This window comes from Bombus bifarius, unplaced genomic scaffold, assembly GCF_011952205.1.
Source record: "Bombus bifarius isolate JDL3187 unplaced genomic scaffold, Bbif_JDL3187 scf7180000008008, whole genome shotgun sequence".
Lineage (NCBI taxonomy): Eukaryota > Metazoa > Arthropoda > Insecta > Hymenoptera > Apidae > Bombus > Bombus bifarius.
In genome coordinates this window covers 6,146,090-6,218,178 of record NW_022884386.1, presented here as the reverse complement: position 1 = coordinate 6,218,178, position 72,089 = coordinate 6,146,090, and the positions used below count along the sequence as shown (strand labels likewise).

The following is a 72,089-nucleotide window of genomic DNA, read 5'->3' as shown; positions in this document are numbered from 1 at the left end:
GTATCCTCGGTATTCTCCTTTTTCTCGTTTCACCGTTCGTTTTGCTCCTGTCTTCCTTCCGAATGCTATTACGCGCACCGGCTACCGCGGGGAATACAACCGCCATCGACTCCACCCAGATGAACGGGACGACGAACTGGAGGAACTTACAATTAGGCAATTTAAATCAACCAGTTTTGATAGGCGAATGATGCTGGCGATCGACGTGCTTCGTATTAATATCGCGAATAGCGTAAGAAATTGATTTTGCTTCGCGAAAGTTCGTTTCTTATTTCTTTCTGATTTTGTCTCTTTCGTCTTCGTTTTTCGTGTTAATCCGTCGATATATTCGATCGTATTCGTTTCCAATGGAAATTTGTCAGTCGTTTAGTGGTAGCCGGACGCTGATAATATAATTAGCGAAGCAATTAAGCCGCAGATCGTGCCGGTTAGAAAGAGTAACGCCGCGTACAGAGTAAAAGAGTAACCGCGGGTAGTGGCGAGCGATGTTCGATTAACACGAACGTTCGACGAAACGAACATAGGTCGCGCGTTTGTAATTGGCGCGGATCGACGAATACGGGAATCGTTTTTGTGTTGGTCGAAGAAGAAGTTTCGGCTACCGGGGAACGAAGAGAAGGACCTTGACATCGGGCGATTATCGGGCTGGCTCGCCAGTGTGTACCTGGCCGTGGCTGAACCGAACAGGATGATGCCAAAGTGGTACACACGCAGGTACATAGCCGCACACAGGAAGAACCGGTGCACGTTATGCTTCTCGACACACGTGCGGCTATACGCTGAAAAGTCGAATGCGCACGCCGTGGCACTATATCTTGCCGTACTGTACCTTACTACACACACTCTATATGGCAGAGAGGAGGATGAAGAAGGAGGAGAACGAAGCGGAGGAGGAAAGAAGAGAGGCCGAGAGTGCGCGTGGTTTTGCCCCTTTTGCCAGCTCTGCCTTTTTTCTTCCTCTCTTCTTTCCACTTTCACCTCCTTTATCTCCTCTACCATGGCCCAGGGACGTAGCGACCGAGTATCGGCCGCGAAGAGACGCGTTTTCGTTTGTTTCGGTTCATCGACTCCTCGCGCTTCGAACTTCGCTTCACCGATCGAGATACTTGCGCTTTTTCGCTTCGTTGCGTTCTCTTGTTCTGCTCTATCAGCAGCGTCCGGTGAATTGAATTTTTCAGCGATCTCGTGTCCGCCTTCGGCCACCATCGTGGGTTAGGTTTACGACTTAAGAGTGGGTTAATTGGTCGGAGTAACTGAGTTTTCCTCGGGAGAAAGGTCAGCCTTGAACAACATCGGCCAGCTGATTGAACGTGTTACTAGGAAGGCGCTCGAGGTATTGCGGTTGTGCGACTGGTTGTAGATACAAAACGAGGCACGCGGTTTATCTATTTTTCTATCTAAGAATACAAATGGTTCACCGCGTTGCGTAACCCTTGCCTTTTTCTGGCCAGCTTGACGCTCGTTCGCATCAGGTGCAAAAACAAATATACATAGAATTTTACAGATAAAGTTAATTCGACGATCTTCCTATTTTTTTTCTCTGTCAGCATGAACAATTTTTTCACACATAAATTATCCCTTAATCTCATAGATATCCTATCTACACACAAATCTTATAACTCCAATATTTATTAGATCTGTTGATATTCGAAATTTGGTAACAATTACAGGATGTTCTCGTAGTTTCGATCAAGCGATCCATCTAATCGTACGAGGCACGAAAGTTTCCACCTTACATCCCTGAGGTCCCCTCGTTCGTTTAGCCGGTCTCTTCTTCTTCTTCTTCTTCTTCGTCGTCGTCTTCTTCTTCTTCTTCTTCTTCCTCCCCTCTTCGTTCCGCGTTGCCGCGAAGGGCCGCTCTTTTCATCTTTTTCCTCCGCGGCTGTCCGTTTGGTTTGCTCGCTTTGCACGGCATCACGGCTACTTTTGTTGCGCTTCTCTTTCCTTCTTCTTTTTCCCTCGTTCTCTCCTTCTCCGTTCCACCCTCTATCCCGCTATCTACGGATATTCGGCATCTTCGTCCCTTCCTTGAACGCACCGCTGACGAACGATTCCTTTGGAACCGCGGAAGAGAGGAGGACAGAAACATAGGGGAAGGAGAAGGGACCTTTCTTTCTTTTTTCCTCCGGTCCTTCCATCCTTTCGTTTCTGCTATCGCTCGCCTTCCTCCAAACCCTTTCTTTCTCTTTTTCTCTCTCGTTTTCTGCCCACACTAGTTGCTCCTTTTGTTTTCACCGAGTAAGTGAGTCAGTGTGCGCGGGCAAGAAGAAGAGGCAACAGGCGAAAAAAAGAGAGAGAGGATGATCGGTGCGAGAGGGAGGAAGAGATCTAGAGATGCGAGAGAGGAGAGACAGCGAAGCGTGTCTGGACACGCGAGATGCGAGGATCGAATTCGACCCTCGGATGCGGATCCACAAAACTCTCGATCTCTTGGGTCTTGGATCATTCTCGAGAGAACGTTCCTTCTCCTCCTTTTGTCGATAGATTTGACATTGGAGAAAGATTTCTGGGACCGTAGTCGTCCGTTTCGAGACGCGTCTCTCATATGGAAATTATTCGGCCAGCCTATTATGTAGTATATGCGTCACTTAGACTTGTAAACGCTTCGAAGATCGGCACGAAATTAAGTGGTTTTAATAAGAATCGCGATCTAAATGGGACGGATGAATTGATTTCGACACGGTTTGCCGAGCAACGCCACTTGTGTTCTTTCTCGTTTCGATGGGGCCAAGTGTACGGAGGCAATGCATTCGTATGCTGTAATTTGCATCTCTTCTCGCCCTGTTCCTCGCCCGTGTATAAATATTTAATGGAGCGATTTCAGTATATATCAACCGGGCGCAAGGAGATTGTCTTTACACCGGCTAAGACTATAGGTTACAGTGAATACACCTTCTGGTGAATTAATGTTCCGAGGAATACTTTGATGCGATCGAATATATGAATTCTTACGAGAGTAGCTACGATCAGTCAGAAAATTGTTCACACGTTCCATAAATTTGGGACAATTGAAAAAGTTCATGCGTTATCGTACATTTCATATTACCAAAATTGTCTTTCTATTTTTACAGGCAGATGTGAGTTTGTCATCCTCTTAAAAATTTTCAAAATATCGCTCGCCTTCGCGATTATACCTCCGACTTTCATGAAACTTCATCCGCTTATCAGCCATTCTTAGAAGAGATACATCCTTGAAGCTAATAGGTTATTTTCATTTTCAGCGAAGTTGTGTTAAAATTCCTTCGTATACAATGGTAAAGTGCCATTGAAATAAAAAAGACGAACGAAAATGTACTTGCGGTGTTTTTCTGCCGCGATCTTCGCTCACGATGTTCAGTGAAATCTAAAACAGGGGAGAAAATAACGCCTAGATCCCGTGTCGATTATCTTGCGACAAAGAGCCAGATAAAGTAACGAATCTCTCTACTTGCTAATTACTAATCGGTAGAAATTACAGAAAATTGTTATCGCTATATTACCCTGTTCTCGTGTGACGATCTCGTAAATTCGCACGGTGATTCGGGTCCCCTTAATCGCCTTTTTCACGCAACTCTATCAGCATAAAGCGTCGTGTAAAGCGGGCAGATACGAGGAAGAACTTAATCGACGAGCCGTTACGCTTCGCCGTAGCCACTTACCGCGAAACCGCCCTTTTAATATCAATGTCGGCTCGTGCGAACTCGCCTCGTGCGAACCTGCCTCGATGAAGTTGTATATACTTAAGGTGCTGGATAGACTCGTAGATAGCGTCGTGAAAGAGCACCGACGGAAAAAGGAACAGTCGGAATGTTGGCGAGGGGCCATTTATCGAACGCGTCGCCAACTCACTGTGGTTTCTGTCGGCTAGATTCTACGCGAATGCGCTTTAAGGAGAACGTATTCGTAATTCTATCAAACTGTATGAAACGTCGTTGGTGCCGGCACGTAACACAGAAGCGACCCATCTTCCGCTATTGCCAACGAAACTTTCAATAAACGATAACCTTCCGGCTCGAGGCTTCCCGAGCGGAACCATTCATTACTGGGATCAGCAGAATCGCTGTATTATAGCATAATGTAGGTAGCTATACTGCGACAGCAGTAGCTCGTGAAAATGTTGGAATATTTATGAGAGGACATTTTTACGAATACGTTGCGTGCGTTGTACGAAAGTTTTCGAAATTTCGTTAACGACACGTTGGGACACGAGTGATTATATTTTTATACCGTTACAGTTACACACGTGATACATACGTTTCTAGAAATGTTCCTAGAAATGTTGGTAGACTTTCACGAAACACTATGCACATATATGGATACAATACAGCATTTATAAAATATCTTTCTGAGAATGATCGAATATAATTCCGGATATTCGGAATTCAAATAAGTAAGTGATTATGTCTTTTGGGTTATTACAGTTCCACGAACGAGAAACTTCCTTTATTCTGTCCCGTTTTTGTGAATTTTTGCGCAACCAAGGAGGCTACTTCTTGCCCCTTTTTACAAGCGTTAACCTTCATGAGGATTCCGTGCTTGAAAAAAGGGAACATAAATGAAATATTAGGTTAAGTAAAAAGTTCTGAGCGTTTTTCGCTAGATGTCTTTAGTGAGCCATATCTCACGATGTGCACATCGCATCGAGTCATAGTATACACCGATTTCAAGGTGATATTACGCATCAAAAAGGTTCTTTGTCAGTTTTGTGTTCGGTGAAGCCAGTTGTGTGTTACAGCGTTCGAAAATGGAGATAAAAAAAGAGAAAATTCGATACATTCTTCAGTACCACTACGACCAAGGTGAAAAGGCGGAGCAGGCGGCCAAAAAAATTTGTGCTGTTTATGGACCCAGTACAGTATCGAATGCAACAGCAAAGCGGTGGTTCCAACGATTCCGTTCTGGTAATATGGACGTCGAAGATGAGGCACGCTCTGGTAGGCCAATCGTCGAAAATGTGGATAAAATCATGGAAATCGTCGAGTCGGACCGGCATGTGAGCACTTATTCCATTGCCCAGGAACTGAAGATTAGCCAGAAAACCGTTTGGAACCATTTGCATAAGGCTGGTCTCAAGAAGAAGCTCGACGTATGGGTGCCACATGAATTGACGCAAAAGAACCTTTTGGACCGAATTGATGCCTGCGATTCTTTGTTGAGACGTAACGAAATCGACCCATTTTTGAAGCGGATGGTGACTGGCGATGAAAAATGGGTCACATACGAGAACAACAGCCGAAAAAGATCGTGGTCCAATCGCGGTGGGCCGGCCCAAACGATCGCCAAGCGTGGATTAACGGCCAAGAAGGTTTTATTGTGTGTTTGGTGGGATTGGAAGGGAATCATCCATTATGAGCTGCTCCCATCGGGGCAAACACTTAATTCGGACCTCTATTGTCAACAACTGACCAGACTGAAGCAGGCGATCGACCAGAAGCGGCCAGAATTGGCCAATAGGAAAGGTGTTGTGTTCCATCAAGACAACGCCAGGCCGCACACATCTTTAACGACGCGTCAGAAGCTCCGAGAGCTTGGCTGGGAGGTTCTATCGCATCCGCCGTACAGTCCAGACCTGGCACCAAGCGATTATCACCTTTTTAAGTTTTTGCAAAATTTTCTTGATGGTACAAAACTGGCCTCAAGAGAGGCTTGTGAAAATGAGCTGGTCAAGTTTTTTACCAATAGGGACGAGGACTTCTTCAACCGCGGAATTATGAAATTGCCTTCAAAATGGACAAAAGTAATCGAACAAAACGGCGCATATTTAATCTAAATCGAATAATCTTGACTATGTTAATTTCATCGTCGAAATAAAGCGAAAAAGCGCTCAGAACTTTTTACTTCACCTAATATTAGTGTCGACGTCTTACCGTGTTGTAGAGTAAATAAGTACGTACTCGGTTCTCGGAGGTAATGTCGGTTATTATAATTCCATCTGTACATGAGAAGAAAAAAAAGAACGAAGATATGCGAATAACTTGTTCCAATGATCGCATTTTCCTCTATTGAAGTCTGAATTGAAAATATGATTGCGGCTACGTTTTTCTTCTCGTTGTTTATCGCGTATACCTTCACCGTATTGTAGTTTATAGTTTATTTTCAATCGAAGGTATGTACACTATCGGCTATAAGTATTTTGGGACGTCTACTCTGTTCTCTATAGTTAAAGTCTCCTATTTACCATTTCAAAACATTTGAAAAGACTAAAGTTCCATCGTTCCTTCTGCCATCTTTGTTTCTTTTTTCTCCATTCAGCTTGAAATATTTAGTCATTACTTTGTAACAACTTTTACGGTATAACTTTGAATGAAACATAAAAAGCACGGGCAAATATTTCAACGTGTCCCGATAAACGAACAAATATTAGGCTACTTTAAGTTACGAAGGACAGCGCTGATACTTAGTACGACGCGAATTAGTAATAGTATTATTATTAGTAATAGTAGAATTAGTAATAGTAATTCGCATCATGTGTGCTCCGCAACGTAAAATATTAAATAAAGTAGAACTTGTTCGAGCTGTCCAGCAAATGTAACGTGTAGGCTAAATATTCTGATATTTATAGCAAGCAGTGTACATCTGCTTTTGCCTGATTTCTCGAGCGCATTCATTTCGCGAACAGAAAAAAATTCGTGCAATAATGGCAAATACGACGTCGATCTCGATCAAGGTCTCCTTCGTTCTTCGTCTTTTTACGTTGTTCTCGATTCCGTATAGGCGCTTCTATATCGCGTGCGGATCAAAAATCTCTCGTGATACGTTCGCAGCATAAATTACGTTCCCAATTTTGTAGTCAATTTACGCTCCGAAACTGATACTTGCCACTGATTGCCTACGTAAATAACACACGGCTGTACTATGATGAATGAAGTTTCTAATAAAATTCGTGAAATATCACGGTGTTGTTCTCGTTGGATAGGAGACGCAGCATTCTGGCTGTTCTCCGTGGATCAGAGAAAAGTGGTTCGTGTAATTTAGAAGCCATCACGCGTGGTCATCCTTGCACGCACATATTATGTATACGACTCATGTTAGAGAAGTGTGCAGTCGCGTGACTAAAAATACAATCCTGTACGTAGAAACGGTTATCTATCGCCGGCATTGTTTCATGGACAATCATCTATCTCGAGCCTCGACCCGTATAGACGTATGATTTCTTTCTTGCCTTACGATACGAATCTTCTACTTGTCTCGTTCTCCTTTATTTCTTTCCCTTACTCCCTCTTTTTTCTTTTATCCTTCGTAAGGGATATTAATCTGTTGACGAGTCATTCTATGACCAGCATAATTGTGAAATTAAAAGTTAACACAGAAAAACCAATTTCGGATATCGATCTTAATTCTTCCAGATATAAACACGATACAACTTATTTCCAGTAGAAACGAAACAGGTCGTTAAAAGATGTAAAATCAGGAAATAAAAATCTAGGAATTAATAATTCATAAATGCGCATAAATTATTATATCCAATCGTTTGGGAATTTCGAATGGCCAATTAACTCGTCTCTCTCGATTAACAGGTTAAAAGTTACGATTTCGCGAATTACCATTGATATGTTGTAATGTGATCATAGCCACGAGTTTAGACGCGCTCGAAATTCGTTCTCGTTTCTGCCGCTGATTGCATATCGTTTCGAACAAACTGCAGCATGCGAGCGTGACGCAGCGGGGTCAACACTCAATCGGTACAACGGGAGCTGAACGTGCATCAGAGAACACAAAAGAGACATAAAAAGCAGGGAGAAAGAGAGGCGATACAATAGTGCTACTGGTGCTCTGACAAGCGAGAGAAAAAGAGAGTAGAGGAGAGATAGAGAACGCGGAGGCAAAGTGGGCTGGAAGTATCTGTACGGTGCGGTGTAAGGGGAAGAATTGATGGCACGGTTACGAATGGTCCTGCTGCTGTTATCAAATAAAAGCTAGCCCGAATTTCTTTCTGAACTACGGGTCACAAAATTATGACTACCATTTTTAATAAAACACGTTTTTGTATATCTAGATTTATCGGTATCTGTTCCAAATCGTTCGATCGTAACAAGCCGCATCGCGCCACGAACAGGCATACTTTCGCATTCTTTTTTACTACTCTAGGCTTTTGAAGTTACTTATGGTTAAAAAATCACAATTCCAAAGATCATGTGTAAATTAGATGCGGTATAATTTGCATTACAATTCGAGACATGTAAAGAATTATTACTACTATTTCCTAAATATTATTTTTTCCGTCACGATTCACGGATTGAATTTCAAATAGAACTATGCAATCACAATGGCTCGCTACGAATACTAACCCAATTTCGTGTCACCTACGAATGCCTAAGTTTTCAATAGATCTATTCACACTTATGGACTCAATAAAATCGTGACCGATGTACTACACGCGGGTCTTACAATCCAGCTGATAATTTCAAGGGGATCATCCTTAGTATCTTTGCCATAATTTATGCTAAATTAATTTCGTCCAGAATTATTTATTTAAAAAGCAATAAAATTGTCATGGCACGCATTTGAATAAAGGGAAACATATCACGAAATCATTATTTATTATCTATATTTCAAACTTTCTGAATTCATCATCAGTGGTCCCTGTTTACGTTATACGAACAGTTCAGAAATCACATTGACTAACTTCATAAATTTAAACGTAAGGAAAAGTGATGATATTTTACAAATGTCTCTTTCTTTATTTATTGTCCTTAGAATTTACTGTTATTTATGTTATTTGCTTACGATATACGAGCTTGTGGAAATGCTTTATCTCGAGTATCGAACATTAATCGTGTATTTGGGTAACGAAATTGGGAAATTTATAAAAGGTGACATTGATCAGTTTGACTTTTAAGAGGCTGGTGTGACGATTAACGTTCTAGTTACGAAACAAAACCATGGCTCCGACTCGTGTTTAATATGCAATGTCTGAAATTTCGAGAGGAATTCTACTCTTTATTCAAGATGTTAGAGAATTAAGTTACGGCTGTTGATGCTGTTGATCGGTTTTGGACATTGGTCATTTCGTGTCTGCGGCAAGTACCTTCCTGCCGAGCTTCGGAAATGTCTTATCAGGTCGTATCTTGTATAAACACGTTCCACCTGGTCTCAGGCCGTCACGACCCACGCCATTTTCTACTGTCGCTGCCCACGTTGTTTCGTAACTTTCCACGAGAACACTTTATCACGCACCGTTCGTCTCTCGTATTGTTCTGCTCTGTTGATAGCGGTAGAAAGATCGCAGTATTGATTATACGCATATTTCTTCTAATAGCTTCTCGCTAACGGTGTTAATGATCGTAGTTCGGAAAGTAAAGAATGGCAAGAACAATGTCGTTCAAAAAAATAAACTCTAAAAATGCGTATTTCGATATGCTGATAGGACAGACGCGTACGTCAACCCTTAGATATTGTACTACAATAACGAAGAATTCAGAATGAATAAGTTAGAAGTTTATTATCTTTTTATCTCGAAAATTTGTTGCAATTTTAGAAGAAATGAATATTAATAATTACATCGGAATACGTCGAAGAATGAATTGCGGTTGGTTAACTTTAGTCGTTGCAGCATCATCTCGTGCTAAAGTGATTGAAATACGTACACATCTATAATTAAGAATAATTTATCCCAAGTCTACGATTTAGAGAAATATTACGAACTAAAATGACAAATACAACCGTAAAGATGTAATATCTGTATAAGATTAATTTATTTTCCTCGTTATATTTTGCAAGTCTAAAGCAAAGTTTACGGAGTACTAACCAAGTACTTTAAATTGGATGGAGAAAATAATAAAACTTCAGTTTTCTCGAATATTTTAAAATGATAGATAATACGTTGTAACTAAAGAAGGTAGTATGTATATGTATGTGGTAACCACACTGTTGAAGGCTTAATGGAACATTAGACGAACATCGTCCACGTAGGTGTAAAAAATCAGAAGCAAAATGTAGAATTAGCGAAGGATGCAGACGGTGATTAGCGTGGACCTTTGAAAGGCGATCGAATTAGTTGGGTACGCGGAATTCCCTGTACGGGACGATTTGTAGCAGTAATCCAGGCTTACGGTTCCCGGTGCTTGGATGCGCTTTAATATGATTTAAACCTACCACCGTGTTGGCTACCGTGTTACGATCGTGAAGCTCTTACTGGCTACATGGGCCTTCCAGAGAGTCCTTGAGGAGAACTCGAGAGAGCGCGATGAAGCGAGACAGTGATACACGCGTGCGTACACGCAAGAAAGTGGCGTAAAATACGTAGGCGAGGTACCGGTTTTTTCCGGACCCACTACCGTTCCTCTTTGAATTTTAAATCTTTCTCGCTACCGAATGTAATTAAGCCGCATTCACCGCCAGACAAAAAATTGAATTCGTACAACATCCTATAGGATTAAATTGCAAGGGAAGCGCGTCGGTTCTCTTCAACATTTAGCTGTATAGTTTTATCTATGAGTAAACTTGCTCGTGCGTGCCTTTGTACATAATTTTCATCGATCTAAAGCTTTGCTTCGAACCTTCCTTCACCTCGTTCTTCTTCGTTGCTCGACATTATCCTTCACATTGCGAAACTATAATATCCGACGAGCGTTTCTCTCTTTCAAGCAGCTTGAAATGTAATGGAAAACGGGTTATTCGCACGTGTTTGCTCTTTGCAAATTCAGCCGTTCACGTGCGCCGGCTGAGACAATTTCGTGACGCGAGTCACTCGAACACACCGGTTCGTAGCTTGCCTTTGTTTTCTCTGTCTTTAGTCTCACGTGTTTTTCTTCGTCTACTTCTTCTGCACTTCCTTTGCTTGTTCGTTGAGTAAGCGAAGCGAACGCTTTGAGGTAGCCGCCGCGTTTCAGATCGGTCGAGGCGACGCGACCGCGACGCACGAAACGACGTACCGGGCGACGCACCAACGAGATACCTCACTGCGGTCCGTGCCTCGGCAAAAGTGACAAGGCCCCGGTAATTATAACGGGTGGCGCAAAAAAAAACGACGCTTCTCGTCTACTCGCCGCAGATCTCTCGTTTCGTCCAGTATGCACTCGGACATGCAACTCGATAAGCAACATTACCCGCAGAGTCCTTCTCCGTGGTACTCTCCTTTTCGTAGATTGTTCGCGTGATCTCCACGATCTTGATAAAATATAATCCACGCAGAGTTCGTCGATCGAACCAGTCGTCTCTATCGCGCGACGGAAATCGTACGTTGGATTCGCTGGAATTATTGAATTACGCGGAGCTTCAATAAAATCAATGAACGCTATCCAATGAACGCTGAATATTGAATTTTCATCCTCACCGTCGTCGATCGCCAACGGTAAATCAATTACGTAATAAAAATAAATGAAATGCAAACCTCCGATTTGTGCATACAATATGGTTGTAGAACCTCTAATTGCAAAATTATATTATCATTTACTTAGCCGGGTCGGTCAACTCGGTTCATATTCTTTGGAAACTCGCGAATTACGGGCAACAATAAATAGTCTTTTAATGCAAAATAATAACTCAAAATTGCTATTGAGAATTACATATAATTCTTCGTAATTGTGTTCTTAAGATTTAAGATTAAAACAAAATAAGTCGAGAAATCGGCAGTTAAATACATTTTGATATGATTGCAGATAGATGTACGTGATATGTCATTAGTTGTTATTAATATTTAACTTATTAATAATTTATTTTTCTGAAAAAATGATTTACGCTCATATCGTATATGTGGCGACACCTATTATCCACGAGTGAAAGGTATAATGTTTCATTGTCAGCAAGAAGATGGCAGTAAAATAAAGTAAACAATATCCAATTGCTGGTAACATTTTTTGCATACATACAAAAAACATAAATGGACTTAAAATAAACATTTAACGAAAGTTTTTTAAGAAATCACTTAAATGTCACATTAAGTACACGAATTGCTTCGTGATCTTTCAGATCTAAAACACTAAAGAAAGCTTTCATATTCGCAATTTATTGTATAAAGATAATCGAACAAGTAATATATATCGCTTCATGGTAAATTTTATCACAAAATATCTTACAATTGTATTTTGTCTTTTATTGTGATTTTGAGTGAAAAGGGATTTAGTGCAAAGGTATTTACATGATATTTAAATATTCTGTACATTGTCTTGTCCATACATAATTGTGACAAATGTGATCGACTGATTTGGATATTTTTCGCGCCATTTGGGGCTGCAGCTAAGCATTTGTGAAGGATCTTTTCACTTTTTGTATTGCTCCATTATTTTAGTTTAATTTTATTAAAAAAATGGTGTAAACGATTGAGTCCTAACTTTATTACAATGGAACAGTTATTGAAACGTTCAAGAGTTACAAAAGAATCGACTATTTGTGATATTGCATCTTCTATAAGTAAGTGAAAGTTTTTATAAATGAAGTTAATTATGTGGTAAAACATGTTACATATATCGTTAAATATTTTCTGTGTATAAGTTTTGCAAATTTTCAATCTTAGCATCATGTTTTCAAATTACTTACATTTTAAATAAAAGTGAGGTTATGTGTGTAGTTCCTTTCAAATTGTAAACACTTTTGCTACTATAAATCATCAATCTGTTACATAATATTTCAGGGGAAATATCTGAATCAGTTTCGACCGTAAGTGAGAAACACAGGGCTCTTTTGAAAGTTAATAAAGCATTAGTGTTATATATACAAAAGAATAAAAAAAGGCAACAGATTCAAACTCTAGATGACATACAATCTGATTTGGAGCAAACAAGATTGGAACAAGATTAATAATTATAACTTATTTATACGATAATGTACAAACACAATAGTTAGTAAAATACCATTTATTAATTGATGTTAAAATAACATATGTAAGTTCTATGCATTAAATAAATATACTTCCTCATATTACAATGTTTTTATTATATGTAAAAGTACATTCATTCGTAACTTATAATAGTGTATAGGTACTATTATATAAATACTATAATTATATGTTGTGTATCTATGTGTATAACGAAATGACATAAAGGTAAGAGATTAAATTAGGTCTGTGCAATTAAATACCTGTTTTATAAAATTATGATTCAGTCTATAAATCGTTATTCTTATTTGTATTTAGAATCTGGTTTATGTTTTCTTGTCAAATATTACCTGACCTTTTTTTATGTTTGTCTGAATTTATAACCAATCCCTTCTGTAGATAGAGATTAAGTTTCAGGCAATAGTAATTGCTGATATCATTTTTAAGTATTCCGTGTTTCAAACAATATCTTAGCCTTTCGCTTCCTTTTTTACAATGAAACATATATGTGCCATTAATAAACACGCAGTGTACATTTGGAAAAGGAAGATAGCATTTTATTTTGATTGTATTAAATAAAGTGATAATGTAATCAAGATGTTTTTGGAACTATCTGATTTAGCTGGAATTGCCTCCTTACTATTCAAGAGTAATCTGCATTTTTCCATTTTCTTCGGAAGAAAACGCGTTAAACAGAAAGTTTGTCATCCTGAATATTTTCCTCTTGTTTCCCCTGAATTCCTGTTCGAATGTTCGAACGTTCAATGTATTTTTTGTGGTTTGATCTAAAAAAAATAGTTGGGACCGTTCCACCCTAAGGCTTGTTGCCCTTTTTTAGGTAGTTTATCAATGGAAAACCATACGGAAGCTATTTCATTCGCGAATAGTTATTTCGCTTTGGTCGATGGTCTTGTTTCTGGTTTAGAAAATCAGCTCTCGGAGGATGTGGTCCTGTATTGGTTTGGCAGTTTGATCAAAGGCAGGAAACATGTGTCTACCTTCTTGCGAAGTCGTAAACTGAATTCAAGGCATATATTCTCACATATTACATCGACCACTGATATCAATTACGAAAAGGAAAGGTTAACTCGGTAAGAATACGTGAAAATGAAAATTACAGATTTCATGGAATGAGAAGAAACAATTTTAATTTTAGAAATAAAACTTTAATTAACATTAGGTTTTTATGTAGGAACAAGCTTTGTTCGTGTCATTATCGAAAACAGCAAGAATGTCAAACAAGACATAATAATTTCGTCAATGATAATAGTACAATATGCGAGCCGTTCCTCCAAAAAATGGAAAGGTCATTGTCGACGTGTGACGCCATAACAGACATTAATTACAACGAAATCCATACGAAGGAAATTGGCGCAGTGGACGACACGTTTTACAATCTAAGCGAGGGTGATCTCTCCAATCTTTTCAAGCTCGACATCTTATCGACCGACATAGAAGAAATCGAGCATAGCATTAATAGGATAAAATTGAAAGAGGAAGTGGTACCAACCATCAAGAGAAAATGTAGTCGAAGAGATAAACACGATATCGTTCAAGTTAAGTATGTGGAGGCAAACGGTGAAGTAGAATTCTCCCGAAAATTTTGGAAACTAGGCAAGAATTTTTTTTCTCGTTCTACAATAATGGTTTACAATAATGATCAACAAACAGTAATGAGAATCATTGTTTGACTTTTATAATTATCTTCACATAATATTCAGATTTTTTTTTCATGATCCGAATTTTCATTTCATTAGAATTAATCGGATTAATCTTGTTTCATTGAATCATAGGTTCCTGGAAAACGTATATCTCACGTCTCTCTACAGCTACTCTTCACACTTGGAAGCGGCCATGTAAATTGCAAATTGCATATACCATCTCGTCTCAATGTCAAACCTTGGAACAATCGTGTGAAACTAAAAATGTCACGGTATCATTCGTACAGCCTAAAGTCAGACTACCCAGTCTACAGGAGATTAATGAAATTACTAGTAGACTAGTGCCCAATACGAATGAGTTCGGTGGATTTTTGAAGGATGCGGATTTCTTTGAGGATTATAAAGGCTTTCTAGGAAATGTGAAAATGGAAATGGCAATTAATGATCCTTGTATGCCATTGTCCACTGCTCAGTATGTTAAAAATAAACTTGTCTTTAATAAACCGTCCATCAATATGGATGATCGCAATGGTAAAGGCAAAAAAAAGTTCGCTTTTAATTATCAGATTCATCTGATAATATATCAGGATATTGATATATGAAACATGAACGAGTGTTGCACAATTTTAAAAGAATGAAATTTGAAGAGGGGCAGAAGTATAGCGCTTGATGTGCAAAAAATAATCCCTTTTTCTGCTTAAATAGTATTAGAAAAATCTTTTTCAGGCAGATGATATCTTTGGAAAAAGATTAAGAAACTGTTTCTTTTTTACTTTTATAATTAGTAAATATTTTTCATAATTTTTCTTTATTTCTACATAAGTCCATACGTAAGATTACGTAGTTGCGAATTTTACGCTTACAATGTACTTAAGTACACATATTATGTCTGTTTTTTCTGTTGTGATAAACTGAATGATTTTGTGTTCACCAGTAATCAAGCTTAAATGAACCAATCGCTAGAAAATACTGCTTAAGTTAACATGTTATCTAAGTCAGCAATATTTGCCACGGTTACAGGTGATTAACCTATTATAACTTATTCTTTAAATACTCAGAGACTTATGAAGACAACTGTTTTTGTCTCGTACAGTATCAAATCTGAGTTAAAATATGTTTTTTTATTTAGCATTAAGTATGCAATTTTTGTTTTCTTTTAACTCGAATAAAATCCAATCTTGAAGATTATACCAACTTTGTCAGTCTTTTTTTCGAATTGTCACGGGTTAACTAGTGTTTAGTATTATACATTATCAACCAAAATTTGAAATACCATTTTTTTATTTATACGTATATTAAATTGTTAATTTTATTATTAATTCGAAATCGAGGACTTTTCTGGCAAGTGAGATTACGAAACAAAATTGTGAATTGAGTACATATATCGCGTCGAAAGTTTTAGTTTTAGCTTTTAAATATTATCTATATTTGGATTGATCATTACAATGGCTCTTAAAGAACTTTGATCTTTATATAAAAATTCAACTATTTCATCATATTTTTGTTCTATTATAATATTTTCTTTCCATTTATTGATTCCTTAGATTCACTCATACTATACAATTCTTATATACTATATAATTCTAATAATAAATAATCTCAAAAGTTTATTAAGAATGTACGTACCTAATCGTGTAAATAATGGTCTCATAATACGTATGTATGTATATATAAAAGTTTCTGTTACTCTGTGAGAAGTAATGCGTATAAACATGCCAACTCCTGTTCCAAAACAACACAATACATACAATGTTTACGAATGTAGACCCCCCTCCCCATCACATTAGGAATTGCGTGGCGAAACTGGAGAGCAGATCATTTAGCTGTCAAATTTCAGTGCGGTAACACATATCGCGCTGTATTATGTCTATAACGTATTCTAACCTTTTGGTGGCGTTCTTTTGCTTTTTCATTATTCTTTTACTATCACTTATATCTCGTTATTAACATTGTTCAATTAATACACGCGTTTATTTAACAATTCATTGAACATCAAGATAACGGAATTAAGTAGCTTTTTTGAAATTTTCTGTGTTGATTTTTCTTCGATCACTGTTTGATTGCTGACATTATCGGTGTCATGTATTGTAAGCTTTTTGTAATGGAATTTGATTATTGTTTTATTTGAATATATATTTGTCATCACTCTATACATTTGTTTTAGGTTTAACTTTTGATTCTGTTTTGTGTAGGTAATTAGTTGATTGCAGAAATGAGCCGAATTACATCGAAGTAACATGAATAATTAACGTATGGACGCCACGATGATTAATGGTAAATCCGATAAATCTTCATAAAAATGTCATAACAATTAATTTATTTTAACAAAGATAGACATATATAAATGATTATATCGTCTTTTCGTTGAGGCATAGGTAACATTTGGTACATATAAGTTTCATACTTAAATTATATTTGATATACAATTCATATTTATCATACAATATACATATATTGAATATGTATATTCGATATATAATAAATTTACCATACATAATGTCCTAATTATTTGAAATACTAAGATGAATATAAGAAAGGTTAAATAAATCATTTTAATTGGAATATATGTAATCATTTTCTTATTTCAAACGGATTAAATGAATCATTTTATTGTTTCAATTTATTCTGTATTCTGAAATGTAAAATTCTTGATAGTTTAACAATAGCCTCATGTAGACAGATCTTGCAACGTAGAAATCTTAATAGTTTCACAATAGCTTCAATTATTTCGATAAATATTATAACATTCGACCATTCAATTCAAATCTTTCACATTTTGCTATATTACGATGAATATGCTACAGTCAGTGTCATTTATGTTTGCAACTTCTAGTTTTTTCTCAGAGGTGGCGCGCAATTAGACGCTCAGTCGCTTCAAACTAAGGTTTGGCGCGCGTTTTTGCGTAGTGTTGTTCTTCACTCATATTTAGTTCTGAAATTTTGATTTCTTGCAAACATTTTGGAATATTTGTAACAAACCACATAGAATATTAGTGGAGTGAGTTTTATGCTCTATTAACGAACAATTACATGATAATTTTTATAAATTATTATTGTATCACGTTCACGGTATTCACAGACATTCTTCAATGTTGAGAAATATTTTGTAATTTGCAACTAATAACTGTAACATATATTCCAATTTCTTAATAATCATTTCTTAACTGTAGAAAAATAGCAGTATTTTTTAAACAAACTCTCGATAGAAAATCTCTCCGCCAACTAATTAATTTTCTTTTCAGAGAATATTTGTGACCGCGCGCAATACGGTTGATAGAGTCAGTGTTTGTTGTGCAATAATTTATTTCAATATTTTCAAATCGTGATAGCTTTGATTAAATTCAATTAAACAATCGCGTGTGAAGTCACACAGTAAGATATTATTAAGTAAATTTGCAACACGTTCGCGTTAACGCAGTCTTTTATTTTTTTCTTTTTTATATATGTTTTTTAAATATATGTTTTCGTTATTACAGTCAGTGCATCTTTCAAGAGGATAAAGCCTCTCCAAAAGCTCAAGAATGTTAGTATATGTATTTGTATATTGCATTTCAATTTATTCAATTTTGTTGTATTTTATTTGAACTATTGTTGGTTAAGAAGTGAAAATGTTTGATAATGTGAAAAATTATAAATTCTTTTCTACTGAAATGAGAAGTTTAAAAGCGTTAACAGTCAATTATAAAATAGAAATGTCTGACGTTCATCAGAAATCATTGAATTCTAAATTTTCAGATTTCATACTTTTATATTTCAGTTCCAATTCCCATACTTATACTAGAATTTATTGAATTATCAGTTTCATTATTGCTAAAGTCTCAAATTTAAGAACTTTCATCTTTTATTATCTCAGATATTTTAAATAATCAACAAAATATGCCCTCAAAAACAAATCTTAATATTTTATGTACTGTTACAGATATCTCAAAGCCTCAACTTCTTCCTGTTCCTTGAGGAAGGTCTGACGATGACTCAGTAGCCAAGAATGTAAGTATATATCTTTACTTTACTCTAGTTTGTATATTTTGCTTCAAATACTACTAATTAAGAAAATTTGGGAGATTAGGATTCTTATTCTTCTATTGAAATAAAAAAGATCTCAAAGTCCTAATATTGAATTATAAGATACAAATGTCTGACATGCTTCAGAAATCATTAGATTTTTAATTTTTAAGTTCTAAAATTTTACATTAGTTTCAATTTTTATATTTGTTAAAGTTTATTAGAATTTCAAACTTTATTATAAGTAAACTTTCATCTTTCATTCTTTCCAAATTGTTTAAATAATCAGCACTCTGTTTTTAAGAACAAATTGTAATGTTTCATGTTATGTTTTACAGATTTTTTACAACTCTCATTTCCTTCTATTCTTTAAGGAGGATCTCACTGTGCTACAAAAGCTAAGAATGTAAGTAATTTTACACACTGTGCTTGAATTAATTTTATTTTCTATAATTTTCTTTCCAATAAAGTAAAATGTAGAATAACCTAAAGTTTCAATAATAATTATAATAATAAATAATAATTATAAGATGAAAATATATGTCTGATATGATTAAAAAATTATTAGAGATCCAATTTTTATATTAATATTTCAAGTTTAATGAATAGCAATCTTTTATTAGCTCAAATTTCTCAAACAATTAGCTCTGTGCCTTTAAGAGCAAATTATAATATTTTATGCTTTGTAACAGATTGTTCACAGCCTCCATTTTTGCCATGTGTTTGACGCTAGACTAGATTGCTTGATGATAGACTTGACTTCCGCTGACCCAGTGCAACGTTCTCCCCGTTTGATGGTGAGTCGCATGCACTTTTGTTCCTCCAGTCACTCAATCAATCAGTCGTAGAATGAATGGTCCGAATCGACACGGGTGACTAGTTGTATTACGTAGAATTTTTTGCGAGCATAGTGACCGCGGATATTTATTATATCCGTGAGTAGTAACATTTTCTTGTCTATATCTATTTATTAGTTCAGGATAGGTTTTCTTGCACGTCGCGTTTTTGAATTTTGATAACAATACATTGTGAATAACAAAGAACTAGTATGGATAACGTAATGTTCACAATTGATATATGTATATGTGATTGAAAAGATTAAATATTTATATGAGCATGTATTTGTATGAATAAATAAATAGACAACGGATATTAAAATGACTCTGAGTATTTCAAAGCAAAGAAATCGGATACGCTCCGATTTCGTCACTGTGAAAATTACGATAATGATAGAAATCATTATAATAATTATTATAATAATGTTAGTGACAATACTTATCTTCCATTTTATAATAGTATTGAACAACTTTATTATTCGAGTTCCATATTCAGTATAATTTCAATAGAATTTGAAATTGAAATATGAAGATATAAAAGTTCAGTCTGTCTAAGAATGCATCAGTTTTCATGTGCAAGAAAACACTTCGCGACTGAAACTTCACGGACATTTCACTTAGAGTTCACTATTATTCATTGAATTTAATAGTATATATTTGCATCCAATCCTAACTTGTTTTTTAATAGATACGTTCTTTATTAATTTTTTTCATTCAAGTTTAGCATTTTAGTAATTTGTTAAATTAACAAAGTAAAGTATAGAGTTATTAAAATTGGAAATAAAATGGAAATGAAAAATCAAAGAATATTAGCCCGTTAGATACAAACTATACCAAATAGATACTCTGATCATAATTTTAGCTCAGGATTTTCAGGTTTAACCCATTCCATGTTCATTGCCAAAACCTCACTCACGTGCCCAGGTGCTACTTGGGTGGGAGAAAGGCAATGGGCATGATGAGGATACTTTATAAGCTGAACAATTTCTCAGCAACTGACATTGCGTTAGCGTATCGTGCCCGACGTATTTTCTACATTGTGTGTGTGGTTAGGCTGTGGAATTGCGTCGTCTTATGATTCCAACCATTGTAACTTTAATTTTACAATATACAATGAAAATATTTAGATATGCTATTAAATATAACATATAATAAACAGTAATATTCAATTACAACGGTATCAAATTACCACTTATTTCAACCATATCTCTCAATTTCTCCAAATGACATAACATGTCAAAGATTAAGAATGCTTATATAACATAATCATGAATACTAATTAACATTAACAATATTCGATATATAATATCCTACACGTATCTTTACCATATTTTACGCAATGGTCGCTAGCCATCGTCAGTCGATTTCAGGAAAATGGTATGTAAATTAGAGTGTGAAAGTTGTGTGGAACTCGAGTGTCGGAGGCGTCCCGGGACGTCTCTCTAGTGTAGGCTTTTGCGCTCGAGTTATGTGTGAGAACCGTGGAGCGAATGTGTTGGTGTGCTTGTTTTGCAATTTTTTAAATATAGGGCTAGGTAGGATAGGTAGCATACTGTCTGGTATGTGTGTGTATTAATTATAAGTAGGTAGGGCCGGGCAGGTTGGCACAGTCTGTGATCGGGTAGGCGCGTTTTCGCGTGTCCAACCTGTTTCAGGAAATTTGATTTGAAAAAACGATAGTGAAGCTGGTACCACGAATGGCGCATTCCATTTGTCTCTGGCTTTGTCTATCGATTTTTCGAATTTCGCGGACGTGGACGCGAGTAGGGAGTAGGTTTCGAAACGAACGTTTATCTATTGCTCGAGCACGCACATGCGAGCGATCAACGATCATTACGATCCTTAGTCGTCCAGCTTCCGCGATATATTTTTTTATTTCACTTTTATAAGTATAAACACCCGAAGAAAGAAGAGGCTACGAGCCGAAGAGGCCCGGCAAATTTGCCATGGAAGAGGGCAACTACTAATGTTTTTCCATCCTCTGGATCATCCAGGACATGGAAAATCATTCTCGTTACTACTTTGTCACTATGCTCGTTTGTAGTATTTTCGTAGTATTTCTTTTCCATTTTTTAAGCCGATGTATATGTCGGCCCATCACCATATTGGGCAAGTCGCGTTTTTTTATAAGTGTTAAGAGAGATAAATCATAAAAGTTTTGCGGTTTTTTATTAGCGTTGCGAGAGATTCATTACGGTTTGAATTAGAGTTGCGAAAAAATGATATTCGTGTTTGCTTTAGTGTTGCGAATTATGACATCGCGATTGTCTTTTGCAATTTTGATTATGAATTCATAGAATTTTCTAAAGAATAATATACGTATTAGAGTTAATTTTGTTCCCCCTTGTTTAAAATTACATTTAGAAATGTTCAAATTTCATTACTTTTATAGTATTACAATTTCTATCGTAATATGTATTTGAAGTAGCTTTCTTTTCATATATAATAATATGTAATAATTTTTATTAAATTTGTTTTAAGAATTAGTGTTGCGGTCTTTCATCGCGATTGTTTTAATTAGTTCTTTAGTTAGAGTTGCGTTGACGAATGATCGCGGTTTTTGAAGTAGTGTTGCGCCTATATCAAGCCCAATTTTCTTTCAGTAGACTGTGGAAGAACAGTTTCTCCTGAATCATCTGATGCAGCATTACACTCGTTATTAACGTTATGAATATTTAAATACGAGTGCATACATCAATATGTATGACTAAGACATCCTACTTTTGCTTTTGAGAGTTTTTTAATTTCTTTTTTTTACTTTTAGTAGTTAATTATATTAATTAATACTTGCAAATATTATATGAAGCACTCTTCGTAATTTATATTGAGAATTTTCGATTTTACATTTAGCTTTACTGAATTAGAGTCGCGAGAAAGAAAAGGTAATCCACTCATAGCCTGTTGCTTGGGATTGTATCGAGTGTCTGTTGATCGTATTCTGATGGCCATGTTGGTCACTGATTCGTTCTCTTCTTCAACACACCCCGAATTATCATAGTGTTTGTTAATGAAAATACTGCTAAAATATGTTCGTTCGCCAGTAATGAATATTGTTTTACTATGAGTATCTTTTAATAATTCAAATAATTTTTCTCTTCATTTGGTAATTAATTACATACACATAGATAGCCTCATAGAATTTTACCAAATTTTTTCTGTTTGAGTTTGTTTCAGGATTCATTGTAAGATTGGCAAAAGAAGACTCGTATCCCATATAATGTCCTATGTAGTTTTCCATTCTTCCTCTTTGTAACGTTTAGACTTTTGTATATGGTTCCCACAATAGATCCTTAAATTTTTATGTAGACAGGACTTATAGAAAAGCCTTCAGATTTCTATAGGTAGGGTTTGCAAATAATCTTCGTCTTCGTTTAAATTATTTTGAAGATTGTTTCAGGAATTGCTTTAGAACCAATAAAAAGAGGTGTTCTACTTTTTAAATGCAGAATTAATATATTTTTGCATAAAAGGATCGTGGATGGGAAGGGCTTCCATTTGCAGTAAACCTACACGCGTTGAGACGTAGGCAATCAGTATTATTTCATATATAGACTTATTAATTACATGATAATAAAGTGACAATAATACAGTAATTACATGACAATAATACAATCTTGATTGATTGACCGCGATTGTGATTGCACTATGCGAAACATTTATAGCTGAAAAATTCAATTTATATTTCTTGAAGTTTAGCTTACAATATACAAAACTGTACATAAGTCCTATATATAAATAAATTTTGCAACGATTTTCGATTCTCATCCCGCCCGGCGAACATTACGACGTTGATGAACAATTCAATTTGAAAGATGCAGACCTCCTTTAAAAGTTAATAAAACAGCGATTTTATATATCTACAAAATGATCGAAAGTGGCAGTATTCGAATAAGATCAAAATAGGATAGGTCGCAATAATTGTATAACTTTTTAAAATGACAATATATAAAAGATGTATAAATAAAATACCTTTTGCTAATTGATGCTAAACAGTGTAGCTAGTGCACTTATGCATTAAATAATTATATTTGTTTATATCACAGTGCATTTTAATTTTAAGAGTACATTCATTTATATAAGAATGGATTAATATAACATATTATGTAAATACTGTAATTATATATTGTGTGTGCGTGTATGTGTGTGTGTGTGTAGCAAAATGGCACAAAGGTGAAAAATTAACTTAAATAAGTGCTATTAAAATAGCTGTCTTATAAAAGTCTTATGATTCACATTTAGTTTATAAATGGAAGACTTCTATTCTGGATCTGGTTTAGGTTTCCTCCTAGGATCATTTGCATCTAGAGGAATTATTACTGGTGGTTCATCTGGTTTTTGTGTTTGCCCAAATCTATAATCAGTCCCTTTCGTAGATGTAAACCAGGATCTAGATATCGGTAATTGCTCACATCTGAAATATTTTTGAGTATTAAAAGTTTGACATTATGTTTGAGCCTTCAACTTGCTTCTTTATAAAAAAAATTATTTGCATGCTGTTAATAAACACACAATGTGCATTGACGAATTCATTCATTAGAAGAAAATAATATTTTATTTCAATTGATTCAGCTGAAGTAATAGTTTAATTACCTCTCTTGTAACGTATAAAAGCAAGCGCAGGGTGGAAACAGGGATACAGTAGATTCTCGCCAATGCAATGATTGATTTAACATAAAGTAGCAGTCAAATGTGTAGTGGTCGCATAAAAGTATTAAAGAAGATAAGTTATGAGGGTAAGCATTAGTTCTTGCGAATGAAGCAGAAAAATAAAGTTATTAAAAAAAAAAAAAGAAAGAAATTCCAAAAAACGCGCGCAGCTTACAAGATATATAGAACAGTAGAGAACAGTGAGGATAGTGTGCTCTTATTTCCGTTGTTCTACTGGAGAACGTTCACACCTGCACGTATTCTGGTTGTAAAAGAAGCCGGTCGAACATTCATGTGCGTTTCTACAAGAACATCTACAATATATCGAATCCCAGATTTTATCTGGGTGTTCAATACATTTCGCTCGATCGTCCGTGTTGGCGCACACGCATCTACATAAGTTCTCCTTATAAACCTGTTTGGGCGTACAATCCTGAAAAAAGTTTATCAAATAAAATAATCTAGATTCTATCTTTCTTAAATTTTGAATTTAATATTCTTTAGCTCTCTAACGTATAAATGCATTCGGCGTGTATGATGAAAGTGTAATGAAAATTATAACGTTAAAGTTATCACGGATTGTTGAGGTGTTGAGCGGATTGTACTAATTTAAGGAGGAAGATCTCAATTATTGGCTATTCTCAAATTACCGATGGTTTTATTACGCAGTCACATCCGCATCTAATGTGCTCATCTATTGGTACGACTTGTTTGCCTTGGTACTCGAATCTACCTTGCGCTGTCAATTTTGCCAGCATGATCTTCAAACATTCGTAATATGTAATTATTTCGAACATTATTGTTTATCTGTAATTATATATTTATCGAGCTGTCTTACTTCAAAATTTCGGGTTTCTATTTCCTTTGGCTGACAAGAGAGTAACTCGTTTCCGCAACAACCTGTGCATCTTTTCACTCGTGTACACCGGGGAAAATAGATGATAGATGGATCGTTACATTGATATGTAGGAACTACGGTTGGTGAAGGCTCACAGTTAGCTTGCTTTGCCATTTCGCTATTCGAGCGTTCTTCAGGTTCAGCCATTCTGCCTAGAATAGAAGGTATTAGACTGTTAAGCAAAAGGTCGGATCGCGATTCTGATCCTGAGTTAATCAGAGGATTTTCCTTCGTTTCCTCTAAATTCCTGTTATATCCAGTTCAGTGTGGTTTCTGTGGTTTGACGTAAAAAGTAGCTACTTGGACATTTTCTAGCGTAGAACTCGTCACGCCTTATTACACAATTTAAAAATGGAGGAACACGCGCAAACTATTTCACTCGCTTTAACTATTTTTCATTCGAACTATCTATTTCAATAGTTATCTCGTTTTGGTCGATGATCTTTCTTGCGATTTAGAAAGTCACCTGTTGAAGGATGTGGTCTCCGATTGGTTCGGCAGGTTGATTCGCAAGGCAGGATAAACGTGTCTGCCTTTATGGAAGCTTATAATACGAATTCTAGAAATATGTATTTTTTCGAATACGATATCGATCGCTGATATGTCAACTGCAGTTACAAAAAGAAGGAGGAGGAAGAATGTTAATGTTGGAAAAGGATTTTACAACATTAAAGCAGTTTAAAATTAAGATCTTTACGTGGAAACATATTTTGCTCGTATCACCATGGGAAGTACCAAAAATGGGCAAAAGATGATGGTAATTTCACCAGTAGTCATAATGAGGCAACCTATAAGCCTAAGTTCTTTCAAGAGACGGAAATGTCATCAACGTGTAACGTCATAAGAGACTGTAATCAGAATGAAATCCATGCGAAGGAAATTAGCGTAATGGACGACACATCTTACGACTTAAGCGAGGGTGATCTTTGTAATCTTTTCAAGCTCGAGATGTCGTCGTCGACATAGAAGAGATCGAGTAAAGCATTAATAGGATAAAATTGGAAGAGGAAATTGCACCAACCATCAAGAGAGAGTGTAGTCGAGAAGATGGACACGATGTCGTTGAAGTTAAGTACGTACAAGCAAACGACGAAATAGAATTGTCGCGAAATTTTTTCGAAATAAGATAAGGATTAATACTCTTCGTTTATTTTTTCTTGTGCAATAACGAGAATTATTGTTCGATTTTTATGATCGTGTTCACATAAAATAATGGACAAACAGTAATGAAGATTATCGTTTCATTTTAAGACCATCTTCATATAATCATACCTTTTTGCACGACTCAAGTTTTTATTTCGTTACATTTAAGCGGTTTAATCTTACGCGTAGATCTTGGTCACGTCTAATTTTCGCATTTAAAAGGCGACCATGTAAATTGCAGATTGCGTATATCATTCTGCTCGATAACTCAACCTTGGAACAACCGTATAAAACTAAAAATGTTACGGATACGATTCGAACAGTCTAAAGTGAAAACTACCACCCAGTTTACAAGAAATCAATGAAATTACTAGTAGATAGGTACCCAACATGAACGATTTCGATTGCTTTTTGAAGGATTTTGATTTCTTTGAGGACCATGAAGGCTTCCTGGAAAACTTGGAAATGGAAATGGCAACGAAAGATCCTTGTATGCCATTATTGCCACTCTCTTTGTCTTTAACAGACCGTCATTAGTGTAGACGATCGTAACCACAGGAATAAGAAGAAGTTTGTTTTAAGATTTATCTAATAATATTTATATGAGAATAGTGAACACGTAAGACGATTCGGTATTGCACGAATTTAGATAGAAGAACGAAATTTCAAGTCGAATATCTGCAAGTATACGTAATTTTACTTGCAGAGTATACGCTTATAAGACTTTTATGTTAAGTACGTTTTTTGTACTGCGGTCAACTGAATGCTCTCATGTTCACTGATAGTCGAGGTTGTTTATACAATGTAATCACTAGAAGATAACACTCAGGTGAACGCGTTTATCTAAACAGACAATATTTGTTGCAGTTATAGCCAATTTACCTGCTGTAATTTCCTACTATATTGCATCGTTATAGTAGTATCGTGTCTACGTTACGGATATTTTTTCCTTTCAATATTACCGAGTAAAAATTTTCCTGTAAAGTAACATTCATAATGAACGATATTAATCTATTTAAGAACGTAAACACTTACTAGTAAGGAAGACTTGTGACGGCGATACACCGATCATTCGAAGGAACTCTTCTGGCGAATTGATTTTCCTGACTGCTTCCGATGACCGCGACCGCTGAAAGGAATAGAACATTTTCTTTACGAAAGAAAAAACATAATTTGTGGAGAAATTTTTACGTTCTCTATTTGTTTCGGGATTATCTTTTTTTCGTTATCTCGATTAGTCAATACCACAACTGATAATGGTAAAATGATACAATGCTATTGCCAATAAAGCCCTGATTAAGAAAGAGCTGTTGCGCAATAATGTATTAATTAATAATATTAATGAACTAACAAGTTGTAAATCGTAAATGTTTCTTTCACAATTTTATTTATAAAATTTCGTTTGTTACATTGCCATATTTGTTATTATAAAGTAAGAAAATTGATTAGTACTAATAATTCGTAACCTGAGATTTGCAAAATATCATTAATACTATTAGTTGAATTGTGCAAGATGAACCAAAAACCAGGTAGCTGTTTTCCTGGAAAAACTTAGTCATTCTTCCATTCTATTAGATACACGTTCGTTACACGCAACCAATTTTAAGAAGAAAAGGCATGTTAATCAGCCACCTGATTCTAATCAGGAATTCCAATGTTTTGTCATGCATATTAAGCAATGAAGAATTGAAAGGAACATTGGTTAGATAACAGTTATGCGCGTATCATGTACTGACGTATCATGTTCTGAACAATGCGTTAAGATCTCTAATATGGGTCATATGATATCGAAAAATAGGAGTTGCTATGCTACCGTTCGTGCTATTAAAATAATCTAAAGGGACACGATATTTGTTTGGAAATACCCTAGTCTCGAAGAAAATGTACGAACGGTGGAATCTCGATGTAATAATCGGGATATTCCTGCTAATGGCTAATCGATGAATCATCGAAGTCGATTGTGTATACTCGTGCGACGAAGGTAATCATGAGAGGTACAAAATGATTTTAGGTCAATCATCCGGGAAACTATAAAAAAGATTAGTCCTTCGCCGCGGCTATATTTAGAATGTTGTTAAAAAGCATTTTTTACGTCTTGGTCACTGGTATGAGACTCCCAACTTTGGCATGTCGAGTCGTTTTTCAACCACACGTTCGCCTTTCCACCTAAAACTGGTTTTGAACAAGCTACTATCGTGTGCACACTAAAAACTCCGCAAAACGTTGAACCGATTTCTCAGAAGCATCTTTGGCGTTAACGTTCTGCCTCGATAGATGCGGTTCATTCGTTTCTTTTCGAATTTTTCAGAGGTGACATGACCAGTCAACAATTTACCGCGTATATGTATTTCGTACTATAGTTATTTCACGTATATCGATGAATTGTCACCGATCTGACACGTTAACTTGAATATTTCCACAGGTGCGGAGGGAATCGGTAACGGTACGACCAGCATTTTAATAAACAGATTACGTATTTCGCGATTTGCATAGCTGAGAAATCCAAGACATTGTACTTTCCAAGAAGCTCTGTCTCTTGGCGCTTTACAGGAATTTTACCGCGACTTTTAAAGATCGACTGTTACACCTGGCGTTAAACTCGGTCGTATAACCCTATTGTAGCAGTGAAATATGCGTTGTACACATACGGTGATGGCGCCGTGACCAAACAAATATTATCTTCGCGAAATGATATTTATGACGACCTTTTGGGGGAATAGATTTCACCTTGCAACCATAGCATCGCTGTGTATATGTTTTTCAAATCGTAACCTAAATTTCTCTTTGGTTTCAGAGGAATGAGGGTCACATTAGTCAGTAAAACTGTACATAAATACGGATCGTTTGGAAACTTTTTAATTTTGTGTTTGTTTGTTTTACTTTTTAATTTTGTTTCGTTCTTCAAAGGACGAATTTTATCAACTCTCCCTGATAAAATTAACCGTGTTTCGCAAAGTAATCGGCTAGGTATTCGCTCGAACGTCAAATGACGTGTAATCAATTATCTATATATCGATTCACCGACAACGTGACAGGAATCCTAAGCGTGCACCGCGAGGTTTTTTACTTTTCAATCTCGATCTTCTACCTTCATACCTGCTTCTATACCACGTACATCCTTGACATTAGTGTTATACGGCCTTCGACGTCATTCAGATCTTTGCGGGAAAAGCAATCGTGCTCTCGTTCGCAAGGATGTCGTAATATCAATGCCTATCGTCGACAGAAGGAACTGTCAACCGTTTTTCATACTGTTACTTAAGTTAACGAGTGTACGGTGAAGATAATGGAAAAATAGGAAACGATACGGTAGCAAAACCGAAACGGATGACTGACTTCCGCACAATTCACTACAATTGATAGCACATGTTGCATATATTTTTTCGATAATCATCGTGTATTACGATTTTCATGTTAAATTCGTAGTAAAAACATTCCGTTGATCGATCAATTTCAGAAGTATATATACTCATAAATATAAGATCATTATTCATAAAGATTAATGGCGTTGCTAAATGTTAACGGTTCGAACGACCAATATATATATTCGCGTAAAAATACGACGATAAAAAATACGACCTGTGCCAGTTTACGACCCAGTGCCTTTTGCACACGAAACGATCAAATTAATTTTTAAACGTTCGCTACGTACGTTCTTCACAATGCTCCGCGGGATAACATAATTGCGCTATTTATCGAAGTGAAAACGTGGGAGTGTTGCAACGCGGCTCGTGAACAGTCTCTGCGTTCCACTCGTGAAATACGAAATACATGTAACGCTTTCGAATCTCTTCGATAAAATATGTGATTGATTTTACCAATAACAATGCGGTGTTTTCTGCTGTTCTTGGTTCGACCGGAGGCTTTGACGGTCTTGGACTTATCTGGTCAGGAAATAATATGTCAGCCTTATGGGGCATCACCAATCCACAAAAAATCATAAGAACGAGCGTTCTGTATCTGATTAACTGCGACATTTTTGCTATTTTCAGTCGTTTTACTCCGCGTGTTCACCACAAAAAAAATGCGAGGATAATTGTCTTTGAACCATAAAATTCGTTCTTTGTTGACGCGAACTTGACGCGTTCAGATGTATCGGCGACGACAGATTTTAATTACGAGAAATAATAGTTGCACGTGTTTACGTGACGCTCGGTCTCGCTGTTTGCATTGCACTCAAATCGCTGTTTGCGATGCACGAGGAAAACGCGAGGAAGTTACACCTGAACAGGTTCGTATGCTCGCGCCGCGATCGACTGCCGAAGCGAGTACGCTCGGCGCTTATTTCTGGCTACACACACGCTAATGCATACGCGCGTATTCTCACACATACGGAGCACGGATCACACGATTTCGCTATAACACCGTAGCAATAGTATCATTTTTGTTTGCGGTAATTACCGATCGTTATCAGGATGATACTGTTTATGAACACGGAGTTATCTGGTCGGGCAGCTAAATCTTTTTTTTAAATATCTGCTTAATCTTTTGTCTTATTGAGTCATTAAGTCATAATATTGTTACGATCATCGATTCATAGCGTAGTTAATAACAAACTTGTGCAACGTTGCTAACTGTTCTGATATGCTCAACGTAGACATTGTTAAGTCTATGTGTTACTCAGTCAAATTTTCACGATTACGGGGCTAATATGCGACGTAGGTGATGAATTTGCATGCGAGATGAAACTATTCCGAGATTGCCCTTGATAACGCGATTATTCAAGGTGCTAATTTATTTAAGTAGAAGTACAATGTGCTGACGTTGAATGTGTAAGTGTAATCACAGTATAGTTATATGCTAGCAATTGTTTTTTGTTTATTAATAATTGCAGCTTAATTTGAAAACGCGATATATCGTATTTGTTTTGTCGAGATTCGAAATTTCCAATGTTTTTTTACATTAATTTTTGATAATCGAAGATAGAGAATAGGTTATGTGCTAGTCACGCTATATTTTAACGATAGAACTATAAATAAATTGTAATTCTGTTATCCTAAACACGTTATGTAGAATTTTATGCGGGTTTTATCTCGTTTAGAGTTAATGTTACTGTTAAGAAAAAACTAAAGACCGATTTTATTATTGAGAATGCAAGCCAAAGGGAGCAGCCATTTGCCCAGCAACAAATTTTGCGATAGATCGATTATCGCGTGCATATCAAGATCGCGGTCTGTTTAAAAGTACATAAATTCAATTCGATCGAGTTATCTATCTTACGTTGACAAATAATGATTGGAAAAAAAAAACCATGACATAAACTATGCGTCAGTAAATTGTTATTTACTTTATATTTGTGAATCATAAACGTGTACAGTCGCAAAAGAGTAACTGGCTATACATTTTGCAATATTTGATAAAGAATATAGATATGCCATTAATCCTTGATGGTTCGAACGAGTCCAATTAGTGGTTTAAGAACTGTGGAAGAACTTCTTATTTAGACTCGACTGGAACAAATGGAAAAAATAATATACAATTGCACCAGGTATCGAAAGAAATTTTATAATTTTCGAGATTGATCTTTAATAACTTACCTTCTAAAAATGTCTAACATTTTTCTGCATCCCACGTTACGAATGTATCTGTATCCTGGTGGACATCGTCTTCTTTCTGGGAAAGTAAGAGGCCTGGATTCGCTTGCAACGACGAAAGCACACAGAAGAAGAACAAAGATAATGAAACGTAACGGAGCCATCACGTATGCAGAAAATACAAACAATTTCGATAGGACTGTTTTTAAGAACTCGTTAGGTCCTTTAGATCCTAGTTTATTCACCAAGCTATTGTCGAGACAGAAATCGGATACTGAAATACGAGGCAATGAAAATATGTGTAATATATTGCTTTCTGTGTAATTCCCCTTCTCTTGTTCGTTTTATTCATACTAATTTGCGGTTACAATTCATATCCTGATTACGCACATTGCGGTTTCCACTTGATAATTACGCATGATAGTTTAACGATACCATAAATTAATAATTAGTAGGTACGTAGTAGGCAAATTTTTTAGACGTCGTAGTTGTGTTACTCATATGTATATTAATGAGTTTATTCGCGTTTGGTAATTTAACAAAGGAATGAATTCTGGCATTTCGAGCCTAAAATTATTTCTAATAGGTTGTTCTCTATTGATGTTTAAGTATATATCTATAACAATTAGATGAAATTTTATAAGTAAATTACAAAACGTATTCTAGTTCGTAATTTGTATGTAAATACATATTTCACAAATTGTAGCATACAGGAAATTGGAATTCACGTGAAAAGTATTTTACCTTGTGCAGATTATTTATCTCTATATGTTAAGTCAGATTCCAATGTCCTACTGACGCGAATGATTTATATATTATAAATTTATATATTTATAAATGATTGATTTAATATAATTGAGATATACGCTTGATATAAAATAATATAAAAATGTCGTTCTGCATAGTTTTTAACCTTTCGATTTATTCATGGAAATTTTTATCGAATTACGAACAAGCGATAAAGCGGTTTCCTTCCTCTTAATCTCGCAGAAATTGATAATTCCAATCTTTCGAGGCCGAGTCTATATCTGCATCGTATCAATGTTTTTTACTTGGTTCTTCTTATATTTCTATTTTAATTTAGAAATTTTTTGACTTTTTCGTTCGAATTGCCGCTTTGCTCGTTAGATAATCCACTTGTGTTGCATGCACTTCCTTACCGACGTTGCGTTCAGGAAAGAAGAATCCTGTAGGATTTTAGTAAGGATTTAAACGACTTGGGAATTTTTTGTCACGAAGTGTTCATTACGAAGAAATGACTAGAAATCTCGATATAGATTAATGGAAATGATTTTTTATTACGAATGTGGCATCTAGAATTAATTCGAATTTTGAACAGAAACTACGCTTCTATGAAACTATCGGAGCTATCAATATTTCGTCACATAATTTCATAAATTTATGTTTGATAATTCTATAACTGACAATGAATTCTACAATTAACAATTCTACAATTCCACAATTCTACAATTCTACAATTCTACAATTCCATAATTTTATAATTCTATAGTTCCATAGTTCTACAATTCTGCAGTTTCATAGTTCTACAATTCTACAGTTCCATAGTTCTACAATTCTATATATATTTTTTATACAAGATTGCTTAAACAGATGATTTCCCCATTTTTGTTTTTCAAAGCATCCTTGTCAGGTAGAATTTCTACTCACTTAAAAGATAGCCCTACAACGATTCCCAATTTTCACTCTGTCCGGTGGACAATTAATCGGGACGTTGATGAAGGATCCAGTTTGAACGCTTTTGTTGTTGCTCTGGAATGGCACGAACTTCTTTTCTACGTTCGATATATTCGGTGTTACTGTATCTGCGACGTGCAAGGATAAAAACAAGACGAATGCTGTCGTCAGTACAATCCACAGGAGTCTCATCTTGAAAACGATGAAAGACTCGACTTCGTTTCTAACGTTTTGCTGAATCTACTAAAATGTTAATACTGCAATTGACACGGTAACAACGGTAGATTCGAGACAAAAGTTGCTCATGCAACGTAATTTATTGCGAGCAAAGTCGCGAAGTGTATTGACGACGAAGTTTTGAAGACTGAATCACGATAATACCGCGATAATAATATTAGCAAAAATTTTTACAACTTTTCGGTGACGTGGTGACACGAGCTTTATCGTCGTTGCATTTCCACTGCGTGACACTATTCGCATTACTCATTTACACTGGTTGGATTTCCAGATCTCGCTGACTCGGCCTTCGCGTTCGAATATAAATACGAAGTTGGAAAACTCGTCGATAGCAAAGAAACTGTGTCTCTCCGGGTCTTGTGTAAAACACTGTCTTATCAGTACTGTGAGTATCGATGGTAACAACAAACTGTTATCGCGTGATACCCAACGTATTAGTTTCTGGAATCAAGACAGGCCTCGTTCCAAAGTTTCTCGATCGATGTACCAACTTGTCGATCATCGAGAAAAGATAATTTGGTAATTCCATACAATAAGTTTCATCGTTAACGTGTTGTTCCCTTTAAACTTGCTTTACCAAACCTTCCTGCATATTCCACGTCGATCCAATCTTTCTTGTGCCGGGCAAATCTTCTTTCGAGGAGGAGCTTCTATTATCGTACCTAGAATCGTTACGTCACCGGCTGTGAAATTTACATTTTTCCTTTCCGTATAGCTTGTAGCGGAAGGTAATCTTTTACTGGAATTCGTTACAGTCCAAATGGACGAAATGATATTTGCGAAGGACCAACTGCTGGCGAGAACTACGCGAATCAGGAGCAATAGGAGTATCGCGTTCCATAATCGCATCGTTCTACGGCTGCAACCACAACCAAATTAGTTGTAACGTTCGCGTTCTATATCCAACGAAACTCACTGATAGGTAATAGATATAAGTAATCGAAACACAATTGTCTGTGTCACGAATGAACGATTAACACGGAGGATCGCGACTGTCATTCGTTTCGTTAACGATTCTTGGTTTTCTACTAAACTTTAACTCGCTCGACGGCAGCATTTCATTTTCATCGGGGCGCGATAACCTTTAGTGATGTTTTCGGCGAACGATCAAGGTTTTTTTTTTTATTTTCAAGTATTTGGCACGCGTGTTGCCGTTCAATGTTCGGAACAATCGAATCCCGACGAATTTAATTCTATCGATGTTAGTGCATCGACATTTTTCATTGACAAGATCGATTAAATTTTCTATCTACGTAGTTACTTAAAGTACGATGCAATGCATAGTCGAAGTTATATTAAATGATTGAGAAATAACCAATTTAGTATTCGACCGTGGCGATAACCTTCGATGACGACTTTGATAGTGTCATTTTTTGGAGCAGCTTTTGCTTGCGTCTTTAGAAATAGTTAACACGATCGCTTTCTGTACTACGTATTTAGCATTGTGACGTGTGCTGTTTGTTTATAAATAATTCGATTGTTTAGCTTCCTCTGCGAGTGATTCCGTTAAATAATCGGATCGGTTAGTGGCGCCATCGCGCGTTACTACATAAGCAATGAAATGATCGCGCGATAAGTGCTTTACTCATAGAAACGTTAAATCGTAAAAAAGATCCTACGGTCAATGAATCGTGTGAGAAATTTTTCCGTTTATCGCATTTCGGATAACGCTCAGACGTTTCGAGGAGTCTTCATTCAGCTATTTTTTACGTATCTTTTACGTAAATTTTTAATCAAATTCTTGGCTATCAATTAATTTACTTATTAACGCTACTGTCTTCTCTGAGTCACTTAAACCGAATCGTATTTTTCTATCGCCATATTAATACATTTGAAAGTTAAGATGAATTCAATTATTGAAAATCTTGATTCCTATACGTCACTATTATTTTCACTTTGCTATGGATACTGAAAGATTCTGTTTTACTTTAATGAATAAATAAGTAAATCATCGTCTCATTAGAGTCGCCATGTACATAAATTTCTTTTTTCTCATTCATCTTTCGCATCCTACGGCGACGTACGATCATTTTAAACGTTTAATGCATCGAAAAGACAGTTAACAGGGTAATTGCACGTTCCCATAATCGTATTTACGAGCCGCTTCGCTTTATTCGAAAACGTTTAAACGAACAACCAGGGGGGAGAGTGGGGGGGGGGGAAATTCAGTGGCGGGGAAATTGGAACGAGTCGAAGTGGCGTGCGTGAAAAAAACGATTTCGATTATCGCGGGAATGGATCTCGAGCGTTTGTTACGCCTCTTCCAGTATCCAGTGAAGGGTTGATTTTTCCCCAGAGGGTACATAGTTGTACGTAGCGTCGACGATCGTTTACGTGCGTAACGTGTCGCGTCGATTTCTCAAACGTACGCATATTACAGTGAGATTTTATCCGCGATTCGCTGTGCACGAGTGGAATATCTGGGGCGTCGATGATCGATTTTACAGACGACAAATCGCGTTTAAACCTCCGACACGATTTCTCCTAGGGTGGAGTCAATGATCGTTATCTTGTACGTGATTAAAGAGAAATTTAGCGAAATTACAATTGTCGTCGGAATTCAGGTAAGAAAGGTTGAGATGGATTTTACTATAGAAGTAGGCAACATACCAGATATATAGAAATTAATTCAGTATGTTTTTCGAGTAAATTTACCATTTGTTACCTTTGCTTCTGAATCAGTTATGGTTTATTGGAACGATAAGTAGTTCCCAAATAAATTAATAACTTGGCTGACCACGATAATTCGCTCGTGTTTATCTTGATGGACGAATCGGTAACTTGTTGTTAGTCACTCGCTACTACGATATAACTTGGATTTTATATCTGTGATATGGGATCGGTTAGGTAACAGAAGGAAGGTGTTCGAAAATTTCCACTGGAACGACCGTATCCTCCTTTATGCGAGAACTGACTAGGTTCCCACGAACGCGGTACGCTTAGTCTAGAAAGGCAATAACAAGAGACGATTAAGATATAGTCATGTTGCTCGTCGCTTCCCTGTTCCTGGACACTCGGCCTGTCGTGCACGAATAGCAAACGTAACGGCCTCTAAACGTACAATTATTCCTCGATACATTCGATTCAGAGGATAATTCTTCCTCCGCTTGCAATCTTCTATCGACGTAAGTAAAGCATAGAACAAATAAAACTCATATACCTCCGTTTCCTTAGAGAATTCGCACGAAACGTTTCTACGAGTGACGCGTGTGTCACGAATACAGAATCAAACGCGTACCTAATTGATCGTGGTAAGAAATGTAAAAGTTGGACACCGGTAGACGCGTCCGGAGATGATGTTGAAGCGAAAAGGCGTCAGAGACAGTTTGATCCGGTCGTTCGAACCGGTATTACTCGGGCCCGTTCGAATAATTTTCGGCCGAGAAGACGCGAAACGTCGTGAAAGAGAAGATGCTTATCGCGGATCGATGCTGAACGTTGGGAAATTCTGCGTGATACAAAATCGACTATATACGTATTTATTCGTGCTTATATGTGTACCGCGTGGAACACAAACGTGTATCGCGAGTCAGTCGAGTAGTCCGTCAGCCAGGCAGCCAGCCAGCCAGTCAGGCAGCCAGTCAGCCGGGCAGGTAGAGGTAGGTAGGTAGGCTCGATTTAAAAAGTAAATGACTGACGGACTGAGGTCGCCTACCAGGCAATTCCAGTAGCGGGCAATTGCGTGCAAGAAATTACTTGCCAATGCTGACTGGCACGCAAGCTCGAAGCGAACGCGAACGGCGAAGGTTGATGGGGCAACGCGGCGCGGAGGAGAGAGAGGATCCGGAGGTGGACTTGAAGCGGCTTCGTCGGGGCCTTCTCTTCTTCTTTCAAGCATCGACGATCCCGTCATCGTGCATGCGAGCATCCGTGGCGCGAATCACCCGGACGATTCATCTCCTACCAGCGGCGAAATTTCGTCTAAAACCCATCGCCGATCTGCCTCGTAAACTCGCGCGCTTCATCTTCGCGATCGCGTGACCTTCTTTTCCTTCGTTTGCCATCAGTGGTTGCGAGTTCTTCCTTTCTTTTTCGTTTCGATCATTACGCTGTTCCGATTCCACGCGGAGAAGGATAAATCGATGAAAATTTTCATAAAATTCTCGAAGCAGAGTGAAACCTCGTTTGTTAGAACAGGTCGGGAAACAAAGCAGTTCGGGATAACCGAGTAGTTTCTATAATTGAGGTTTACGAGCTATAACCATCGTTTCTTACTATTATGTCGGATAATACGACCTGGGCCCTCTTGCATAATTAAACTAATATTATCAGACAGATTTTACAAGTCACGAGTCGCAAATTTAACAGTACTAATAAATTTTTTTTGTTTAATTGGTTTTCCTAACAAATTTAATGAAATTTTACAATCAAGGTTTATATTAAATTATATGTCACGTGATTATCCCATTCGATGCACGATTGTGAAATTATATAGGGGAATCTGTAACCTGTAACTTGTCAAGTCGCTAATACGTTCGCAGCAAACTGTTTCTCTTTTCATACGCTATAAACATATTATAAATAAATATACGGTACATCGCTATTTGGCATCGGCAGTGGTACAACTCAAAGAAATGTAAATTCTAGGGCAAAGGTTTCTTAAAATTGGCGAAAAAACGTTTGTGAGTCGTTCGAACGATATCATACGGCTTAGTTAACACAAGAAATGCTCTACTATTGGCAATCAAAGATGAGTCAGTGTTGTTGTAAAACTAAGGTCAGGTTGATAGCGATACAAGTAAAAATTTTGCCTCTTGACGCAAAATTGATGGATTTATAAATATAAAAATAGAAACATAATGTACGATTCGATGAAAGCAAATTTGAAACTTTTTGAGTTGTGGCATTATCGTTGATAAGCACACACCTTGTCAACCACGTAACGCGACGAATTAAACGATCATTAACTGAAATTATATATCCTTTAGTTCGAAGAATACAGGCTCAGCTGTAAGTTGGGACATCCGAAGTTGAGCATTAACTTCCTTGTAAAAGTGAGATTTTATAGTTAAAGTTCAAACGCTCTGAAGAGAATTCTCGGGTTATGCTTCAAAAGGAACACCATTGTATTTATTATAACACTTACATGCTACATGTATATCACTCGGTAGTATTTTTATACGACTACTACTACTAAACGTGGAATCTATTAAAAAATGCTTCGTTGTAAAATAGGACTATGTGCAAATATTTTTTATCGCCATTGCATGTACTTGGAAGGTAGTTGTGACGGAGTATGTAACGAAGGTTGGAGAAGAACGTTTACTCGAAAATACACGGTCCAGCGTCCGACTGTGTACACACGAGCACGGATAGAAGTTAGATCCGACTCGGATAAAATGCTATCGAAACGACGAGCCCGAGTAAAAGCAGAAACGTCGTATCGTATCTTCCGTAGCCGGTGCCGGACTACGTCTCTTGTCGGCATTATACGGAACGCGCACACCGATTATCAAAACTGTCGCTTCCTTCGTTACCTTTTTACGGACATCTGCGTCTCCCCCTTCCGCGGTCCGATGGACCCGTCGAGTTCTCTCCGTTGGAACCGTGAAATATGATTCGTTTTCTGGCAGGTCTCTATGATGCCAGATTCCATGGAATTCGACCGCGTTTAAATGTCATTCCGTTCATTTCAAACCGAGAGCCCTTTAAGCTCGCCAAACGATTTGCTCACGGCCAGGGACTCGATTAACGTTTCTTCCTTTCCCTCTTTCTTTCTTCATTCTTTTTGAGGGTTTCTTTTTTAGGTCGGAATTTATATTCAACCGATGTTTTCGCTGAGTCGAGCATATTCGTGCGAAGCGACTGTGAACGGACAGTAGATACGTGTTCGTGTTTTCCAAAGCGAGAGAAGCACGGAGAGAAGTCGCGGTTAGCCGATCGCACCGCATAAAATTTGTCGTACGCAAGAAATTATCTGTCGAGCGGGGGTACGGGATAATTTTACGAGGCTTCGTGCAACGTCTTCACGATCGTCGGCCCGCAACGTCGCCTAATTTTACGAGGCTGTCCCTTTTAACGTCTTCTCCTTTTCAACGAGATCATAGCGTAGAGGCTTGCGTGCCTTTTATCTGGCCACAGATATTCGTGCAACGATCCTCTTTCGGTTTGAGATCAAGGCACCGGCGACCTCGGGCTAATTTGAAAATTGAAGCCGTTCGCGTCCTTTGGAATTGACGTTTTCATTGTGCCCACCAAGATGAAGCGGAAAAGAAGAAAAAAGGATCGAAAAGAGATTAAAACGGTAAAGGAAGCAGCGAAGAAACGTGAAAGCGAGGAGGAAGAAAGCGAAAGAAAGGCGGTCGTTACGTTTACGCAATATCGCGGTGGTACGGAATCGAAACCGCAGTAACAAACACACTGGTGAATGCGAACATCTGCTCTCAACAATTACATCCGCATAACATTGGCTGGGGCTGGTTGTGTTCCTCCCCGTAGTTAAGCGGTCGCGAAAATTCACGGGGCCGAGGTAGCCCGAAGAATTATGCCGTTGCACCGACACCGACTGATTTTACGATGCGCCGTTGAGCTCGTATCTAGCACGTCGCCGCCTTATTTTACGACGCTGCCCCTCTTAACGCCTCCTTAGCCCCGGAGATCGGCCAACACGCGCCCGTAAACGTAAACGGCTCGCATACGTTCCGTGCTGAATTTCCAGTCGACTCCGACACGCTTCGTCCTCGATGATTTTCCCCTGTTGCCCCCGCGTCCAAACGCCGCCCCATGATTAACGGAGACCAACCCCGCCGTTATGTTATTGCGCGCACCCTGCGAACCCACGCCACTTTTCTCCTCCAGTTTCTACGCGAACCTGGATACCTTTGTGTCTGCGCGGCAAGCACCTTCTCAGGTAATGTTCACCACGTTTGTTTTGCCTATTTCCCTGGTTGGTTACCGAGTTAAACCCTATTAGATGGTCGATACACATTTAGAAGCTTTTACGTTCCGGTATCATACTCATTTTTTGAAATACCGATATAGCAGCAGAATTCCATTTATCTGAACTTGTAGCTTGTCAGTTCACTAGTATTACTCGTGCAAGAGGGCTCAAATATTCAAATATTTATGCATGATAGCACATCGATTTGACGTTTTAATCGTATCAATAAAGATATCGAACAGGGCATCATTAATTAATTTCGAAAATTAATTGGAAAAAATCGGAACGTTTCGAAGATACAGAGATAATCACGTAAAGGAGAAGTATGCGAACCGTTTGTCAGAGAGATCGGTTCGAACGTACTTCGTGTTTTATTATTTCGTATGCGCTCCAAGTTGCGACTTTTAATGTACCTTAATCTGGTTGGTGACTTTAATGCCGTTATCACTCGCTAACATCGTCATTACTGCGGTGCAGTTCGCGCTACACTTGGATCCGGTTGTGTTTCATCGAATAAGTAATTTCAGTTATTATACGAACGAGTATAGGTACGGCTCTAAAACGTACAACAAGAAAATCATGGAGACGAGGCGTGAAAAAGAGAGAAAAGTAGTTAGAATAGGTGTAGAGAGGACGAGGAGAGAGGTGCAATGGGCCAGACTCCAAGAACAATGATCGACTACCCTGCCGAATTTTACGACGTGGTCTTTTTTTTCGCGCCGCACGGGTTCCTTGCGTGCTAACCACCTTGACTGATGAACACACCATGTATAACGAATGTTACGGGTATCCTCGTGTTGTAAATATTGTACAGTCTGGCTACCCGAATACGCGAACACGTATGCATCATACGGTTTTCCAAGGATATTTGGTAAACTGTCTGGGAAATCGTAAGATACAGTAGAACTCCGTTTATGTGCACTACGTTTATTTACATTTATTTAAACAAAGTTTCAGTCCGATCAAATAAATTCTTCTTATGCGAACGAAAAATAATTGCCAATGGAGAAAATTGACGAACTACAATTATACAAACCATTTGTCCCTCGATAAATCGAGGTTATAACGTACCGTGCAAAGCTGCAAACAAGATGAGTGTAAGAAACGCAGGTTCATATTCATCGTAATGGATTAGGCTTATCTCGATCTCATATGCATTTTCAGTTACCCAATGAAACATTTCATTGAAAATGACAAGAGAAAATCATGATAAATCGCGTTTCAGAGTAGAACCTCGTTTACTCGAATAGGTCTTCCGATTAGTCCGACTAGAAGCAGGTGATGTTCGGAAAATTGAAATAGAACAGCTATTTCTCTGCTACGTTCAACTGTTTCTTCTTTGATATATGAAAGTTATTCGCAATATAAACAAAGGATTATGCGTTTATATAAGAGAATGATTTATTACAAGAATATGAGTTCGTATAACTGAAGTTACGTTCGATCCTAATTCGGATAACAGAAATTTGGCTACGAGTTCGTACATCTACGGCTAAGCGTTTAATTTGTGCTCGTATAGGTACCTAAATCAAACACGGATAGACAAGGTTTTATTGTACCTCATTTCGTCCGAACAAATTTCACCCCTGTTTCGTTTAAGTACATGAAAATTATACGACCTTCGTAATTGGTTAGATAGTTCGTAAGGCTCGGGCAAGGTTAGCGAAATCGATGACGAGATGGGCGGATGGTTCGAGAGGAACGGGGTATCGTGGTCGATCCGACACGCATAGACGGATGGTGTTAAAAGAGCGAGCTAGTCAGCGTGCGCTACCGTACGATGGTATCCGTATCAGAGATCGGAAATCGGTCGCGGATCCCTAGCCGTAGCCGCGTTCGCTCCGGGAAAAGTAATTAAAGAATTAATTAAACGGAGGCTTACTCAGCTAAGTTCAGCCATCGATCAAGGCTAACCATGGCAGGCTCTTGTGTGCCGCTGACAAAAAACACCGCTACCGAAATCATAGGGAGTCCATTGTGGCCCGTTTCGCTCTTCTCTTCTTCTGTCTTCTACTTTCTGTCCCTTTTTCTCCCTCCATCATGCTCTTTCGGCCCCCGATGGACGCGACGCGAACAGGCACAGCCGATGGATGCCGTTCGGAATATGTAGTGGGTAGGAGATTGTTCTCGAACCGATGCTCCCGATCCGGCCAACAGAGCACGGAGAAAAGGCGAGAGAAGAGGAGGGCTGGTCGGAGGAAAGAGCAAGATCGACAGAGTAGGAATGCAGCTCGCGTGCTCCGTTCCTGTCGTTACAAATTAGAGTAAAAATCATGAAGGAGAATCGTGGCAAATAACTTGCGCAGCGGGAGGGTTCCACCGGGTCCAACCCAGCGAACAATGCCTTCTTCTCCTTCTCCACGGCTCCTTCTCGTTCTCCACCTCCTTCTCTTTCTCCCTCTTGTCCCTTTACTCCCCCCAAACTTGCTCGCTCGCGTCTCCGTTTTCCCTATTCTTTTTTATTCATTTTTCCTTCTCTCCTTCCCCATCTCTTTGCAGCCTTTACAATCTTTCTCCGCTTTCTTATCCTCTCAGTGGTCCCCATCTTTGGTCGGTCTTTCCTCGTCCATGTTTTACTCGGCTAATAACGATCAAGTAATCGCAAACAGAGTCGGACATCTCGCACACAGCCATGCGTCCATGACTATCGTTGTCCGTTCACGGATCGGAGCTTGGCCTGCTTCGTTCTGGCCTCTCTTGGTCCAAGAGGTGTGTGCTCCGCTACCGTTTCTTCTCGTTCGCCACGGGCCGGCGCGGCGTGTCGACACGTATCGGTCTGTCGATAACTCCGTGTCCGAGATTCCAGCTGGCGTAACACAAAAGTTTAAAGACCAGGCTTACCGGTAGCCACTGACAGATTTTTGTTGCGCCGTTCGATTGTTTGCGAGTGGAAGGGCTGGTTTTAAAACGCACGCGATAATCCACTCCGCCTTCCATTCGATACGATTCGTTTCGTTTCGTTTCAACGCCTCTTAACTATGGGCGCGCCTCTCGTCGACGACGGCCCGAATCGGCCTACCATCGGGTACGTCGTGATCGATCTCGCCAAGTTTACTCGGAATACGCGGTGGTTAAGATTGGCGAGAATACAAGAACGAATGTAACCAGCACCGGACACTCCTTTCCTCTTTCTTCGTGATCGATCGTATATGCATTTGGCGGTCTGCTATGCGCCGTGGCTCAGCATGCCTTTCTAAGGGGACAACGGAATCCTGTCCGGGATCGAGCATCGTGCACGAGATCGGACAAATCGAGTGTCGATCGTGCGTTAACTCGCTCCAAGGGAATATGGAGTACTTTATGTAATATTCCTTCCTCGAGTTTCGTATTGTTGTAATATCCAACGTATAGATCGCATTTGATCGATTTAATGAAATTTCATTAGCATCGAAACAAGATACGAGTATCGTCGCTGTATCAGCAAAATTTGAAAATAATCCTAATATTCAGAAAATATTTCTACTTCAACGTGTGTGTTCCATTGTATTATCGCGAATATGTTTTTCAAAGAAACTCTAGGTAGAATAAAATCATCGAAGCGATGACACGTGTATCGAATAAATCTCCGATGTGTTGGAATCTGGTTCGCGTGAGGGAAAGGAAGGCTTTGATGTTCGAGTTCGGTTCGGTTCGGATCTAAGTGTCCCATCGATGTCCATCGGAAGGTTGAAGGATCCCGGGTGAAATAGCCGGCAGTGAATCGCGAAACTTTAAAGGCTGCCACGTCTCAGCGAGTAGGCCGGCGAACAAATTGACCGAGGCGTCTAAGCTGACCGGTAGCAGCCGACAGCTTCTCACTTCTGGCCCTCGATCGTTTTCGTTCGACTGACGAGGCGAGGCGAAAGCCCGTCGGCCATTAATAATTGTTCGTAATAATGGACCAGCCGCGGTACAGGGGCGAGGGGTTGGCCGGCTCATCGACAGGGGAGGTTGGATAGAAAAAACAACCAGGAGACCGGTAACGAGGCTGACCGATTCACGATGTAGTGCCGGTTGTTGTTGTTCCTGTTGCTGATGCCGGTTCTCGCGGTGCTGGTGGTTGTGCCGGTGATGATGGTAATGGTGGTGTCGGTGCTATCCGGAGGCCACCCCCGCTGCGTTCCTAATAAACCCACTTGCTGGTGAGATAATGGCTCCACGGTGACTACACAACTCTCCTTGAGAGAGGAGAGAGATCGACGATGGAGAAGAACGCGATGCAGGGGCACCTTCGACGTCGCAATGCCGACTACCGACAGTATAACGTTACGAGCAAAAAGTTCCAAGACTTTGACTTTGCTTCGAGTATCAATGAGAGACGATCTTTGTCACGCTTTTCCTTTCTCTTTGAAATAAAAACAACCCTCCTTTGCGACTACTTTTCCTTTTAACGATCAAATTAACGAGATAAGGTCGGTGATTAGGTTGTTCCTTCGATCATATCGAATATCGTTTCTACGAAATTTGAATTCGGTAGACAGATACTGACGATTAATTCAACTATTCAGAGGTTACATTGAATTTATAAGATTATTCAGTTAAGTCACTTAAGTTTCTTACATCTTAAAATTCCATCTTGAATTTCGCGCAAAATAATCAAACTCGTTTTGTATTATTTCGCTTGGCTTGATTCAAATAACTACTACTCTGCTTTACCTTGTTGTATCGTTAGTGCCGTAGGAGTTGAGATTAAATTTCGTCGATAATTGAACGATTCGCGAGTCGTAATTGTGTGTTAGTCGAAAAGGAATTCGAACAGATATCGAACAGAGCGACTCGGAGGTTCGATTTTCGTTCATAATCACGAAACGATCTTTGCTGCCGGGTAGATCGGTTCGATCCAATTTAGATGACTCGACAAATTTGTAAGTTGGACGCGCGTCTCAATCCCTAATAGCCACTTTACTTCGTAGCCCACTATAATTGGGCCTTTCTTCCGTCTTTGCTTCACGAAAGCTTTAATATCCTCCGTAACCGGGACCTCTTGGTTTCTCGCGCCTCTCTCGCTGCGCCCATTGCTCGAGGTTAACGGTAGTTGGAGATCGTTGCCTCTATCGATAGCGATCTTCGACAACGATTGCGTGATGAATCTAGCCGAGCTATCTGAAAAGAGACGATGTCGGTTCCAGCTTACCAAGTAGTCCTGTCGGTTGTAACGCGATATCGTTAAACGTAACTCGGTCTTCCATACGGAAAGTCTTTAAAGCACTTTGTTAGAAATTATATCTTAAAGATCTTTTTCACCATTCTTAGAGAATATTTAATATAAAATTGAAGCAAAAAGAAATGATACGTAGCAATAACAATATCTGTATGATATTTTCACACTGAAAGTCGACATATTGCTTAATGTTAGAAAAATACGAATAGGTCGAAAATCAATGACAGAACGCTAGAGGCTTAAGATAATTTATATGACCTGATTAGAAAAGCGGCACTGACTAAAATCTCGTCTCGATAAACGAAGTTCGGATAAACGAAACTCTGCTATATTCTTAAAGTCATATTCAGAAAAAATTAGATTAAAAAAGGAGGAAATCGTGGAATGATATTCTCCACGTCGCTGCATGAATTTCTATGGAGCCCGAAGAGGTTTTCGATTTCGTGTCACGAACGCGATCGCGGTCTAATCCATCGAGCGCGCGTACATATGACAGCAATCAGTCAAGCAGCACAGGGTGTGCCATAGATCGCATCGTGGCGCGATCGCGACACCCTGTGTGAGGGATCGCCGCGATTTGCATCAGCCGTGCGCCGAATAATGCATACGAGCTCGCTCGGATCCGTTCGGATCGAAGCGACGCTGTCGAACTAATTACCAGCACGCTCGTGAATCGATTCACCGGACTCGCTCTCCTGGGGGCGAGTCTAATGTTTATGAATCCTCCAACTCGTAACTTTCTGATTTCTTTCTTTTCCATCGTGAGCCTTTCAGTTGTTTGAGTAGGGTAGACCGAGGTCGAAAGTAACAATTCCACTTTTGAATACGGTTTCGCAAAGATTACTAGAGCTACGAAGGAATATTTCACAGCTTCAGATATTATATATCTATTGGAGCTTATTACAATCATCGTTTGTGGCAAATAACATTAAGATTATCAGCGGTAAAACTGAGACGAGAGAAAATGTTACTCTAATCGGGTGAAATGTAAAACCGCGTGAAGCAATTCTAGAGCAAACAAAAAGTGTTCTTACAGTTATATTATAATAAGCGAAGGGGAGATCAAATATTTGTTTGTGATCATTTGTTATATCCAAAAACTATTTTTTTCATTATACATCTGTATAGATACGTCTAAATTACTATAATTTCAGTCGTAATCTTTCATCTTATAATCTTTATGTTAATCTCTATAATATCTACATTTTGGAATATTCGATTTGTTGCTTTCGACCCCAATATTCTCGGAAGAACGTCGGACTATGGGTAAATCTAACTATAACGTCAGAAAAAGAAGAGAAGTTAACAGGAAAAGGGAATATAAACTATATAAAAACATTTTAAGGCTCGTTTTGGTAGCTTAATATGCGTTATTTGTTCGTAACATGTTGAACACGCGTATTTTGTCCAAAAAAAAAAAAAAAAAAAAAAAGGAAACGCAGCGAGCGGGGGGCTTGTGTTCCGAAACGGCCGAGCTAATTTTTTATTCATTCCAGAGCCGGGATCGGCATTGTGCGAGTCGCGGCCAGGTGAAAAGGTGCGGCAATTAACTTCGGCACAATGCGTTTTTCCTCTTTTGTTGTGAACGGCGTTGGATGCCTCCAAAGTCATGGTTCATCGCGAAAATCGTTTCGTCATGATGCAAATGATTCGGTTCGAAACGACCGCATTCTAGGAACTCGAGGGTCGATTCCCTTTGGATAGCAAGTACATGATGTCTACGTACCAATCTAAAATTTACATTAATATCGTCAACACAAATCCACCTTAATATCACGATACGCCTTCATGTAGAAATATTCTTGTTTCTTCGAGACTATTACAGCTAATACGAAAAGGCAAAAAATTTATGATTAGAATTATGTTTTCGTATGTGAAACTGTTCGACAGCTAAACGGGGCATCCTGCCGGCAATTTGTTCAATTTACCGGTGTTTATCGTGGCCATTAGGTATTTGACACTATCATCCTTACGATCGACTTCGTTTTCTTCGAAAGCGTAAGACGACACATAGCAGCGATTCTCGCGTGTATTCGTCGATACACTCCTGTTATACCGTTATCAGTTCGATCGATCTCGTAAGGTAGCCAGAGTGTCGGTAGATGTTCAATGAATCTATCGAATAAATTCATACACGAGTATTTCTTCAATTATATATATCGACCGTAGTATTTCAATGAGAAAGTGCATGGCAGAAGTAAGGAAGACTTAAAGGAGTTTCTTATTAGTATGAAAACGGTTAATATTGTTTCAAGACGTCGTTTCTTTTTCCATTCATCTAGGATTTAATGAAGCTGAAAGAAATGGAAAGTAATATTTATAGTATCGTACTAGGATATTTGTATAGGAAAACTATATATCGTACTAGGAAAAAAATAGAATCTTTCCCTTATATCTGTAATTTGCGTAGTGGTTTTCCATATAGTGTCTATTATTACGATACAGATTTTTGCTTTAATGAAACAATAAGTGACTTTATCCACGTCTGTCAATAATAATAAGTTTATGCAACTTTTACGAACTATTTCACCGCTTGATCCTTAATGCTTTGACGAAATAATCGAACGTTACGTATCGATCGATCGGAATCGATTGGCGGGCGAAATCAACCGATTCCATTGTGCGCGAGCTTTCGTTCAGAAATAGGCTGTCCCATTGAATCGCGCGTGGCTCTGAATATCTTCGTGGTGATGTTTCGTGGCTAGGCAGTCGGTTCGGTCGTTCCACGCGATAACGCAATCATTTGTATGGGCTAGCCGTTGAAATCGTTTCGATAGCGATCGCGGTGATCTTACGAGACTGGGCGAGAAAAAAGAACGAGAAAGCGAAGAAACGATCGAGAGACATTCCAGGGCTAGGCGTATCCCCAGAAGGTGTTCCGTAGCTTGGGACACGGGGACGGCGTCTAATTGATCACAAATACAAAAGAATCGGCTCGGGGCAGCGGCACGGCACGACACAGCCTCATGCGTGTCGACCGGTCGCTTCTATAAACATGCTAATGGCGGTTCCCGATAATAAGTTAGTGGCCCCCGATAGTCTCGCTCTTTCTGCGCGCGACTCTCTGCTCCTATACAAATCTCCGTATACCTACGTAAACGACGACACGGCGGCGGGAGATGCAGCGAGGCGGTGAGACGGACGCGCGCGCGAATCGAGCGAAAAAGAGAACGCGAAAGTGTGACGGACGAAAGGATGGCGAAGACGGAGAGATAGAGAGGATATCACGGTAAGGGAGAATACGACGGATCGAAGAATTGAGAAAGATAGTTGTGAGACGAATAGGGAAAGAAAGGGAGAGAATGAAAGGTGACGTGAACGGAGGAGAGATCGAGAGGACGAGACAAAGTATACAGAGGGAGAAGAAGAGAAAGAAAAACTCCGGTCTGACCGCGAGAGCGTGCTTTACACGCTGATGCGTCCGAACGCGTCGAGGCGAAGAAGCGGAAAGAAGCGAAAATGGTGAAGAAAAAGGCGAAGGAAGAAGAAGGAAGAGAAAGAAGAGAAGGGAGGAGGTGGTGGCGTCAATGGTGGCAGTGGTGGTTGCGACGAAAGGAAAGGTGGCGAAGTAAAGGGCGACAGGCGAAGGGCAGGGGAAGCGGAGAAAGAGGGGAGGACAAGGGAGAAGGGTTAGTAGCTCTTGTAACGCTATCAACCCTGTCGCTGTACATCACGTCGACACCATCCTAGTCGACTCATTTCAGACCGCAAGAGTAGTAGGAGTTGGCTTCTGCGCCATTACTTCGCTGGCCGGGTCCTACGTGCACACGCAAACACGAGCAAAGAGGTCTGCGCGATCGAGCCACGTACACGCAGGTTGCACGCGAGGCCGGCCAACGAAAGAAAAAGAGGGAGAAACCTTCGGTAGAATGTGTGCTATGTCTTGGGAGCATATTCCCTCGCGGACCAACTGATTACGTAAAATAAGAATCTTACGGTCGCTACTAATGCGAACAGAATGTACCTAGGGAATTTACTCGCTTTACGAACGGATAATTGCACTCGTTACACCACGCTAAGAACGGTCACCGATCGATGGAATATTTTCTTGAGACGCGAGTTTCGTTACGAACTAGACGTATCTAGTTTCGCTATTCGATTTTAGAGAATGAAATTTTCGATTCGGAGAATCTGTCGAAAAGTTCAATGGCCGGAGATGCAAAACGAAAAGCATCGTCCTAGGTTGGGAAGATCGGCAGGCAGTCGCGCGGTCTCGGGGCGAATCCGGCGGGTCCCGAGACGTGCGAGAACGTCTGTTTCTCGTGGGATATCTCCCGGCCATTTCCGTTTAATTGATCGTCCTGAAACGTTGGCACGTATATGTGCTCCGTGGATCGAAGACGATACTGGGACGGCGGTTTCAATGGTCACTGGACGAGCCAATTAGCTCCGTCCCAATGCTCAGGTACACTCTTCTCCCTCGCTCTTCTTCCCCCTGACACCCTCGTGGCGTCCTTTTTCTCGTTCGAACGAACGCGTCTCTCTTTTTCTTACCAGAGCACGGATTCCCGGTCTATATGCGACCTGGAAGGCTTCCGGGCTGAAGCGGGACATTACGGGCCCCTCTTCTACCTCAGACGGAACACAGAAAACCGAGGTCCTATCTTATCCGGGAAGAAGTTTATAGCCCGGTCGACTCTAATTGGGCGAGAAATCATCGGGCACTCCTTTCCTCTGTCCGCTCGCTCAAAAAGACGCTCACTAATTCACGATTTCTCGCGTATTATTGCCGGGCCATGCCACCCTTCTTTCCCCTTTCTACCCTCTCTCTCTCTCTCTCTCTCTCTCTTTCTCTCTCTCTTACTCCATCTTTCCGTCTTGCAACAGTTTCACAGTTTCGATGCTATTCGTTTCCGTGGCTCGTGTCGGCTTCTCGCCGTGGCAACAATGTTTCGCGAGGAACGAGTCGCTTTGACGATTTTCTGCGAGCGACGCGTTATCGAGGGCCGAAGGTGTTCGTTATCGAACCAGACTCTTCGAGCCTGAGAAGAATCCGAAGAACGATAGATAGATACGAACACCTCGTCGTGTCGGTCGGTTCGATTAACTTGTCCTTAAACCGCGAATGTTGGGGCCGCGTTAGCAAGGAGAAGCTCGAGATACACGGACTGTATCAGGGATATTTCTCTTCTTTCATGAAAGGAGGGTGTAACGCGCGAGGGGAAGGGTTTGGGTGGCGCGCGTAGCGTGGAAGGCGAAAACGACAAAGAGGAAAGAAAGCGCGCGCGATTTACCGGGCACGAAAAGGTGCGCTACGCTCTCCGCGGCAGGCAATATCTCATTGAGCAAAGGAGGAGGTGACTTTAACGTTGGCCCCTCGTTCTTCCCATGAGCAATCGCGGCTGAGACGGGCTCCGACGTGGCCGCTGCGAGTAAGATCGTTAATCTTACCGCACCGATCGGTCTCAGATAGTAATTGTTACGTTCTCGTTTCTCCTGGCTGACTGCCTGAATGTATCCGGCGATCCTTCCTTCTGTTCTGTTCTGTTCTGCTCGTGCCCTCCTCTCCTCTCCTCTCTTCTCCTCTCTTTACCGCTCTTTACCTCTCTTCACCAGACGCTCTTACCTCCTTCTTTCCTCGACTTCTCCCTTATCCACCCTGTTTCCCGCATGTGTTCGACTGCTCGTTTGTCCCTTGTTCTTTCTTTTACGCCGAGAGTGTCGAACGACCCTCACCCACCACCGGTGTTAATGCCTTTGGCAACTTTGTTCGCATTACAATAACGTCGATCCCTTATTCTATCTTAAGCTTCGGCCCTATCGCTCCTGCCTTTTGTACATCGTTCGCCTCTGACTTTCCTTTTCTCTTTTTCGCCCTATTGTACGATACACCGATTTCACCGTCCGGGATATGAGCGTTCCACGGGGTAATTTCAATGGCCTCCACCTCGCTACGAAATTCTTTCGACCCGAAGCAGATAAGGATAGTAGGGAGTAGTAATCGTAACAAGGCGAAAGATAGCAGCAGAAGATGTCACGAACACGCAAAAATGTTACTAAGGACATACGGGATGATTCAGGAATATTTGGCAAGTTTGTTTCAATTATCCGGCCGACCGTGTCCCTTTTTTTCGTCGCGACGCGACGGGTATGTTCGACGTTTCGCCTCTCTTTCGTTCTTCGGATCGTTCGCTCTACCGTGCGCGCACATCCCCGACCACGGGCGTGGTTATAAATTTGGTAGTCGCGTTAACAGCTGACGGGGGCCACGATATCCGAAATGTTGGCGGATCCGGTGTTTTCGTGCTCTCCGCCAACAACCGATTCCACCCGTGGCCGAAAAGTGTCGCCCGAGAAACCAGTTTCACACGCAGATTCCTTATTTGCGAACCCGACGAAACCGTAGATTCGAGTTAATCGTCGATGAGCCTTTCTCCTGGCCCCCGCCCATCCCCTTCTTTCTCTCCTTTCTGTCCCTTATACGTGTCTCATACTTGCTTCCCTCTAAGGGGATGCTAATTTTCACCAAAATCACCCAAAATTGATTTTTTATCACCCAATGGATTCTAAGAAGGTGTGACCAGAATAGGAATAAAGGTGGATTTGAAAACGTGGACAAGGTTGCGATGTTTCGAATTGTTTCGTAGTCAAAGACTTGTGTAGATATTTACAAACGAATTCATTTAAATAAAAGTCGTTTTTAACAGAGTTCGTTACAGGGTTACCATCGATTCATCTATTTTTTCTACATAGTGCCTAGGTAATGCATTATCTGCGTTATAATGATTTCGCTAGGACTAGTTCCGGATAAGTTTCGGCGTTTGTTTCCTCGGCGTTTGGATCTTTCCTGACTTCGTATCTGGATCTTTCCTGTTCTCGTATCTGCATCTTTCCTGTCCTCGTATCTGGATCTTTCCTGTCCTCGTATCTGGATAGGGGAAGCGTCCACTGCACCGCGGTGTAAATTATAGCGCAGCGCTGCAATTATAGCGCAGCCGGCCGACAGCCCGATACATATCGGGTAAGCAATTAATTACCTATCTAAATCCTCGGTACTTCTAGCTGACAATAACGCCACGACGGCACTGCCGGTAATTGGAATTTAACGTTACACAACCATCCTCGTAGCTTATTATCGTAATCTTAATTGTAATAAATGGATCGTAATCGTAGTAAGTAGTTGGATAGGTACTAGGGACGTATCACTCGACATGAACGATGAAGAGTCGAGGACATGTCGAAGCGAGACACACGAATTGAAGTTTAACGAAACGATCTCGTCAGTCTTCTGTTCTTGTGTAATGAAATTCTATGAGATTAAGCAATAGTTACAGTCACTGTTCGAATTCGACGCGAATTCTACTACGATCACGATCGATCGATATAAACGGATCTCGAGATTTCTTGTTCACGCACATATTAGATCGATACACTTGAACGTTCTCTCTCGCAGCAACGTTTTTTTCATATATCACTGATTCACAATCGATCGTGGACACTAGGCATGTGCTAAATCACGATATTCGGTGGCAAAAGATTTCACGCAAAACTCATTGTTACTTTAAACGTTTCTAATACGAGCACAATTTCTTCGATCGTTCCACCTAGTTTCGAGTTGGAACGATTTCAACGATCGTGTTTCGTCAATTCCAAGGGTTGCTGTTCCGTCCAATGATCCCGCCATGCAACGGTCGGCGAAGAAGCAACGTCTTGGTCCGAATCTTGCACGTCGATCTCCTCGTCTTCCTCTTCAACCTCGATCCGCTCAAATTCCTTGTTGTTCGCAGACTCGGATTCAATCACCGATCTAACGTTAGTCTCGTGCCTCTGCTGTTCGTAGGTCGGACTCGAGGACTTGATTATACTCGGCGAATCGTCACCGACGAGTTGACTGATCATCCTAAAGGCGCTCGGCTTTCTTTCCGGCTGTTTGGTGATGGAATCGACCCTGTCGATTCTCTCGTTCCGTTCCGCGGCCTCTCTGGATGACGAGGAGTTGGTCACGACGGCCCGGAACGCGCTACTTTCTCCTCCCATTCCGGCGATTGAGCAGCTTGACGCACGGCTTACTTCCATACCGGATGCGGAATGCGGTTGCGGCGGCGGCTGCTGCTGCGGCAGCGGCGGTGGCGGCGGAGGCGGTGGAGGTGGTGGTGGTGGCGAACGTTTTAAGAGGTTCATTCGCTGATGACGACGCCACTTTGCCCGTCTGTTGGAAAACCAAACCTAAGAGTCACGAGTTAGGTCGTTAGATGGCTTGTGATCAAATTTCTAAGCTTCGAAGAAACCAGGAGGCTATGCACGCGACAGTCGCAGGGCCTATTCCACGGGCGACACCGACGCAATTCTCTGTGTATCGCGTTACTTCGCTTCTCTATGGATCTGAAAGCTCTCGACGAAGAGTAGAAAGAGAAATAAGGACTACGATCGAAACGAAAGACGAGAGAGGCAAGAAAACTACGATCAAGAACAAGCCCTGCGAGACGAACGCACTAGCCCCCCGACAAAGATATCTTTGAGATGGAATTGATCCTCACCTGTACACGAGCTTCCGAGAGAGAGGTCTTAGAGGCTAGCCGTTCGCGCGTAGACACGCAAGGATAGTGAGATCGCTCGAATTCTTTCTCGAGCTCCTCGAGCTGTTCCGGGCTGAAGGTGGTACGATTTCGTCGGAATTTCGGTTGCTCCGACCCATCCAGGCTTCCTTCATCTCCGTCACCGTCTGCACAGAAAAACGACCATCTTCCTCTACTACCATCCCCTGTCTCGCGTTATCTTCCTCCACTCGACAACACGTTTCACGATTCTATTTCCTTTCTCTCTTTCTGATTTTCATCCCAATCGTTCTTCACACGGTTAATGGAAGATTAAACAATCATCACCTTGCAAGTAGCCTCGTGCGATGGCGTCCGCGTGAAGAGAGTGATCCGCCGTTCCAGCAGCCGACGCGGAGGCGGCTGCGGCTGCCGCTGCCGCCGCTCCTGGGCTCAAGGACGGCGGAAGAAGCAGAGCGGAAGCTGCGCCCGTGATTCCAGTAGCTAATGGCGGCAGCATCCAAGGATGACCCGCTGCCCCCGGCGCTGGCCAGCCAGCGGGTAAATGGTGGCTGGTCGTTGGGTGCTGATGGGCGCTGTTGAAATACGGATGTGGACCCGCGGCGTATAAACCATAGCCTGCCGCTCTCGCGAATTCCGCGGCAGCTCGTTCTGCCGCGCGATTTCGTAGAATTCGGTTGATACTACTGACGGATGGAGCTGTCGCGTTGCTGCAAACGCCTGGAAAGAAACGAGCATGCTTCTTCTGGAACTGTCTACTTTGCGATTCTTGTGATTCTTTACGAGAGAGTAGAGAACTTTGGTGGTTGTTTAACGTTGTCCAGAAGAAAAAGTAAGATAAATCGTCTAGTCTTATTCGCATTTCTTTCGTTTCTTGTTCGCAATTCTTTGTGAGATTTTGAAGAATTTTGGTAGATGACGGACGATGACGATCTGAGCTGGTTTGAAAGATAAAATAAAAGTTGAATCATGTATTCTTATAGGATTCGTCTCGCTCCTTGTTTGCGATTCTTTGGAAGATAGTGGAAAGATTTAGTAGATGGAAAACGATGGTAGTTGATGGTAGTTTGAAATTGTTCTGAAGGTAAAGTAAGTTAAATTGCGCTCTCTTGTCGAATTTGTCTCGTATCTTGTGAGAATTTTCCTAGATCGTCGTTGATTGCGCTTGTTCGAAAGCGTAAAGTACACCTTCCTATAATATACATAACATATACGGCATTGACGCGTAATGAAACACGTGTGTCGTGCGTTATTGATAAGCGAGTGACCTTTTTGACAATAATAATAGGTGTCCACGCTAATAATAATAGATCGTCTCACGTACTCGAGACTATAAAACAAACAATCGATTTATGACCTACTAGTTTTATATTATACGATTATTGTAAAGTACAATAAACAGTTTTAACTTTGATGTTAGGCTAGAATCGTAACATGCTAGAGGCGTGTTCGAATTTCTTCTACGATGAACTTCAATTGTAGGTTTACAAATAGATTTCGTAGCAGGTAATGTGAATTATAGTTTCCATCCTCGACACCTTCCTCCCAAGATTCCGTTCTTTTGAAATCAATAATGAACACCTTGCATCCGGTTCTTTCTGCGTTTCGAAATGCTCTTGATTTTCATGTAAATTGCTCGTGGATGACGCACGATACGCCTCAAAGGAGAAAGTTCCCAACGCATTAAGAACGAGAGACGCAAATTCAGTTAATTGATAGTCGAAGAAGGAATGAGACATTCGTGCGCGATGAAGAGAATACAAGGTGAGACTACGTCGAAGCTCGTTTTCAAAAGAATAAAGTATGCCGATGAAGAAGGACGTGGAAAAGTTTCTTGATTCTAGTCGCAATTGCACGTGCGCTCGTACTACGACACACGTACTACTATTATTGCGAGCGATTTGCAACTGTGCACGAAACGTGCGGCTCACGCATTGTTAAATAAGAAGTTAACTAACTACATATCTAGTTGTTGGCAATTACATATGAACAGAATTCGTCGTTCACTTTATCGTATTGTATATTAGCAACTCGGAAGTTAAACCGATCAACTCTGTTTTTTGAAAAATTCTTAATTTCACTACAAGGTATTTTCCGACGAAATCGAAAATCTTTACTTATTGTCGACGTTCGACAGATCACTTTGACAATAAAATATGTTACACGTCACGTAATGGTGTAAGGAGTAAATCGAATAGTTCTGTACGAGTGAATTTAGCTCTGTTGTCGAGATATTAGTGGAACTATCGAACTGATGTCTTCGGAAATGTATATTTTTATGAACACTACTATAAGAAACGAAATTCAGATAAAAATTTGCTTCGTCTAATCCTAAATGTTCTAACGAACACTTTATGTACTTTAGATATTTTGCGTGTTTAAATTTCTTATAGATGCATAAATTTCTACAATCTACTGATGTATCTAGTTAATTACTTAATTAATTAATTTGCTCTCTACAACTATCTAACCTATCTCCGTTAGATCTTTTTATAAAATTGTATGAAATCAAAAGTAGTGAAATGGAAGGCTGGATACGAGATAATATATACATATATATACACGCGAACCTGGTACGTTCGCATTAGAAATGGTCTGTTCAATATTTTGATCAACAGAAGTTCACTTAGTTGTATGTATAGAGACACGGCATGATTATTTTAAGCATGTAGATATCATTAGACTAAATCAATAAATAAAATGTCAGAAAATTCCAAATCTATAATTAAGCAAAAATCAAATAGCTGGAAGGCGTTTGACTATTTGTCGTTTATATCAATATACCTCTCATATTTCTAAAATAAAGAATTAATGAACGGTGTATATGACATATTTTATCTGGAATAACATGCTGAATGCGTTGGTGAAGTTCGTCGATTTCATTGCGGAATACGATGGCTATATGTATACGATCAGTGCTTAGTTTCTTGGAATGCAAATGATTACCGTCATAATCATATATTCTGGTACTAAAATTAAGAATTCTTCATACAGAGTCGATTAGTTTGATTTCTGTGTAACAAACATGAATCAAACTGGTCCATTAGCAAGAATGTAGAGCGACAGCAACAGCATTCGGTTATACTCGTTTACTTTATTATATCCGTTTACCGAGCAATCTGTCCATAAATTCGTTTTCAATAACTCAAACAAGCATTTTTGAAGCATTCCTATGCGTTTTTTACACTTTAATTTTACCAAAGTGAACGAGCATTAGCATTAGCTCGGTTAGGCTAAACGTACTTTAACAGATGCCATTCTTTCATTCATCGTATTGTTATCCACGTGAAGTAGCATCGACAAAATGCGCTTACCTTCGGAGATGAGCCTCTCTCGAATTTCCCATGCGAAGATCGTCGGATTTTCCCTCTTGTATTGTTCGATTTTAGCGACGACGGCTGGCGTCGCAACTTTTGGCTTGCTGCCACCGATTAAACCCGGCGGGCGCAACGTACCTGGAACACGTTAGAACGAACTTCAAGGACGCGTTGTCTTCGCTAATACTCGTGCTTCGCGATAAAATTGGTCGTAAACGGCGATGCCGGTTTATATGCCCGTGCCGGTCGTATCGGCGAGTGTCCAGCATTGAGCCCGCATAATTTCGGAAAATCACGCAAACACCGGACATTCTCCACGTAATAACGCTCGAGTGCAAACTGTCAGCCGACCTTTATAAGTGTTCCTCAAGCACACGAGCTTCTACATTGTATGAATTTCTATTTAAACATACGTAGTACGCTACGAGTAGATTGGTTACAAAAGTACATATATGGAGAAAGGAAAAGAATTATTGCTCGTAGTTTGTTCGATGCATTGGATGGAATACGTTGTAGCAGTTGACAAGATGGAGGCTTAGAAGGTTGGAGCGCATCCCGTGTATAAGTCCTGGCTCGCACGGGCTCTCGACATCGGATACCAATCGTATCGTCTGGGCGGATCCACACGAGGTAGTCATTAGGAGCTTAGCGCGTGAAACGATACTGGTATGCGATAGCCTGCGATAATATATAATCAGAGATATCTAATATGAGCCGAGACGTGTTCAACCTGCTGCCATGCCGCTCCTCTGCGTTTCTTTCCGCTCTCTTCTCCGCTCTGATCGATCGTCATGAAAGAGCAATGCTTCCAACTCGCTCGTATTAGGCATAATTAATGAAAACTGAAAGTTCGAATCGTTGCGATCGCATTCGTTTTCCGATGTGTTTGATGCTTCAAATTGAGCAGCTGAAGTGGCAAGTTTTGTAGCAAATAAGTACAATTTTTTTATGGGAGAGGATGAAAGCTGTACGAGCGAGATATGGTAAGAAAAATTACAAGCGAGAGGAAATTTTATTCGAGGTTTTACAATCATCACAACATAGAGAATGAGATTGCTAGTAAATTGCGATTAGTAAATTTCAACTTCCCTTCGCTGTTTTATTCCAGTTGAAGGATTTTCGCAGTTTAACGCGATATTGCGTGTTAAATATTTTCGCCGAAACAATAATTTGCTTATCATGTTGAACGTTCCGCTAAATGTATTTCACAATTTAGGGACCTTGCTCTTTCCAGTCTCTCAGTTTTTGTCGAATTATCGATTGTAATTATAAGATCGTGTATCATCGAGAATCGTAAGCAGAGTTCGCATGATTGTCTCGTTGACAGATTCGTAGTGATTATCATCGATTTAACTGGTTCATTTTCCTAGCGTATCACAACTCCTCAGGAAAAGTTGGACGTCCGAAGTGGACGAACCCAGCTCTATAATGCTGGCAGAGAAAGCGCAGTCACACTCGAGTAATTATAGAACGTTTCGCGTTATCATTAGCGACAATGGCTACGGTACAGCTGACAAGTTGTACGCCGAAGGCAGACAGGTGTTACGCGAATACATAACTACAAAGATGGAGTGTCGTACGATGCTCGTTAAACTCGACCGTCGATAAAATCCGCGAACTCTATTGAACGACCTGATGCACTGGAAAAATTGTCTATCAATGGAGATACGCTTGTAGCTATAAAGTTGAACAGCGTAATTGAAGTTTTTATTATGCAGCTGTTTCGAAGAATATAGATGGACGAATGTTTGTTGTACAAACGATGGAGGTTCTATGGGTATTCGAAGTTGAGAAGCTGGAATGATAAACGACGAGAGTTCTAAAAGAAATGGAAAAAAGCTTTTAAAGTTATTGCAGAATGTAACAGTATTATGATCGTCAGAGTTCGGTAGATTGTGATTAAAAAAGAAGAAAGTATAGTGTACAAAGGAAGAAATTTCTAGAACCGTAAAGGTAGTAAACGCTAAAAATTCGTAACAGTCGAATAATAAACGACGTAACCGTCAAAATTAACAGAACCGTGTTTTTCTTTCTATCGAAACTCTTCGCTTCTGACATGACTTATCATTTCAACTCCTCCACTCTTTATTTAGCGCTCGGTCCTAAAACTTCTACTTCTTGATAAAACTAGAAGATTCGCATGTACAAGGAACTCGCGTCTTACGTGTACTCGCGCGCTATTACAGGAAAAACCGCTTCGAAACCGCTTCTTATCGCAGAAATAATTGTTGAAAAAAGTACACGAGCCGGAGAACAGGCTGCTTACACGCAGAATACGCGATGTTAGACGTATCGGAAGGCTTGTCTCGCGTCTCGTACCGCTGCCGGACTTGTCGAAACGCACGATGTTGGCAAGGATAATGGAAAACGGAGGCGCAGTCAGAGTTGAGCAATTATCGGTAGTTACGTCTTATTATTAATAACAATAATGACGGCTAAAGTCTGTAGGATATCGCGTGCGCTCCCACGGATGAACTGCGTGCCTGGTATAAACGATGTACCCACCTAATAGGCATCCATGCCTCGAGCAAATTCTTTGCCCCGATCCAATGTCTCTCTCTTCCATCTGGTTACTCGCTTTTCCTCCTCTCTTTCCGTTTCATTTTGTTCCGTGTGCACGGCCGCTGGTCCGCGCGCTCGCGCGTGTATATGAAATTTTCGAGAGCGGGGTTCGGTTAATGAAAGAAACCGCACGAAGCCGCGGTTCCATCGTACCTAGTGGTTACTCGTTCCTTCATGGATCGAATCAACGGACAGCGGACGCAAGCGGATCACCATCCGTATGCTTATTCGTCTCGAGCTTTGCGATGGCTACCAGCATCCATCCACGATGAGATCGAGCCGGCCATTATGGATTTACGAATGGAAAATAGGCGTAATCGCGGAACAGAATGCAGGGATAGGTTTCTCTTGCGAGGCACGCGGTCGTTATCCCAACGAACGTCTATGCAGCCGATCGCTATGGAGCGTTTCAGCCATCTCCTCGACGTTCCTTTCGCGCATTCCGGGACCATTTCTCCATCGGCGACGATCGATCTTGGTACGCGTGGATAAGAAGACCGATAGGATGTTGCGGCTGAATTAATCGTCCGGGATGTATCGGAGAAATTAGACGATATCGGCCGTCTAGCTAAGAACGTTTTTCTCGTTGCTCTCGAGAAATTTATCGTGCTCTCGAAACGCTGCTGCACAAAGATATCAACGCACGTGATAAGCTCTATAATACGAATACATGTTCTCGGATGGCGGATATGTATCTCGGCGAAATCGTTGATTCTTGATTCCATACGAAGCCGTGGATGCGAGGTTCGCAAGATGGATGAACTCGCGTCCGCGGTTGTCAGACGGGAGTTAACGAAACCGTAACGTTCACCAGGTACAACGGTGAACATCGTTGGAACGCCCAGTCGATGGTCTCGAACGTTCGCAACACGCGTTTAGTGTCCGCACGCAGAATACACCGCGGTTGCTCTCGATCGAAGAAAAAGATTGCGAAACTGGAAGAGGAATCGGCGGTTCTTGCGCAGCCAGACGACTACGGCGCAGCCAGGGGATTAATTGTTTGCCGCTGTTAAGTAATTGCGGGTCGATTATGGTACATTATATTCACCTCGAGAGGCCTAAGGAGTCCGTATCCAGTGGAGATGAAGACATTACCGGCGAGCCGAGAGAGCAGGCCGAACGGTATTTTTACGAGCCGCTCGTAAAGTTAACGAGGACCAAGGTAGCAGTCAGTCGAGAAAGAGAGAAACCAGCGTTCCACCGATGCTCGGTGGCTCACCTCCATTTTTTTATTGCTCCCCTCGGCAATGTTCAGCGTTCCTCTTCCTTTTCTCCGAACGTAGAAGTCGATGGTCGTCGCCACTGTTGCTCGACTTTGAATCACGATTTTCGACCATCGATTCACACCTGTTTATCGGATTCGACCTCCCTTCGATCGTTAGAATACCTATCGTTTATCCATCGGTTGTTCGATGATTCAATTTCGTCAATGATATAACGAGTTCTTCTTTTCAAAGTTCGATGTACCCGATTGAGTTAACGAATCAATGTTTTCTAATGGTTATTTGTATTAGATCGTTTGATAAGTTGATGGTGTTTTCACGTAACTCGCAGCACTTCAACACAATATGCGTGTATCGTATCGTTCAATGACTTTCGTTCATCTATTCTTAATCAATGACTAATGCCTTTAATTGACAACCATCACTCACCGAGTGTATGCTCGAACTTTATTAGTCTTCAATCCCAGTCTTGAAATCCCAGGCTTTAAATCTAAGAAGCCATCTTTGGACAGTTCTTTCGTGAAAATGCTTTCTCCATAAGCAATAAAAAGCTTCGTCTGCTATTTCTACTGTATTCTTGTCATTCTTCTGATATAAGAAATATGTCAAATGTGCAAATATATCTTAACTTTTTCGTCTTAAATCTGTCACAAAATTAACAGATATTTGTTAAAAGCATTTCCATACTTAAAGAGACATTAAAATTGTCCAAGATCCACAAAAATTAACAGAGCTTGTCAAACAATGCATAAATTCTTGGTACAGTAAAAAGAACGTCGTTCGATATCTCCTAAATTCCTCGAGTAGATTCCTCGAATCGGGGACGTGGAAGATCGGCACGGGTAAAGATCAGAGCAATTATTGACAAATTATTCGAGAACGGTCGAGCACTGGTCATGCGAATGTTTTACGGGAAAAAGAAACAGCTGTTACGAGTTAATCTTGGCCGGCTAACGAGCTCGAAAGACCGCCGCTTCTTCGTAACGCTCGTTATGCCTTATTTGCCCATACTGATACGCGATGCTCCTTCTTATTTCCCCGACAGTGGTTGGAAAATGCTCGGGATGCCGATCAATTTAGTTTACGCCGTTTTATCGCCTCGGACGCGAACGAGCGGTCATCAACGTCAATCTGCTCGAATTTGCTGCGCAAACAGTACGGAACATCCTCGTAAAAAACTAGCCGTGAACGAGTAGCTCGCGGGACTGTCGTCAGCTTGTCGTGATTAACGACGCTGGCGAATTAATATTTTGAATCTGGCAAACGCTTAAGAGATCTCTTTACTTCAGCGTGTCTAAGCTTCGGACTCGTTTATCTCTAGTATCTTTCTAACGAATGATCTGATAAAATCAAACCACTTACGGTGTATGGAAGCGATAAAGCGAGATTGTCAAACTGGTCAATGTTTGAAGTGTACGACTTTCGATGATTAATTACTATTAATTTGAAACGTATAAATGAACTTATAATAAACGTATTTATAATAAACGAATAATTAATTTGTATCGGTGACCATAAGGACCTAGGATCGGGGATCATAAGGACCTTGTTCAGGATCATATAATATACGCAATTTGAAATCGGTTGTTCGTTCGTTCCCGAGAATAGTTACAATGAAAAGTTACATTTTGGGAAATTTGGAGATGTAAAAATGCAGAGAATATATATACAATACGAAAATATAGAGAATATCTAATATTCGTTAGAATAATTTGTACATAAGCGAGATATCCTGTTTAGCTTCCACGTTTCAGCTGCGTTTATAAAAACACGAATTTGTACAAGTATCCGCAATCTACCTATAACTAGTGTCTAACTTATGTTCAACGTATAAGTTATCGTTGAGCTGTTAACGATGACAGAAAATGTTTTCAAAAAAGCAACGCAGGTACCAGCATGCGCATGGAATGCGAATAGCTATAGCTAAATCAATTGGTGACTTTAGTTAATGTTTTATTTTACGACCTTACAAGGTATATCGCTTCTACCTACTATACCATTCGTATGCTCGCGTTGATCAAAGTACTTTCAAACTCGTGCTACCAATTTCTCGGACGCCGGAAGCGGCAATTATCCCCAACTTCGCGGAACGTGTTAATCTTTTTCATCGATGGACGTTTACAAACATTTGCAGAGATTAGAGAAATTTCCAGCGATTCGATCTCTTCCGTGTTACAGGGCATTAGCCACGATTACATCGGTATCTCAAGATTCGTCGGATAGGCTAACGAACAGTCGCGGATGCAATTACCAGGGAATAATGGTGCCACGTCTATGGGAATAATAGCGGAAGATTGCCGCGAGTTTCACCGGTCGTTCCGCGGATCTCGATGGCTGCTTCGCCGCTCGCGATCTCCGCTGATTTTTCTGTCGCCTTGAGCGGAGAGCACGCGCGGCTAGGTAATTTTGAGCGAGTTACTGGTGCAGTTTCGCTCGACTGAGCGAACACTATGCCGAACAGGGATTTTCAGCGCGTGTCGCCTCCTGACTCGGCATTTTCTTGGATTTCATCGCGAGGAGCCGCGTCACGGATCGGTAAACGCGTGCACGTTACCGCTCGCCGGCATTTATCTCGCGATGATACCTGGCTGAGAGGAATGCCGTTGTTTGGATCAGTTCGCGATCTATGGAATTCTGTTACGCGAAAGCAAACTGTTCTATTATGCTCCATCGTCTGACCAGAAGGCTTCTCAGAACGGAAAAGAACAAGTTGTAGATACCTTGCATAAAGGTAATTTCTCGTTGAAGGGATACGCTTATGTATAGTCGCTTCTTCTTTTCTTTTTTTAGCTATTTCTTATACATTTAGCTTTCCTCGTGCGTCAAATGGCGAATTATTAAATTATACTGAACTTATAAACAGACGCTCTCGGTCGATAGGAATCCTAACCTGCAAGCTACGCGAAGTGTCGACGACAGACTCTCGTGTCTTCCTCACGCATGAGATAATTTATACGAAATTTGACTAGTTTATTAATACGTATGTAGTTTAGGTACCAAAATGGAAAACTTACCCAGAAGTTTGGTGACGACCGCCCCTTGTTGATTCAGCGACAGCACATGATTGGCAAGATCGTTGTAGTGCCTCAAAGCTCCTAATCCGTGCGATAGTTCGAGCAATCGTTGACGGCTGGTTCCACCACCGTTGCCGCTGGCGAATGGTCCCGCGGTACAGTTTTGTAGGCTCACGCCTGGAAACGTAGCAACGTAACCGATTACCAATCTCGCTGGTATAACACGCCTTCGTCTTCGCCGCTTAACAAGATTGAATCGCGACAATAACGCGAATACGATACAAAGACCAATAGCGAAGACAAAAAATCGTCAGCTACTTGAGAAACCGTATTTCATACTATGTTCACGAACATTTCGTCGTCTGGTTGTCGTACTGCACGTAAACCCGTTCGTGAGACACAATAGTAGGTATCGTGCAGAGCGGATATAAAACTTTTGCAACTATCTTGCGACAACTATTTGCAAGCAGTATATCTATTCACAAACCGTACGCTTGTGAGTACGCGCTTTCGGTGAACGTTCGACGTGCTTCGTTCTATAATTCATGGACGAACATTCAACGAGTTTCTCGCTATCGAGAACAGATCGAAAAATAGTAGATCGATTCCATGCATCGCTCGAATGTTTATGGTCGATCTGCTACTTTACTCGCGAAGGATCGGCAAAAACCGATGATAAATACGATTTCATTAACAGTAAAGGTGTAACGAGCGCGTGGAACGGCGATCGCGAGGACGTGCCAGCGTAATCGAGCGAATTAATTTAAATTACTCGACGCGGAACGCGATCTCATCGATGCGATCTTCTTCTCGTCTCTCGGGGGCCCTCTCGCCGGCACCACGGACAAGGGAAAGAAAGAGATGGCCGAGTGAGAAGCATCTGCCGTTTGAAATCACGTCGATTAATCACCGAAGGTGCGAATACCCTCGTAATTCCACGAAGGACACGGCCGGACCGGTGGTTCGCGACTTCCTCGGTGATTTTATAGGCGGCTAATCTCGGCGACGCGACGCGACGTTCCGTTTCGTGCCACTCTCGCGCGCTCACCGGAGAAACAGGCGACGATTTACGATCGAACCGGCCACGGTATTGAGAGCGATCCATTTTTCGCCGGGCGAACCTTACTTTAAACTTCCAACACTGATCGTATCTTTCCGAAGAAGAGAGAGGGAGGGGTAGGGTTGACGACGAGGGGATGAGGTTGAGTACTTATAGGATAGGGTAGGAAAGAGAGAAAAAGAGAGAGGGAGAGAGAGAGGGAGGAGGCACAGAAAGATGAAAGAAGGAAGAACAGGGGGCGGTTGAGAGGAGGAAACGAGGAGAGAAGAGCGAAGAGGAGAGAAGGCGATCGGAAAGGGTGTCGGCCGACAGCTCGCGTTTACGAAACGATTGGTTTTTTGCGACGATGGCCGGCTGGCTTTTCATAACGGCTTCGTGAATCGGTAATTGCGAGAAATAATCACGCGAGCGGCTCGTACGAGTTTGTGCAGCCGTCTGTGCTCGTCTCTGCGTACATATCCTTTTCCCCTTCGAATTAATTCCGAAGAGGAATCACGGCCAGAAGAATAATTGTAATTAGCGCCGAGTTCGCGCGGACAGGCACCGTGATTTTACTGGCGGATAATCTTAACGACGTTTCGTACGATCCGGTGACCACGATAATTTACGATCGAACGACGATATTAAAGAACCGTTTTCCGCGCCTACCGGGGCTCAGGAAGATGCGAGAAGGGCTCATGATGGTGCGCGCGCGAAGACAAGCCGGACGCGAAGACGATCGTCAAACGAGAAATTAAATTCCGCAGGTAGATAGAAAACGACCCGGTTCCTCAGCTCATTTGTAACGCCTTGTTTCGACTGGTTACGAGCGGACGGAACGCGCGTATGCGTTTACACAGCACCCGTTTAATTAATTAGTCTTTTAAGCGTCGACCGAATTGCCAATCGACGATCCAGATGAATTTTACGCGAATTCTCGTGGTTTCTTATCCCGTTTTACGCTCGTTTCGCGGCTCGACATCTTGCGTCGCTCCGATATTCAACAAAGCAACTAGCGCCGTTATAACACCGGTTTCTTTGTATTTATCGCCATGTCGGTCGATTAACGAATTAAATTGTAACTTCTTCGCGCTCGGCGTTGATACATGGGTGATTCCAGAAAGGTTATTCATCCGGTTTATATATCCGAGATATAAAAATACACACGGAATATATTATTGAGCAACTCGAAGTCGATCGAGCGTACCAAGTTTAAAGTATTCGGAGATGTTTCGATGGCGTTGAATTGAACATAAGAAAGCCGGTCGGAAGTCGAATCGGGGAATAACGAGGCGAGTTCGTTTCGGAAGATATGTACGCGGTCAGGGAATGTACACGTGTCGCGAGTAATTTGGTCCTGGCAACAGAGAAGGAGACGCGAGGACGAGGCAGTTTGCGGACGATGAGATGCATCCGTTGGGATCGTTTGGCAAGCGCGAGCGGTGCGAAACCTACGCGTTCTGCCCGTTCTGGAAATCGCACGGACGCGCATTCTGCGCTCGTTTCGTGTCAAAGCTATCGAAGATGCCGTGAAAACGAAAGTAGCCGATGCACAGAAAGAAATGCGTCGTGTCGTTGCATCGACGCGAGGCTAGAACCGGTTCTGAACGAGTTCTGCCATCGAGTCCTCTATATTCTTTCGTATATACGAAATTGCCCCGTGGAAAAGACCGATCGTTCGCGCGAGGCAATAGATAATCGTTATAAAAATCAAGGAGCGCGATTCCTTCTGGTAAGTGCCTGGAGGAGGAAACGAGATCGATGAATGAAAATCGTCCGATCCTTGAACGAATCGACCGACTCGACCGTCTCGTGCAGATCATTGCGACGATAAACGCAGCGGATATCTTGGTTCACGCGTAATCGACGCGACGCGTCGATATCTCCCTTCGAAGTAGTTGGATCGATCTTCGGAACGAATCACGCGTGAAACGATTTCGTTTCGACGACACGAAGGCAACGAGCTGGCGCGGCGCAGCTCGGCGTTCACGAAAATCCACGAAAGCAGAAAGCGGGCAACGGACGAACCTGACCGGTACCTGTCTCGAAACTCGCAGGGTGTGGCTATAAATTCAGCCGGATAGGAACGAGATACTTAGGTTATCCACGAGTAACGGAAAATAAATCGTGCACTGCCTGTTCCCGGACGACGAACGGACACGAAATCCAATTAGCTGCGCATACTTCGATTAAATATTGTCCTCGTTTAATTAGTCTAAACGTTTCGCGGCGGTGTCGCGCAATATTTACGCGCTCGTATATCCACGCGTCCCCCCTGTTAACAGGGACTGACGCATCGGCCTTCTAGCTTAGCTGCTAGAAGATTCTAATTAGCGTCCGACGCTCGACGACCACGAACCGACAACGACCACGGACATCGTTCGTTACGCTACAATAAAGGACAGATAGGAGCGAGAGTGACCGGCGAGGAGACACTTAACCCACGATCGGTGGAAACAAAGTGGCCGACACCCGAACAGATGAAGATACCTGCCAACTACCGGGGCCCCGCGACGCGAGATATACCTGCTAACGTCTCGAAATACCTGCTGGGTGTGGCAGTTAAATGTAGCGGATAGTCCCGGCGAATATCCGGAGCGGCCACGGTATCGGTCAGGGCACAGAAGTCGAGAGCGTACCGATCACCACGGACGGATATTGAAGGTTCAACGAGAGCACAGCAGCTCTTCGCTAAAAGACGTACTGTTGGCAACATATTGAAACCGGTTCTGAACGAGTATGGCTGGTAGCTGACCGTCGTTCCGTCTGGCAAGTGTAAACCACGGAAAGGATTTCTGAATATACCAGTAGTTGGCTGCAACTCGGACACCTATTCGATGGTCATTCGTTGCTCGTTGATCGCACACCACCTTATCATCGGATTCTAGGGCTCCGTGGAAAGGTCGACGGTCCGTTTAAATTCTTCTGCGATGCTTCTCGTTTCGTGCTTTGCATCCTCGACGAACCGGGAACACGATTTCGCGGTTGGCGAATCGCCGCGACAACGATTCCGTAGGCGTTCGCGAACGCGTTATGATTGGTGTCGAACGTTCCGACCTGTTCTTTGCCTTTGATCGGTCAATTAACATTCGCCGGGTAAGAATAAGCTCGTCGTACGTCCGCGACAACTCGTCGTAAACATCCTCGTTCGGTGTGTATCATATAGAACGCATTGCGCTCTAACTTATTCCACGAAAATGCTATTTCTGATACCTCGTCGCTTCGATCGACCGTCGTTCTCCGCATTTCGCGCTATGGTAATAGAAAATACGCCTATCTCGGATAATTTGTGTCAACTCTCGACGATTTTCGATTCGATCATTTAGCTGTCGCGCCGATAAACATCGTATGACATTTCCTGTGCGATGTTTATTCGCGAGAAAATATCTCTGTACAGATCCACGATTCTGTTTCCTTTCGACAAAGTCGATGTAAACCGATAGATATCTGATTGACGTGTAACGAGTAATCGTGTAAAGCGGAACCTGGATCACGAAAATTGGTGGTAATTTTGGGTGCGCGATTTTTCGAGCGTTTAAACGCTCGTTTAAAATACCGAGAGGGGCTCGAGCGGCCTCGGAGGAAGATACGATCGTGGACAGGGGAAAGATCGTATCATCCCTTAAGAATCGTTGGCCTACCTACCATAGAGCCCGGATTTCGACACCTGGAGCACCATGAAACGACGTTTTTACGCTCGTTTAACGCGATTTAGATTGCCACCTTTTTTCCCTTTGCGATGTAGAAGAGCAAAGGACACGCGCGACGCGTCCATGGGAAAATGATATTTCTCCGTTGTGGAACAATTGCGCGAAGAAACTTCGTTTCGACTTAAATAATAAATTTCGGCTTAAATGAATAGAGTCGAAGCACGACGATCATCGATAGAAGAGAAGAAAAAAGCAATCGATAACGTGCAATCGGTTCCTCCGGTTTTTGCGAATTCGTGTCAAAGGCGGCGAGGATACAGTTTACAAAATACCATAAGAAGGTGCTAGTGGAAGAGGAGAGCAAAAAATATGGACACTGCTAGCGTTGTTCGATTGTAACGCGGTATGTCGCAAGGAGAAACGGTTGTCCAATTAAATTCAATCATCGCGGTTTTGTCCGGCTGAAAACTATCCGCGCGAACCCAGCGGTGTCTCGGTTTGTTTGCGTTCCATGGAAATTTTCAGAGCGAGACGAACCGAAGCGTAACGCGAACGTTTCATCGATTATCCCGGTGTGTCTCGATTATATCGCGAGACGCGGTGTATTCAAGTGTTCGAGTCGCGCAATTTAACGAAGAGACGCTCGATCGAGCTACGTGATGCACGATTAATTGCTCGTTATCACTCTGACAAAATTAATTACTTTGTTCCCGCGTTCGAGTTTTATCTCGAGCCAGCCCCGATCCTATTAGAATCGCACGATTTCATTAAACGCGCATTGTTTTCGCAATTGTGACGACATCGAGTCACACGCAAATATCTTCGACTTTGTTAGTATTGACGAAACGATATTCAAATGGCGAATATCGTGCGTCAACTGTGTAACGTGCTTGCCAACGGTATATAGTAACGTGGTTCGAAGGATGTCATGCAAAAAGAAAAAGAGCGAACCGTATTGGAGAAGGCAAAAAACAAAGGGGATGGATGTGGAGGCAAACTGACCGTCGATCAAAGACACTGGAGGCACGGTCATCTGTTGATGGTGATGCGCAGCTGGATGCTGATGATGGTGCGGTGGATGGACCTGAAACAGATGCGACCTCGTCTGCGAGAAGGTCGGCGAGGGTGGTTCCCAAGGACGCGTGACGCCGGTGCTGACGGGTGCATCGTCGTCGTGACAGCAAAATTTGTCGGTCGCCGCTGCGGGGCCGCTGGCGCAGTTCACCACCGCGTGACCTTCGTTGTTATTGTTGTTGTTGTTATTATTGTTGTTTGCAACGTCCCCGTTGTTGTTGTTATTGTTATTATTGCCGCCAGCGTTGTTGCTGTTGGTTATACGTGTAGTAGTCGCGCCTGTCGCAGGACTACCACTACCACTAGCACTGCCACTGACACTACCACTGCCAATGCCGTCGACCTGCACCATTTCGCTGTCGATCGCAGCCGCCGACTTGGCAGTACCAGGAGGGGTCGCGACGCCGCCACCGATCATCATCACCAGACGATCACCTCCACCCCCTCCACACCGGGCACCAGCTCCTCCTCCTCTTCCTCCCCTTCTGCCTCCACTTCTGTAGCTACACCGTCCCTATGGTAGAGTCGTTTCTCTTCCTGCCTTCGTATCCGACGGATGCTCGCCGTTTCCTGCACCCGACGTTTCCTGATCTCTCTTCTCGCACCCCTGTCTTCCCGTGTCTTCTTCTCTCGGGGAAAGAGGTTGGCCGATATACTCGAGATGTCGCAGGTCGACGTCCGTAAAGATCGTAGCGATTTTACGCTGAATTTGGACGAGTTTCGAATCACCAGTTCCAGTGTCTTACCGAGGCACGAGTGTCATCACGACGTTCTCGAGTCAGAGCAGATAGCACACCGACAACGGATCCTACGTATAGGTGGATGAAAAGCGAACCGCGGAACGAAGGACAACAGTCTTCCGGCACGTACGGCCCCGGACGTTCAACGACGGCAACGAGGTCGGTCCTCGTGCACGCTTAGCCACTCACGGTGTCACAAGATGCGGCGGTCGGCGTGTGTATCGCGCTGGCGCAGAAGCGCGCGAGCGCAATCGACGCCAGGGTCCGGCGTGGTTTCCTGCGTTCGATTAACGAAGCTGAATGACATCCTGTCTGACGGTCCGTCGGCGAACGCGATTCATCGCAACGCGAGCTTTCACGTCGGCTGTCGCGTCTACGTGGACGAGCGTAGTCGATGCGAGGAGGTAACGGCGAGAAGTGCTCGCGAGCGCAGGCGCTTCGTCGAAGCTCGTGACTACCTATAGACGTGTGCCCTTCTCTACCTTCCCACCCTCCGCCTCTCTTCGCTCGCTCTTTCTCTCCCCTTTCTCTCTCGCTCTACCGCTGTCTTTCGCTCCGATTCTCGCTCTTCTTTCTCTCGGGTTCCACGCTTCTCTGTTTCTCCTTCTGTCCGACCCGTGCTCCCTTCTCCAATAACGACCGACGAGCTACGCGCTACCACGGGATAACCTGCTCGCGCTCCGCCGGATTCGAGCAGATTGCCTTCCGTTCGGGCTGTCGAAGCGCGCCAACGACTAGCTTCACCCCCACCCTCTAGAGCCTCGCGGGAACAGCGGCGTCTACTCGCATCCAGCTGACATCCAGATTTCAGGTAACGACAGTCTTTCTACTTGTCCTTCGATTTCGACCTCGTTCGCTCTATCGCTTCGGTCTTCCGCCTCTGTCCTTAAAACGAGCCTCTATGTAAGTACATACATTCGTTAGACTTTTCTCTTCATTGGTAGCATCTTCCGGGTGCGATCGATGTCTGTCTGAGATATAGCAGTCGGTTCCGGTTGCTTCTCTCTGGTAACGCCATGGATCGAGGCTCGAACACCTCTCGGACCATTCACTTGACAGTAATTTCGGACACGCGATTCCTCTTGATTTCGGTCGTCTTGCACGATGACCGGTCCACCTCTTTTTCGTAACCTTCGACTCGAGCGCGAGAAGGAAAGCTACGTACCAAGAAGCCAGTGTGGGAGAACGTAGAAAAAAAAAGGAGAACGATGTAACACGAGTACACGGGGTAACCTGCTCGCGGTCCGCCGGATTCGAGCAGATTGCCTTCCGTTCGGTGGCTCGAAGCGCGCCCAGACTAGCCTTACCCCCACCCTCCACACTGTTGAGTCGAGGTGAGATCAAGATTTAAGGCGCCGCGGCAGCAGCGGCGGCGGCGGCGGCGGTAATTCTGACGAAGACGAACAGGAGGACGAGGACGAAGACGAAGGAACGACGACGCGGTGGACGTCGACGGGAAGGAAGAGGACGAGAAATACGAGTTCACGGAGCAACGAGGAGAGGCGAGCACGAAGACGAGGCAACAGCAGCAGCAGCACCAGCACACGGGGCTTGCACGATTACGATCGC

At 41.1% G+C, this 72,089-nt stretch overlaps 3 protein-coding genes and 1 long non-coding RNA gene across 7 annotated transcripts; 2 read left to right on the top strand and 2 right to left on the bottom strand.

The window, feature by feature from the left end:
• Positions 1 to 10,503: 10,503 nt before the first annotated feature.
• Positions 10,504 to 15,588, top strand: LOC117206662. 2 transcript variants are annotated; one of them, XM_033446173.1, is made up of 5 exons: positions 10,504 to 12,330; positions 12,551 to 12,757; positions 13,572 to 13,824; positions 13,926 to 14,347; positions 14,527 to 15,588. In XM_033446173.1, the coding sequence occupies exons 2-5, from the start codon at positions 12,742 to 12,744 to the stop codon at positions 14,994 to 14,996; spliced, it is 1,161 nt and encodes a 386-aa protein (XP_033302064.1). In that variant the 5' UTR covers positions 10,504 to 12,330; positions 12,551 to 12,741; the 3' UTR covers positions 14,997 to 15,588. The 2 variants fall into 2 exon arrangements, with proteins under 2 accessions (XP_033302064.1, XP_033302065.1); XM_033446174.1 differs by lacking the exon at positions 12,551 to 12,757 and having other exon boundaries at positions 10,504 to 11,970.
• Positions 15,589 to 17,868: 2,280 nt separating this feature from the next.
• LOC117206771 lies at positions 17,869 to 19,531 on the top strand. Its single transcript, XR_004487436.1, has 4 exons — positions 17,869 to 17,917; positions 18,314 to 18,381; positions 18,735 to 18,802; positions 19,089 to 19,531. It is a non-coding gene; the product is annotated as an uncharacterized LOC117206771 (long non-coding RNA).
• Positions 19,532 to 23,336: 3,805 nt separating this feature from the next.
• Positions 23,337 to 30,195, bottom strand: LOC117206563 (vascular endothelial growth factor A). Of its 2 annotated transcripts, none has more exons than XM_033446032.1 (6): positions 29,739 to 30,194; positions 26,956 to 27,049; positions 24,718 to 24,929; positions 24,530 to 24,640; positions 24,131 to 24,312; positions 23,337 to 23,643 (listed from the first exon to the last, which is right to left on the bottom strand). In XM_033446032.1, the coding sequence occupies exons 1-6, from the start codon at positions 29,895 to 29,897 to the stop codon at positions 23,490 to 23,492; spliced, it is 912 nt and encodes a 303-aa protein (XP_033301923.1). In that variant the 5' UTR covers positions 29,898 to 30,194; the 3' UTR covers positions 23,337 to 23,489. The 2 variants fall into 2 exon arrangements, with proteins under 2 accessions (XP_033301923.1, XP_033301924.1); XM_033446033.1 differs by having other exon boundaries at positions 23,504 to 23,643; positions 24,055 to 24,312; positions 29,739 to 30,195.
• Positions 30,196 to 51,802: 21,607 nt separating this feature from the next.
• On the bottom strand, positions 51,803 to 71,882 carry LOC117206661 (paired box protein Pax-6-like). 2 transcript variants are annotated; one of them, XM_033446170.1, is made up of 6 exons: positions 69,709 to 71,882; positions 64,018 to 64,194; positions 57,216 to 57,356; positions 54,229 to 54,621; positions 53,884 to 54,068; positions 51,803 to 53,572 (listed from the first exon to the last, which is right to left on the bottom strand). In XM_033446170.1, the coding sequence occupies exons 1-6, from the start codon at positions 70,199 to 70,201 to the stop codon at positions 52,973 to 52,975; spliced, it is 1,989 nt and encodes a 662-aa protein (XP_033302061.1). In that variant the 5' UTR covers positions 70,202 to 71,882; the 3' UTR covers positions 51,803 to 52,972. The 2 variants fall into 2 exon arrangements, with proteins under 2 accessions (XP_033302061.1, XP_033302062.1); XM_033446171.1 differs by having other exon boundaries at positions 53,224 to 53,555.
• Between the last annotated feature and the right edge of the window lie 207 nt (positions 71,883 to 72,089).

Coding starts and splice junctions, on each gene's coding strand:
- LOC117206662 (XM_033446173.1), top strand. Junction 13,825..13,925: donor GAAAAGGAAAGGTTAACTCG/GTAAGAATACGT, acceptor GTTTTTATGTAG/GAACAAGCTTTGTTCGTGTC. Junction 14,348..14,526: donor CCGAAAATTTTGGAAACTAG/GCAAGAATTTTT, acceptor ATTGAATCATAG/GTTCCTGGAAAACGTATATC.
- LOC117206563 (XM_033446032.1), bottom strand. CDS start 29,897: ATGTCGCAGTTAATCAGATACAGAACGCTCGTTCTTATGATTTTTTGT. Junction 27,050..29,738: donor AAAACACCGCATTGTTATTG/GTAAAATCAATC, acceptor TATTCCTTTCAG/CGGTCGCGGTCATCGGAAGC. Junction 24,641..24,717: donor TAGAAACCCGAAATTTTGAA/GTAAGACAGCTC, acceptor GAATGTTTGAAG/ATCATGCTGGCAAAATTGAC.
- LOC117206661 (XM_033446170.1), bottom strand. CDS start 70,201: ATGATGATCGGTGGCGGCGTCGCGACCCCTCCTGGTACTGCCAAGTCG. Junction 57,357..64,017: donor GGTCGTCACCAAACTTCTGG/GTAAGTTTTCCA, acceptor AACGTGTTCCAG/GTACGTTGCGCCCGCCGGGT. Junction 53,573..53,883: donor TCTCGGAAGCTCGTGTACAG/GTGAGGATCAAT, acceptor CGTGACTCTTAG/GTTTGGTTTTCCAACAGACG.